The sequence below is a fragment of the Tyto alba genome, unplaced genomic scaffold (genome assembly GCF_018691265.1).
Source record: "Tyto alba isolate M040663 unplaced genomic scaffold, T.alba_DEE_v4.0 Super-Scaffold_9, whole genome shotgun sequence".
In the NCBI taxonomy this organism is placed as follows: Eukaryota; Metazoa; Chordata; class Aves; order Strigiformes; family Tytonidae; genus Tyto; species Tyto alba.
The window spans coordinates 30,496,943-30,569,031 of record NW_024881330.1 but is presented as its reverse complement, the minus strand read 5'-3'; positions in this window follow the sequence as shown (position 1 = coordinate 30,569,031).

Below are 72,089 nucleotides of genomic sequence, written 5' to 3'. Positions count from 1 at the left end.
TTGTTCCCTGAATTATATCTATTAGCTATTTGTCTAATTCTTTTTCCCCCTAATAACATGACCCTTCCACATATACATATATATATATTTATAAATTTATTTTTATATTATATATCATTAAACATGACACTATTTGACTATCCTACAACTTCAAATAAATATATCTTAACAACCATGTTAATAGCTTTGACATATAAGGAAAAAGGCAAGAAGAAACTGTCCTTTAAATGTAGTTTTGCTACAAGCAATAGGTGGAACACAGGACAGTATTACTGGATGTTACTGATACATTCAGAATTCGTGGCTTCCCTTTTAGTATTGCCTACCATATGAAGACGTTTTTCTTTTTTGAAAAGATAAATACCTTGCACGCAGCTAATAATTTCCAGAGACAAAATGCACGACCAAGTAGTTCTATCTCTCAAATAGCCTCTCATTTTGAAAAATGTTTTTTTTCTGTCTAATGTAGGCATTTAGGAAGGTTCAGCCTTTTGCAACCAGTGAATTGATATGAGTGGTGCTAGGCATGTGTTTAAAGGGAGTTACTTTCTACCTGCTTGTGGATTAAATTGTGAGTTGTGTCTAGCTGCTACATAGTTAGCCATTTATAGAGATAAACCTCATTATTTTCTACGGTTCCTCATGCAGGTACTTGTCTTCTTAGTTCATTGTTTCAAATAATCATTGACTAAATTAACCACAATTATAAACCACAGCAGAATTAATGAAAATATACGACCTCCTTTCAGTGCTCAACTAGTATATTTAATTGCAGTGAAATATTTTACCAGTTGCATATTCAGAATGCAAATATTCATAAATCTCTCAAAGGCCATCAGATACTGTACGTAACACTCCATTTAATAAAAAATAAATAAAAAAAATACGCCATTTACCATACTATGACATAATTAATGAAAGGAATATCTGGGCTATGAAATAAATAATTGCTGAATATGAGAAAGAAGGAAATAAAGTTGGAAGGGCTTGATTCTGATTTCACCAAACATGATAGGGAATTTTTCCAAGCAAAAGCACATCTCACTGCTGCAGACTCTTCAACACTTGCAATGTGACAAACTAGTAAAGGGGAAAAGAAATCCTAACCTAGTCCAGAAACAATTCAATTTTCCTATCAAATAGAATTACACAATGACAAATGGCTGTAGGCTATCATGAAACAAAACAATTTAGTACTATCAGATAGTGGTAAGATTTTACATATTTCTCATTTCTCTAAGCAAAAGTTGCTTCTGCTTTCTTTCTGTTTTTTAAAACATAGGTTTTAACTTTATTTAAAAGTTTGATTTTAGAAAGCATATTTAACGCCCAGTTAAATAATACTTTAATCAGAATTGCCTGACTATGAATGGTTCATGCAAATTTTACTATTTTCTCTCATGTAGTTTTAATTTTTCTCATATATATGAAATCCCTAAAGCTAAAAAATTTCACAAAATCAAATATATCCATAGGCTCAGTAAATCTGAAGGGTCCCATTGCTTATGGTGTTTGTAGGGTCAAATAATTTCTAAATGTTTGCAGGGAATTCTGGTAGGAAGTGCACCCTGGGTGGCATTAGTAAAAGGACAGCCTGCACACCAAGAGAAGTGACTATTTCCCTCTATTTTACATTCATGATGCTGAGGCTGAAGTACTGCACGCAGTTCTGGGCTCCTCAATAGGAGAGAGGCAAGGGCAACCTGGTGAGAGCCACATAATAGAGGCTGGAGACCCAGATTTCCTTAAACAGTAGACCAGAAGGCTGAAGGAGAATATCATTGCTGTCTTCAACTCCCCATTTTTTGATTGCAGGAAAGATGGAGCCCAAATGTTCTCAGAAATACAGGGTGAAGAGCTAATGTTCACAAGGTACAACAAAACAAATTCCCCTGAGACTGAAAGAGTAGAGTTTTCCTCGGAAGAGCGGTTACGCATAGGGTCAGAGGCCCCAGGAGGTTGTGGGAATTCCCATCCCTGGAGATATATAAAACTTCACTGGAAATGTCCTGGGCAACATGCTCAAACATTACCTGAATTTGAGCAGGAGGATGGATTAGATGACCTCCAGAGATGTCTTCCAGCCTAAAACATTCAATAGGTCTAGGAATTCAAGAAGGATATGTAGCTTTTATAGAAGCTGGTGCATATATTAATTTCTGAAAACACCACCACTAAAAATATATACTGCATAATCACTCCATGGCTTTGTTTGCAGAACGCAGGGCATTTTATTCACAGATCTCATTCTTTTAGTTAGAAACTACAAGTTTAAATTCTGAATGAGTGTTAGAGTGAAGAGACTGTTCTGATTATACCAATAAAAATTATGCATGTTATAGCAAACCAGATTTATGTACTTTCAACTAATTTTTAATAATTGTGTGAAAACCTATGTTATTTCAACAACATAAACCTTGGACCATTATTAGAATTTTTCTCCATGATGGATGAGATAATTGATTATATATTTATCTTTCTTAAAGCAATTATTATTCCTCTGTTCTGCTCACTAATTTTTAAAATAAAATTTTAGAGATGATTATGCAAATCTAAAGCCTTTTTTCTTTGGCATAAAGTTTCAATTAAATGGAAAACCAAAAAAATACATAGAATCCTGCTTTAAAAGAAAGATGAAGGGGAAAAAAATCTGAAAAAAATCCAATGGAAACTCACACTTTAATAACTTCACAATAAAAATGCAGTCTTTAATTTTGCAAAAATATACATACATTCATGAAATTTAAAAATGAAAGTTACATAAAAAGTGTGATTTTGACTAATCAGAACATGCTGATAGTCTTGAAATAATCTAATTTTCTCTGTTTTTCCCTGTACGTCACCAATAACATATAAATAGTGGGGGTTTGTTTGCTTAAATTTTGGTGAAGTACATTGATATTTCATTCTATCTCTGTCAGAATAAGATATCTGAAATATGGGTACACTGATGAGTATCAAAGAAAACTGTGGAACAGATTATTTTTTGTCTTTGACTTCTGTACAGAGGCTTTTAGTTCACTCTGTTTTTAGTATATATATATATATATATAAAACTGACATATATTTTATATATATATATATACTTAAATATATTTTAATATATAAAAAATGAGGGGGTTTTGGTAATTTTTTCCAAAATGCTAATGTTAAATATAGGGAAAATACCTTATCTTCTAGCTTCTGTTAGTTTCTCTCACAATTTCAAGTAAGGACTAAGATCACATGCAGTATTTTTGACAAATATCATTTGCTCTCTTGATATTTTATTTATTTATGAAGTATCATGCTTACTCATGGTACTACAGAAGTAATAAACAGTATATAATGAGTCATAGTAGAAAGATGACACAGTGGACGTTATTTGAATTCCAAATGGTCTTCATTTATAACTTCCCTTTTAATGATTAATAGCTTTTCTTTTTATATGTAGTTGTCACAAAAGGGCATCTCCAAGTACTTTACATCAGAAATAGACAACTGTTGCACTGCTCTACCAGGATCTTGAGGTTTAGTATATACACACGGTATAAAAAAAAATGTTGAAAATCTAAAATGGAATGTAGAATAGATATGTAATATAATGGTCTTAAAAGTTGCACTGGCATTTTGGCTTATTTCAGATAAAGACAACTTGTACAGTAGAGGTTAATGGCAACAGCTGGGGAGAGTAAGCTAGCAACTGGGTAAGGGTTTAGGTTCTGACTGCGGGTAACTAATCACTTTTTACAGTATAAAAATATAATACAATATAATTGGAAAGGAAGGAGAAGAATAAAGTTAATTGCACTCTTGGGAAATGGAAAGTTTTGCTGACCAAGGCCCATCAGGTCACATGAAGTCATTTGTAAACGAAGTATCACTGACGTATACTGAAAAAAGTTGTGTGGAAAGGGATATTGGGCAGAGATTCTATAATTTGAATATGAATCTTTCTACTGTTTGAAAACACAGATTTTGTCATATACCCTGTCTTCAAAACCAGTCTGCTTTAATAGAATCAGGCAGTTGTAAACTATTTAGATAATGATTTGATCCTCTTCACTTTATAGTTTTCTTGAACATGCTTAACATTCAAAAGGTATTCTCTTTTGGCTGTCAGTATTTGGGTCTTCATCCTAGATGATATACTTGTGTATTTATTATCATTACTAAAAATACTCTAAGGAGTAATCTTGTTTAAGTATTCAGCATTGTACAAATAAAATACAGTCTACAAGTCTTATGACCTGATTCTAAGAATGTGGAAATTGGCAGGTGTTCCAAAAGGAAGACTAAATAAATAACCAAGAGTTTGGGAAATAACACTTATCTTCAGATGCTTGTTTTTTTCTGTCCTGGGAAGGTAAACTGGATCATGAACTTTTAGTCCTCTACTATAACAGAAAATAAAAACTATAGAGAAGAAATCAAAAATACAAAAAGAAACCATTTTAAAAATGGATCAACCCTTTTAAAAACTAATACTATTTTGTCTCAATACTCCCTTCTGAGGGTTGTTCTGGGAATTTATAAATCTTCTAGTGGCTAGAAAGCTTGTTCTGGTTTCCATCTTCAAAGTACGCAAGGCTGGTTAGATCCAGCTTTTTTCTTGCCCTAATTCTCCCATTAGGTTAAAAAGTTCATCTCAGTCCCTTGGGTATGCACTTACACAGGAAAAAACTTTTTTATATATCTTGCTTCTTGATCTTGGCAGCTTTAAAATACCTATGGTTTGAAATTTAAATTTGAAAAACATATTGTCAAAATCAGATTCAGTATCTTAGGAAGGTAATTCAGTAATGAAACAACTCATTAAAAGAGATGGTGGAATCCCTGGTATTTGACAAAATAGAGTTTCTTCTAAAAAGATACATTTGAAACAGTTTTTTAGAGAAAATATTTGACTTCTTTGTGTAGAAGAAATTTGACTGTCGCTGGTCTATTTTGGTCTCAGAAGGTCTGACTATATACAGGGTCTGGCTGGGATGGAGTTTATAGTCTTCACAGCAACTCACATGGTGCTGTGTTTAGGGTTTGTGACTAAAAGTGTTGAAAACACACCAGTGTTCTGGCTATGGCTGAGCAGTTATTGCACATCATCAAGGTCTTTCTTTTTTTAAACCTTTTTCCCACCCTTCACTTTACACCCCCAGAAGTTAGGTCAGAGGTGTGCAAGAAGTTGGGAGGGTATCAAATGACCTTTGAACTTTGTGAAATCTAACTGTAGAGAATTACTTACAATTTTCCTTTGTCAGCATTTGTAAACAGATGATCTTTGAACGCTTTCTCTTCATTGGCAACTATCAGCGGACAATCTTGGAAATTGTCATGAAATCTATTATTTGAAATCCTCACAAAAGCTGCCCTGAGAGGCATCCCAACTCAGAGGGAGATACTGGGTCACATCCTGCTGCAATCCAGGAAGGCTCAAAGAGTCCCTCTTAGGATTGCTATTTATAGGATCACAACATGATTGACTCCGGTCAGTATTTTTTTTTTTTTTTTTATTTTGGCCACAATTATTGTCATGTAATTCTGGCACTTTCCAGGGTGGGCTACGATCCAGGCAACAGGAGTTTCAGGTAAAGGTTAGGGAGTGCCTAGTTCTCCTAATCCACTGTACATGTAACCAGGACAAGGAAGTACCATATTGTCCCATCCCACTGCACTTGTAACCAGGACAAGAACAAGTGTTGTCTGCTCCTGACATCACCGTGTGGCCCAGGGGGTCTGCACCACCACAGAGGGGACACAAGCAGCTGACACTAACTGACCAAAGAAATATTCCATACCATATGATGTCATGCTCAGTAATAAAAGCTCAGGGAAAGGAGGAGGAAGGGTGGGATGTTTGGGTTTATGGCATTTGTCTTTCCACATAACTGTTATGTGTGCTGAGGCTCTTCTTTCCAGGAAGCAAATAAACATCTGCTGGCTGATAGGGAATAGTGAATAAATACCTTACTTTCATTTGCTCACATGCACAGCTTTGTTTCACCTGTTAAACTGTCTTTACCTTGACTCAGGAATTTTCTTGCTTTTGCTCTTCTAATTTTCTCCCCTGTTTTGTTTCACGTGTTAAACTGTCTTTGACTCATGAGTTTTCTCACTTTTGCTCTTTCAATTCTCTCCCCCATCCTGTTGAGGGGAGTGAGTGAGTGAGTGGATAGCGACTTAGGTGCTGACCAGGGTAAGTTCACCATGATCTCTTTTTACAATATATATTCTGAGGTCTGAGCAGTTTATAAGACTGCAATACTAGTATTTCTATCATGTCTACAAAACATTTATACTAAAAGCTCTCCTCACCTCTCCAGAACAAATAAAGAATCCCCATACTTTGAATAAGCTACAATAATTTAAACTTTCATAAAATCTTAAGCAAGCTTAACTGAACTCTTATAAAATGATGAAGATGTACTTTGCATATTACTAAGTGGGTAATATCAAAGGGAAATGGAAAATAAATAACAATTTAGATGGAAAGGTAATCGGACCAGAAGAAGAGGTCAGGAACAATATCAGAAGGCTTTCCGTAGTGGTTCATAGAACTTCATCAGAATCTGATACTGAAAGGCTTTGGATTTTTTGATTAATTTTCTCCTTATTAGAGCTATTTTCTAGAATTATGTATAAGGATATAAAAACTAAATACAGTCTCCATATGGTTATGTTCTTTTATTATTTGTAGAAGGCAAGTTAAAAATTAAAAGTTCTTAATCATATTTTTGAAGGTCATCTAAAGACCATTCTTTGAAGGGCACTTCAAATTGTGTCTGAACTACTGTGGCCTTTTCAGTAATAGTCTAGGAGTGAGAGGCAATGTCCTAATGCTCCACTCGAAAATTGAATGTTAAACAGTGTTGGGGAAGCAAAATGCAGCCTTTCTTTAGGAAAAGTAAGTTTTGCTTCAGATAATAAAAATTTTTAGATATTCACATTGACCTTGGAAAAAAAGTTGATCCTTTATTCTATTGTGAAAATATCTAGAGAAAATTACCTGCTTTATGTCAATAATAAAACAAGTATCTCCTGGGCCTTATTAATATATTATTTAAATATGCAACTTTTATTATATATTTAAAAAAATAATCTTTATGAATAATGTTCCACATGCAAGTTATTCACTAGCTTCTGCCATATTTATGATACTGATAATGGGTAATTTTATTATGTGCCCTTTGCAAAACATAGTAAAGTTATATCCACAAGTGGCTATGATTGAGGAAGAAAACATGAAAATCTTACAGGGAATATAGTCTTGAAGCAATGGCAATAATAGGAACATACAGAAATTAAAGGATATGTTGTACAACAGCAGGCATACTATTTTCTTCATGCCTTTAGGTCCAGGTCTTTTTATCCAACTCTAGTAAACAATTTTTTATTGTTATGAGTTCCTTCCTGAAACATACACAATTTGCAGCATGTTATCTTGCTAACATAGGAAATCAGCTATGAAAATATAAAAACAATACAATATATGGGCAAAGGGACAAGGAAAGGAGAAAAAAAGGAAAGAAAGCATGTTTAGAAAAGTAAAGCAACTAGGCAATATTACATGTGTACAAAAATACAAAGAATGGCAGAAGGAAAACAATTAAAAAAGAGGTGTGGCTGATACGCCAGAGGGTCATGCTGCTATCCAGAGGGACCTTGACAAGCTGGAAAAATGAGCAAACAGGAACATCATGAAGTTCAAAAAAGGGAAGTGCAAAATCCTGCACCTGGAGAGGAACAACTCAGGAACAACCCCATGCACCAGTGCATGGCTGGAAAGCAGTCTTGCAGAAAAGGACCTGGGGGTCCTGGTGGACATCAAGATGAAAGAGAATGGTGTCCTGGGCTGCATTAGACAAATTATTGACAGCAGGTGAAAGGAGGTGATCCTGCTCTTCTGCACAGCACTGGTGAAGTCACACCTAGAGTGCTGGGTCCAGATCTGGGCTCCTCAGCACAAGGACATACGGGTCATACTAGAGAGAGTCCAGCAAAGGGCCACCTGCATGATTAAAAGACTGGAGCATCTCTCCTATGAGGAAAATCTGGGAGAGCTGGGACTGTTTAGCCCGGAGAAGTGAAGTCTCAGAGGGGATCTTATTAGTGTTTATAAATATCTAAAGGAGTGTGCAAGAGGATGGAGCCAGGCTCTTTTTCAGGGGTGCCCAGTGACAGGTCCAGAGGCAATGGGCACAGACTTAAATACAGGAAGTTCCTTCTGAACATCATGAAACACTTTTTCATTGTGAGGGTGACAGAGCACTGGCACTGATTGCCCAGGGATGTTGTGGAGTCTTCACTCCTTTAGATATTCAAGAGCTGTCTGGCCATGGTCTCTGAAACCGGCTCTAGGTGGCTCTGTTTGAGTAGGGGAGTTGGACAAGATGACCTTCCAACCCTGACTGTTCTGTGATTCTGTGACTGTATGAAAAGTCACTAAGCACATGGAAATGTAAGCAAAGGAAAGGAATAACAAATCCCAGAATGTTCAGTAATAGAACAATGTAGAAGTAATTATTTAAAGGCTGAGGACAAAGTGACAGCAGTATTTGCAGAAACAGTTCTGCCTCTGTGCCAGCATGTCCAATATATATGTTTCAATAGTACTCTGATGTAGGTGCACTGTCATGATATGTACACCACAGTTTGGTAATATCAAATTTATAAACTTGAATCCAAACAAAGATTGGTGTTATTTGTGCATCAAGTTACATATGGGTGATTTTGAGAATCTCACATTTTTCACAATCATCACAGTGCCTCTAGAGCTGATCAAACCAAGCCTTCCTTAAATTCCTGTCAGACTCTCCCTTCCCCTTACCTATTATTTGTTTTCCCCTTTAGCATTCTGTGCAATTTCAGAAGAACTTGCATCCTGTAACAACTCCTTCCTTTTGTCTGCATTTTTTTCACATGATCTTAGTACGGTTGGCCCTCCTTTTTTCCACTTTCTTCTTTGCTTTTTGTGCCTAAATACACAGTATCTGTTTGTTAGGAAACACTTTCACTGCTAAGTCCTTTCTGAAAATCACTTCAGTTGCAACATAAAGAAGAATACTAATATTAGCTTTTAAACTGTCCACTGCACTTCTTCCCAGGACTTCCATGTGCCCTCCTGACATCTTTGTTTGTCTCTAAGATTTTAAGTTCTTTGGGGTACAGATTGCCATTCGTCACTCTCTGCAGCTGGCAATGCTTTACAATTAAGAAGTAATATTAGAGTCTGAGGTCTGGTTTCTATTTTCATGCAAGACACACCATGAAGACAAGAGAATATATGTATTAGTATGAGGACAGGAATAAGAGTTTTCATTTGTGATTGGCTAATAGCACTGTAGAGTGATTTGTAAACTTTATTATACCCAGTGATTGATAATGGTTAATTTATTTCGAAGATCACAGTGCCAAGACTAAAAGAAGAATCAGCCAACAAAAACATCACTTCATCATCTAGATAACTCACATATACTTTTTTTTTTTCCCAGCTATATTAAAATATTTAAAAAATAAAGTCCTTGAACAAAGAACATCGTGGTGCTGATTCAAGGCTCTATTTAGCTGAAAATTATTCATACCCAATAGAAATGACATTTTAGTTTTAGACTGCCAAAGTGAACTTTATTAGTATGTCATTAATCATTGCCTTGGAGATGACACCTGGGGAAAATGATTTAGTGGAGATTAGAGCACTCAAATGTAACACTGAAAATATCACATTTATTTCCAACATCAATCAGTCAATGAAACACATATTAACAAAAAATGACATTTATGTACATTTAAATCTGCTCATAACAAAATGGACTGCTTTCCATTCAGGAACATTTTATATTTTTTTCAAATTTTATATTAAATGTAGAGTTTATATAAAAATCTACTGTTGTCAGTGTATTCAATTTAAAATCTGTTTAATAAAACACATTTGAAAGAAGATAGAAATGGTAAGTTGTGCCAAAGAGAGTAATTTGTTAGAAAAACAAACACTTCAAAAAGAAATATCCATCTCTCTATATAGTCTAGAGACATTGCCCCATAGCCAATATTTAACTCCAAAAGTCTGAAATTCTGTTCAATTTCATAGACTTTGCTGATGTAATAATAAGACAAAACACCAATCAACCAACCAACCAACAATTTCTATTTTGATATGAAAAAAAAATCATTTAGAAAATCTCCCATGAAAGAGCTGGCATCAAAGTAAGGGCATGTTAATTATTATCTTTCAAAGAACCATAACTTTTGTATAGCTTATTTAAGTCATATGAATTGACTAAACAATAAAATTTCCCTCTTTCTCTCCTTTACTCACTGTTAACACTTATCTGTATCTCATCTTTACCAGACTCAGGGTGCCATGGTTTCTAACTTAACTTCTTTCTCTGGGAAATAATTGTTAAAACTGAAGAAAGCAGAAAGCCACTCTTTTCTAAAGGAGGTGTTATATTTGTTTTCACTAGAGGATGAAAAAATCAGCTGTTTCCTACTCTTTAGGTTTTAAAGCATGAAATATTGTCCTGATACAAAAATTCAAATATGTTTCTAAGAAATAAAATATTAAGTAACTGCAATTTAAAGTCAAGCATATTTAGTATACACATCTGCAGTTTTACAAATAAAGCTACAAGTATTCATTACTAGATTTTGCCTTATTTTAGAGATTTTTTTTTTGTATTAATGAAAGTTGTTATCTGATTCATAGTGAAAAACATCTAAAAAAAATCAGTATGTTATATTCTATTATAAAAATTGATTACCTCCTCCATTCTCCCCTCTTGTACTAAGGTAGTGGGTAAAAACATAAATTCTTGGCAATGTCAGAGAAGCACGTCTATAAATAACTGTATATAGTAAATGTTACAGAGGTACATACTATTCCATAGTTATTATGACACAAACCTGATTTAAAGGCTGTGTGTATTATGTCTGTGTACAATACAATTAAGTCTATTAAAAAGATACAGTAATAAATAGAGACCTTTAAATGTAATGCTGTTTCAGAGAGAAACTGAACATTTATTTTCAAAACAAGTGGCTACTATGGAATCTATGAAATAAATATGATTCAGATCTCTTGGCATGCAGAGGCAGTTCAAGAAAGTGAGAATGAATTGGTATCTGTGACATCAGTTTAGAAGGCACAGACGAAAAATAATAGTACCCATCTACTTTCTCTAGTCAATAAAACATGAGCTCCCTGGAGTCGAGGTATATTTACTTTGCTAAACTTAACAATAAGAATTGTCACCACAGATCAGCAATCCACAACAGGGAGGAGTTTGAATAGCTATAGCTACAAATCAAACATTTATTTGAGAAACAAATATTTTTCCTTCCTAAAGATAGATCCTTATCATCCACAACACTGCTTTCCCTCATGCTGGCAGCAGTGGCACTGTAAGAAATAAACATTTGTGCCTCAATGAGGGCTCTGGGAGTATGATATGTCTAGCTGAAAGACAATGAGAGAAAGTACTAGAAACTGTAAAGGAAAATGAGTTATTTCAGAACTAAGTCATTGGGAGTAGAAGTTACAACCCGAAACCTGATCTGATCTAAAACAAATACTTCCTAAATGTAACTTTCATTCCTGGTTTTAAAAGCATGTTTCTGTGCAGCGGCACCTCATCACTGAGAATTCAGCGATGTTTCAGGATCAGATGAGGACAGGTTGCTCTTTGGGGAGCAGCATCAGAGCTCAATCTAGCTGTTTGTCTTTTCAGCCAGACATAGGCTTCCCTTGCTGCTGAACTATTTAGTCCCTCACCAGTCTAGAAAAGGCACAACTGCTCACAGAAATAATGCCCTTCCTTTTAGATGGCATTGGAGTCTTTCCATCAGGTCTGAAGACACCATCTTGAATAATTGATCTTCACTGTTCTGTGCCTCACTTTCCTCTTCACTTATTTGAGAACTATAAAGTTTGTAAAGCAAAATGCTCTTAAATAAAGGTGCTTTATGAACATATATTAGAGCTCAGAATGATATAAACTGAGAAGAAAGCACAGCAAACAATATTTCTCCAAAAGTATGTGAAGAGTAGTAACAGCAAGCTTCTTTGGGCCTTCTGCTTGAATCATTATAATGGTGCAGAATGATTATAAAAAACCTCACCACAAACAAAACAAAACAAACAAAATCACATATCACTGTATTTTAGCCAACATGAAAATATACACATACAGAAAAGAACACATGCTACTAGAACCCTGAATCCACCCCCTAACCAAACGAAATGAATCAAGGATATCTCAAGGTACTACAAGAATTAATATTTAACAGAACCTATTTTGCTTGAGATAAAGGTCAGGAATTCACTTACAGTACCATTATCGCAAATGTGAAATCTGGCATGGATGAAGACTCAAACTGTAGCTGGCTGCCATAGGTTGCTACAGCAACCTGTAAAGGTTGAAAATGAGGTTCAATGAAGTCAAAAGTCAGGAAGCTGAAGTTATAACAGACTTCTTTGTTCATTTTACCAGACTGGCTTGTTCCTGATATTTTAAACACAGTCAAATTAAACACATTTAATTTGTCTGTGTGTGATTTTGCTACAGGAATATTAAGTGTTTAATACATCAAAAATGTATTTTGTTATACTGCATGCTGAGGTAACTTGTTTTCTGAGTATTTATTAATATATTAGTGAAGCAGTAATGAACATGTTTCATGGATTATAACTATAAAATTAGCTTTTGAGTGAATATTGAAGTTGAATCCTCATATGCAAAACAGATAATATTTTGCCTTTGGGCTCTGTGAAGTTTTTTGTATTTAAAAAATAAAGTAGTTTCCCTGTTCATATGTGAATGAAGTTGTTCAGTATGGAGAAAAAATACTTCTTGGCTGACAGGAAGTCTTTTCTAGGTTTAATAAGAAACGTATTTTGAAAACATTTCTTACAATTTCACACATTTTCTAACATTCTTTGGGAGGTGAACTTAATTATAAATATGATTCAATAGTCTGCCATACTATCAATGTTTCTTTTTCCAGCCTTCTTTGATTCTATTCCATGAAGAATATTCCTCTTATCTGTTAGTCTCTTAGGATGAGATACAAATGATTCCTGTCTCTCTTTGCTGTTTACCCATAGGTCTAAGTGATGACTGATGTTTCATATAATAACCTTTGAATAAACATTTTGCTGTTTTCTGAAATTTTGTCTGACATTGACCCCTCTATCTCAGGCACATTATAGGGGAGATACAAAGTTCTTATGAGGTTGTAAAATAAATGATTGAGACTATGGAATTCATATTAAGATTTAATAGCAATATTAGATTATGCTGTTAGGAAAAGAGATGTATGAAAGCACACAAACGTGTAAAAATGTTAGAAAAGACATATGATAAACTTTCTGGGTGTGATTTTTTTGTTTTCATATATCTGACCATAATTTCTACTCCTAAAGTTATTACTTGCTTTTGCTTTAAATGTTTTTTTCTACCATATGTACCTCAATCTCACCAGTACACTACTGAGAGTATTCAGTCCCTTCAATAGAGATCTCATTTTCAAAACCTATTTCATAAATCCAAGCAGGAGAGGTCAACAGACATATCCTCACCACCTGATATGTTTCTAAACACAGGTTTCCCTCAAATTTACTTAATTCCCTGGATATAATCTTGACAGTAATAACAATGTCTTTCGGGTCATTAAACAAAGTTCTCTTTCCACTTTCCTAGAAAACCTCAGAAAAGATATGATAGTCTTGTACTGACTTTTAAATTTTTCTCCCTACCACTCTATAAATCATAAAAATATGTTTTGCACTACATTTTTTTTTTTTTTCACAAAATCTCTGAATATTCTTTACTGGGAACCTCCCTTCTCAGCGACTTTCACTTTTTCAAGTTTCACAGTTGTAAACACTTCTTTTGAAAAGCAACAATTCAGCAAAATGTTGATTTATTATTGGCTTCCTACTTACTCCTTAGCTTGTGTAATGTAATACCCGTAGCCACCTTTCACTATTCTTCTTATTGCTAGTAACATACAGTATGCATTAGAAGTGAGCTTTGCTGACCGAAAAGCTCTGCATTTATATGACTGGAAATATACACATCAGAAAATGTCAGAAAGCCCGTTCCGGTACAACCATGGTGTGATGATCTTTATGATACGTTATCTGTGCAGTATTCAAAGACCCTTCAAACTGAGATTCTGTGTTTGTGCAAAATATACTGAAATATATAAAGAAATCATCAAATGTATTTTAATAAGAAATAAGAAAATAGATCAAAAAGAGAGGGAAAGAGGAGTACACCAAGCCCAAGAGAGGTTAAGGGATGGCTGAATCAGCTTCTCAGGGATTATTCAACTCCTATGACAGTAATGGTCTAATCATGTATTTGTTCAACATGGGAAGATAATCACAGGTTCAACACACATTCTGTAGCGTATTTAAGCTTTTTTCTCTATTTTTTAAAAAGTGAGTCTCTCCTTTTCACATTATATTTTTGTAAGCAATATTATATGTATTGCAGTTATTCCTTTACCTTTAAATTCTTCACATGGTCCTTGAATAAGTGGCCTTCATTTAAGACTTCTGAACTGCATAGTCAAACTACTTGGGATAAAAACTGTTAAAAGTGAGTCTTTACTGTGGAAGTTGTGGGCAATTTTCAAAGTACAGATTGTGTCTCCTTCCTTTTTCAGTTCTCCATAACTGTAAACTGAAGCTTAAGTCTGTAGGTTTAGATCAGTAGAATCACACATGCTTTAACAGAGTGGAAGTAGATTCACAATTTTACTTCTTATTTTATTCACTAAAGAGTACAAATCAGAGTTTGGAAACAAAATATGAGTGTCTAAAAGTAGTTTTTGTCTAGTGTGGGTTGTTTGACTTCAGTGGCTGTAATTTTCTCTTCACCATTTGATAAGTCCTTATGTTAGCTTCTTAGAGGGGACAAAGAAAATATAATCATAGAATCATAGAATGGTTTGGGTTGGAAGACACATTAAAGATCATTCAGTTCCAAACCCCCCCTGCCATGTGCAGGTACACCTTCCACTAGACCAGGTTGCTCAAAGCCCCGTCCAACCTGGCCTTGAACACTCTCAGGGAGCGGGGCACCCACAGCTTATCTGGGCAACCTGTTCCTGTGCTTCACCAACCTCAAAGTAAAGAATTTCTTCCTTACATCTAATCTGAATCTACCCTCTTCCAGTTTAAAACTGTTACCCCTCATCTTATCTCTATATCCCCTGATAAAGAGTCCCTCCTCTTCTTTCCTGTAGGCCCCCTTTAAGTGCTGGAAGGTCCCTATAAGGTCTCCCTAGAGCCTTCTCCAGGTTGAACAACCCCAACTGTCTCAGTCTGTTCTCACAGGGGAGGCGTTCCAGCCCCCTGATCATCTTTCTGGCCCTTCTCTGGACCTGCTTGATCAGGTCCATGTACTTCTTATTTTGGGGGCCCCAGAGCTGGACACAGTACTCAAGGTGGGATCTCACAAGAGTGGAGTAGAGAGTGAGAATCACCTCCCTTAACCTGTTGGTCATGCTTCTCGTGATGGAGCCTAGAATGTGGTTGGCTTTCTGGGCTGCATGCACGTTCCTGGCTCATAGTCAGTTTTCCATCTACTACCACTTCCAAATCCTTCTCCACAGGGCTGCTCTCAATCCATTCATCGCCCAGCCTGTATTTGTGCATTGGATTGCCTTTACACATGTGCAGGACCTTGGCCTTGGCCTTGTTGAACTTCATGCAGTTTGCATGGGACCATCTCTCAAGCCCACGATGGTTTGCACAATGGTTCATGAGGCCCACACAGGCCCACCTCTCAAAAGGATCAAACCAGGGACAAACTGACTGAGGGTTCTAGAGAAACTTATTTCTTTACTAGATCATACACTTTTCATTTCATTTTTCAAACATGTTAACCTCCACCAATTTTTTAAACTAGGGCATTTTTTCTCTAGAGTAAGCAAACTAATAGAGTATATTGAGCAATAGCATAAAAGAACACCTGTGCAGTAATGAGATAACAGAAGATTTCCCAAATGAATATAGAAAAGGAACATATTGCCTAACTAACCTCTTTGCCTTTTTGAAAGAGATAAGAAATTATGACAGTGGTAACTGAGATGAGAGCATTTACTGGGATTTTCTTAATCCTTTGGTAAATTATAGGAACATATTTTGTTTTGCTTTGGTAGTCAGAGTGAAAGAGGTCAAAGGATAAAAAGCTAATGTAAAAAAAAATCATATAAAGATATTTTTGGTATTAATGGAAAGTTTCAGTGCTCACTACTTACAATCAAAGCATAATAGTATGGTACATAGATGGGAAGAATATAGCCAACACATGATAGAAAATCACTGCTCAAACATTCTATGTATAAACTTCTTGGAAGAAAACCTAGTTAACAGCTTGTTGCATTTTCTGATGATTCAGAACTTTGAACAAGTAATTAATGAAGACTGCATGCTTCAGAAGGAGTTCAGGTAAATAAAGCTTAACGGTGTAATAGGCCTCACATATGGCAAATGAAATCTAACAATGAACAACTTAAGGTATCACACATACAATTTCAAGAATAGAGTAAGTAGAAATGAAACAAGACTACTCTGAAAGCAGGAGGTTTTGAAAAATGCCTGTAAATTACAATAGATGGCAAAGACTAAACCTAAAAAGTGTACAGAATACTGGGCTGAAGCTGATGTAGAACATGCTTTCATACAATAGTAGTGAAAACCTTGCCATTTTTGTAAGACAGTGAAAATTCTTATTAGACAATATAGGCAAATAACAGTTCCAGTGCTGCAGCATAAAATTTATGCAATTCGTCAGTACATAGATTCAGTTCAGAAGAATTATGCAATATTGTTCTGAATTTCAGGAGTCTAGGATTAAATCTGACCTTGAAGATGGTAAGGGCTTTTGAAGATCTCAACACTGATCCTTTGTTTAAAAACAGCAATATGAAACTGAAACAAGGAGGCATTTAAGTAACTGTGCTTTCTTCATTTCAGTTGGAGGCCATGCCAAACTGGAAGATTCCAAACGATGGTGTCACATTATCATACTATTTGTATTCCCACCTGTCAGAAAAAAGGTATGGGTCACCCCCACCAAAGATTCTTTGGTTGTCATAGAAATTTTGGATTTATCAAGGGTGAATGCTGGTGTATTTTGTGAATATTTCTGGAGAGGGATCTGCTTTTAAATTCTGAGTCTGAGAGAAGAAATGAACCCACTGAAGTAACTCACTCATACATCAACTGTGACAGATTCCTCATGAATATACCTATTTACTGGTTTTCTTGTTTAGTTTGGTTGTCTTCTAGAGAACTGAATTGCAGAAGTTGAATCATGGGGAATTGTTTATCTTCTATATTTGCTGAACTTATAAAATACATTCTCACAGCATAGTGACTAATGAATTAAAGACTTTATAATTAAATTAATAAACTAATTAAACCTTTATACGTTACATGCATCTACATTGTTACAATATTTATTATATTTATTTTTCCATATGTCAGTGAGAGCTTTGTTATGTGTGTCTACAAAATACATTTAGTTACTTTAAAAATAACATTAAAAATAATTTGCACACTCCCAAAGTCTGTGTACTAAATAATTTCTAAAATTAATTCTGTATAATAAATTTAAGATTGCCACAAGAAAGAGTAACATTCGCCTAGAAAGAATTTATTGAGATTAAATTACAGTGTGTTTAGTTTGTCGAATGTAGAGCATCAGTACCAAAAGCAGTGGAGCTTTCACATTTAACATCTCTATAATGTCATTATATTGAAAATGGAATGGGGAAATGTTCAGAGGAAAGCAAAGACAGCACATGAATATATTACTGGAGTTGTACCATAAAGACAGTAAATGAAATCATCACAAAACAGGAAATAACCCAAACTTTCTTGATAGTCTGAATTCCTTGTCTGAATGTAAAGAGATTATTTATGACTGAAATCTGGAATTATTTTGACCTCACATACAGAACAGAAAAACATAAGTTCTTTGTGAAGGAGAGCATGAAGCTCTGGACCTGGCACTATAGGCATATAGGAAGGTGCTGCAGTTTGGGACTATAAAGGCATTATTTTCCTAGAAATAAACCTTAGGAGGGTACAGTTTATCCAGTGGTATTTTAATTAAAACAAAAAGGATAAAGGTATAGAAGCATTTGTCTTGCTTTTCTGTTTAAAAAATGAAAAAATATATTTTATTAACCTGGCTATTTAAGTATGTTTTCAGTCTCAGTAAGTTCAAATGAACCTATAAAATCAGTTAAATCTAAAAATAGTGGCAATGATAGATGATCCTTCTGGCTCCTGCAATACTCTTACCAAAAATACTGCACCACCACCAGGGTATCTGGGATTCTAATCAAAGACTTCAGAAGAGAAAGTAATGAATATTACTCTATTTATGCATTAGGGAAATTGCAGATATCCTATTTCTGGACACTTGCTGGCTAGGCTGAGTCATTACTTTACAACTGTTAATGAAGTGACCATGGAAGCACCATGGACTTTTTATAAACTAGGATGATTACTTTCCAAATTAATTTCAGTGAAGGAAACCATCTTCTACATGCCTGTGATCTTTTTGGTCAGTGCAAGAAGTAAAATCGTTATGTCAAATAGCCTTTGTGTGTGTGTGTTTATGCACACATGCATCAACATATATATGTATACATATAAATGTGAATGTACATGTCTCTGTACTGATTTGTGTACATATATATATGTATATATCTATATATTATATTTATGTAAACTTCTTACCTGTAACTACTCCTTGCATTGCCTAATCCTCTTTAAAAATTTTGGAAGAAAGTCCCTGATGGGCAGCTGAGTAGGTTGCTACAGCCTCCTAACTGAAAGACGGAAAATGTAAAACTGCAGTAGTGGTCAGCAGCAATCAGAAAATTAATAGCTCTGAGAGATCTTGATCTTTCTAATAAACAGATAAACTCTAGTCATAAAAGAATTCTACATGCTCTAATACATGCTAAAGGTGAATACCAAGAAGCTGTACCGTACCAGCTTTTTTTCTTGTGATCAAACAGATTCAGCAATGTGAAGTGGGCAGAACATGAACCTCAGGGAGATCCATGGCATCACTAGAACGAACACAGAAATAGGGAGGTAATAGGATTGAATCATCGTTTTGTAAAATCTACCTATCTTACTACAGAAAGTAATAAGATTTTGAGTTTTCTTTATTTTTCCCTGTCATGTGAAAATTCTCAGGATAAATTAAAACTTTACATTGAAAATAACAAAGACCTAATAAAAATTTTCTGGGTTGATAATTTCCAATTTGGAGTTTTTTATTAAAACGATATTACTGAAAAAACTGATAAGAGAGTTATTTGAAAAATAATCCCTCCCTGAATCAGAATGGATTAAGTCTTTTAATGAACCTAAAATGTCTTCTGGCTGAAAAGTGTACATCTCTGCCTGAGCTCATCAGCACAAAATGCCTTACCAAGAAATTTAATCTTGTTGTTATCAAACATTCAAGAGGACTTAACAAAAAGTGCAGTCTTAATATCATCAAACATTCTTTAGTTGTCTGTTGATTTCCTGTCTTGTATGCAGAACTGATTGAATAATGGATTTTTTAATTGGAAAATTGAAAACATAAAAAATGATAACTTTATACCAAACAAAATACTAATTTGAACTGAAATGAATATACTGGAATATATTTAAAATTATTTTTTATATATATATACATATAAAAGCAACGTTTTGTATAAGTTAAAATTATTTTTCAGAAGTAACATGACTTAAAAGTGTTATATAAACTTTAGTCTAAAAAATTCCATTTATAGTTTTGAAATATCTTTTTTTATGGACTTTTTAATTTTTTTAAAAATCATGGTTCAGATCATTTTCATCACTGTTTACAGACAAAGTAATTATTCACTGTTATTTCTAACCTAAATTAAGAATTATTTCATCTGTATTTCTGTCCTCAATCTGAGAATAATTATTAAGTGATATGATGACTCTTTTGTCATTTCCAGCAAATAGTTAGCTGTGATCAGCAATTTCCTGTCTTGAGTGTATAGTACGTTTTCGATTTTAATATAGCCAAAAGGAATTACAAAATATTTCTGTACACTACAAGGATTCTAAAGGGTTGTTATACCAGCTGAACTTCATGTCATATTCTCCATCTGCTATGGCAGATGCTCCATTCCAATGTGAATATTAAAGTCATTCTGAAAACAATTTTTCCAATTGTAAGAGATGTTCAGAACATGAAGGGAAGATGCTGCAGCTTTTTGATGATTTGTATGTTATTATGTATGGCACAATGAATGTAAGAGTAAAATATTATAGATCATATTTAAGAATGCAGTGCAAGTTAACTGTTGACAAATATATTCCTACGTTATTTTTAGTATACATTCTTCCATTCAGTCTACAATATAGTATCTTAAACTAAAATATTTTGTAATTGCTGTTTTTATTTGTAACCCTGACTTAAGTCTGTTGTACCACCTCAAATGTATTTGTGTTAAAATAACCAATTACAAACCGATCCTTAAATTACTTCAAAAAATAGGTGTAGAGTGGACAGGAAACCTTTCCCTTACTAAACTGAGTATAGAGGACTAACAGCATAGAATATAAGAAATATTCAACTAAACATGCCTACCAGAATTAATAATAGGAGTCTTAAGGGTTATTTTGGTTGTACTTTTATAACATCCAGTAAAGACCTACTCAATGCATGCACATGCACATGTATTAGAACACTACACAATATAGGTAATAATAGCTAAATATTACCTAGAATTATCATAGAATCAAAGAACAGCCTAGGCTGGAAGAGACCTTGAAAGATCTGGTCCACCTTTTGCTGGGAAAGGGAGCCTAGGTGAGACTATCTAGCATCCTGTCCAGTTGTGACTTGAAAACTTCCAATGATGGGGACTCTACCACGTCCCTGGGGAGGTTGTTCCAGTGAATAATTGTTCTTACTGGAAAAAAATTCTTTCTTATGTTGATATAAAACCTTTCCCAGTGCAACTTGTACTTGTTGCCCCTTGTCTTCTCCGTATGGCTCTTGTGAAGAAAGCGTCTCCATCTTCTTTGTAGCTGTCCTTTAAGTACTGGAATACTGTAAACCTTTCCTCATAGGGAAGGTTCTCCAGCCCTTAAATCATCTTTGTAGTCCTCCTTTGGACCTTCTCCAGTTTGTCCATGTCTTTCTTGAATTGTGGAGACCAGAACAGGACACAGTACTTCAGCTGTCGCCTGACCAGTGCTGAATAGAGTAGGATGATTGCATCACTATCTCTGTTAGTAATCTCTCTACAGATGCATCCCAGGATGCAACTTTTCTTTGTTGCTGCAGTGGCACACTGCTGACTCATGTTCAGCTTGCAGTTGCCCACCAGGTCCCCCAGGTTCCATTCAGCAAGGCTTCTTCTCAACCACAGACATCCCAGCCTGTACTGGACTCTTTGGTTATTCTGTCCCAGGTGCAGGATTTATCACTTTGTTAAACTTCATGCTGTTTTTTCTTGCCCACTCTTCCATCTTGTCCAGGTCTCTCTGTAAGATCACTCTCCTTTCTGACATGTTCACCTCACAAGGTGATGAGTTTGGTATCATCAAGATATTTGGTGAGGGTGCTTTCAATCCCATCATCCAGGTCATTTATGAAGACATTGAACAGTGTGGGTCTCAGTATCATTCCCTGGGGGACCCAATTTGTGATGGGTTGCCAGCCTGAGTAAAAACCCTTGATCACTATCCTTTGAGTACTGTCTTGTTATAACCTGGACTGGGAGCCCAGGGAATCATAAAGGTTCTGTGATCCCCTCAGGTTAAATTAAGGTGAAACAACATCAAATGACTGGTTAAAATGTTTTACTTGTGGTAGAAACAACTTAAGCTTGGAAAATGATAGTAAACAATGTGGTCTCTTATTGATAAATCAATAAGAAAGAAAGGAAAGGAAATAAAAGGAAAACACAGAAAGAGAGAGGGGAAAAGAGCCTAGTGTTGTCTCAGTTCTGGTTATCTTGAGTGGTGGGTGCACATAAAACAAATTTTTCTGTTGCCTTTTAAGCTCATTTTATCAGCTGATTAGCATACTAGACAAAGAGAGGCTGGTATTCCATAAATTAATTTCCATGAGAGATGAGGTGGTCTTGTTCCCTCCTACCACCCTTACTTATTCCTTAGTGTTTTTTTCTTGGGTAATTGTCTAGCCTGTAGCTTATCAGTCTTTTTGGCCTGAACATATAGTTTCCTTTGAAGCTTACCTAAGGAATATGGCACTACAGCAGCAAAGAAGTGGAGCTGAGCATCCTTTAATACACTCAATACTTCCCTGGGCAGCATTCCTTAGACTAATCACAAAGGCCACAACTTGTCCTTGAAGCTTTCTGTGTCAATGTATGTTTGAGACATTGACTCCTTCAGTTCCTCACATACCTGTTATCCAATTCCCTACATATGTCTCAGATCACCCATCCAATATGTATCTTGCCAGTCTGTCCAGGAGAAGGCTATGAGAAACAGTGTCGAATGTTTTGCTTTGCTGAAATGCAGGTAAACATCAACCACTGATCTCCTCATGTCAAGAGAAAGTGTTACTTTGTTGTAGAATGTGATCAGGTTAGTCTAGCATGATTTACCCCTGGTAAATTTGATTTCTATAAGGTGCTGAAATTATATTTATTTATGGCATCAATGCACTCTGAATAACAAAACTTTGCAAACAAAATAAGAAAGGATTGAATAGGTCTTTTTTGTTACATTTCATTATTCTTACAAAACTACATCAAGAGAAAAAAACTTTTTTCACTGATAGTTTCAGTGAAAGTACACTTTTGAAGAATTTTCAAGAGTAAAGGTCACTTCTGGAGTATGTTTTTTTCAAGTGACCAGTTTCAATACCCTTTTATTTGCAATTATGTCTTAGTCTGCGGAAGGAACAAATGCATTAATCTACTGATCAGATGAAGAGTAAAGTGTGTTTCCCAGGTGTGCTGGGCTGACTCTGTTGGTCTACAGCAACTGTCATGCACTTCGAGTAATTCCAGAAGTACCAGACTGACCTGAAAAATTGCTGTGAACATGCCTAAGGATTCAGCAGATTAGGTGGTCTAGTAGCCAACTTTAGAAAATTCTAAACAAATATAGTATTTTTCACAAGCATCTGGAAGAATTTTCCAGAGAAAAAATGAAAATGCACAGTAGTCATTATAATCTCAAAATTGCACAAATATAAATAAACCAGACTGTGTAACTTTGTTACTGAAAATAGAGAAGCAAAAGAGATAGACGTTCATAATTCTAGTAGTGTAAAAAACTGTTTCAGGGCCAATAACATATGTTCATAAACATATTTATCCACCTACTTTGATCTTAGAATGAGGTGCAGATTCTCATCACTATTGTGAAGAGTTTCTTTGGCTACTTTGGATTCCTCAAAGAAGGTGTTATACCTGTGTTTGCTGTCCTACTCAGGCCACAGTCTTGTTCAATATTTTGTCAGCTGCTATTAAAAGTCTCAGGGACAGATGCAAGGCATTCAGAGCATTGAGGAAATATAAGCAAAATAATCTATTCCTTAGGTTTTACTGTGATGTTCATCAGCTAACTATAAATTTTAAAACTTCAGCTATGATGTTTACAGTTCTTTACAAACTCATGACAATAATTCTGGTAACTAGATTTTCTTGAAAACTACTCTAGATTTTCTTTAAATCCACATACATACCAATCCAGTATAGTGATGATTCTTAAGAATTGCTTACTAGCTTCAGAGCAATGACTTCTTGCTTTAATAATCCCATGGAATCAGAACAGGCTTTTCTCAGGATATTCATGTGCGACCCTTTTAAACATTTATGCACTGTAATCTTGTCTTTTTTTATCCTTGAAAAAAGAATAGTGGCCATATTCAGCACTTGAAGCCTTCTGTAATAGGACTCTAATCCCCAGATAAGCCTTGTAGCCCACCCACACCCACTAACAGTTTCTGTCCAAGGTTACAAACAACATGCCAGACCTGGGTTTCTAATAAATTGTGTAATTGAGCCACTACACATCTTAAAACACATTTGGCCCCTCTGATTATGCACCTTAAGTCTTTGCTAGACTGTTTTGTACCATCTTTATATATGTGGTTTCTAGCATCACAAAACTATGTCATTATTTTGTTATCACTGTTATCAATTCTGTTACAATATTACTTTTATCATGTTTATTAATCTGATATGGACATAATATATTAACATTACATTTTTTCCCCTCTATGGTGGGTTAGTTGTGGTTATCCAAAATCCCACCAAACTGCATACCTTCTCCCTCAGAAGGACAGAGAGAAAATAAGAAGGGCAAGAAAGCTCATGGGTCGACATAAAGTTTGGCAGATCACTTAACAAATACAGCACTGTCATGGGCAAACCAGACTTGACCAGGAGAAAATTTACTCAATTTATTGCCAATTAAAATAAAATAAGACTAATTTGCATAGTGGGAATCAAAAAGACGTTAAAACAATGCCTTTCCTTCCCCTTTTCCCAGGCTCAGCCCCACTCCTCTACCCCTCCATTAGCAATGCAGGGGAGATAGAAGGTGGAGTGAGACACTGAGTATATGGTGGTTTCTCTGCTGCTCCTCTCTCCTCACATTTTTCCTCTGCTCTGGTGAGGGTTCTCCAAAGGCAGCAGTTCCTTCAGGAATATCATCTGTTCTGACGCCATCCTCCATGGACTGCCAAGGAATCTCTGCTCCAACACCTGAAGCACCTCCTCCCTCTCCTCCTTCTCTTACCTTGGTGTCTGCAGGACTGTTTCTCTCACTTCTTTTTTCTCACTCCACTCTGCCTGCCCAGCATTTTAGCCTTTCTAAAACACATCGTAGAGGCACCACCAGCATTGCTGAGGGGCTCAGATGTGCCCTGCGGTGGGTCTGTTGGAACTGGCTGGAGCCGGCTGGAACCGGCTGTGTCCAGCACAGGGCGGCCCAGGCCTCCCCTCACAGAGGCCGCCCTGCAGCCCCCTCACTGCCCGCACCTGGGCACTGACACCCCATGCAACCTCATACCTACAATCCCAGTGCACCTGTAAGGTGTTTTCACCTCTTTTCCTGCCTTTGCACTGTGGATTTAGATTGATACCACATTAGAAAACAACCCATATAGCTTAATGTTAGATTTTGCAGAGTGTAGTTTTTGGTGAGACAGTGATTCATAGATATACCCTGCAGACAATGTGAAAAGCTTCAAATTGAGGTAGGTGTTCACAGCTTCTCAACAGCTACCTGAAAATGGAACTTCTCCAGTGACAATATGCTGTTACAAATGGCAGTGTTAATTTTCAGATTTATTGTATAGTAAAAACAATAATTGCAGATTTACTAAATGCTGTCTGTGAATGAAATTTACTTAAATACGGGAGGTTTACATGTTGTCCTTTTTCATATTTTTTGTTTGCAGGACCTCAATAGCTGAAGTTTTGGTTACAATCCTTTAATGAGAATTGAATTCTAGCATATTTCACTATCTCTTTACAGGATTCACTGGTGTACATATTGTGTGTACTCATTATAGAGGTGAAACACTCCTGCCCAGGAACGTGTGCAGTGTGCTGTTCCACACAGTAGAAGGACTGATCGTTGCTAGAAAATGTTATTTGCACAAAGAAAGAAAATAAAGACTTGAAACTGCAGGCATAAAATACTTTATAGAATAATTATAAATGCCTGTAAAGTCATCTGTTCCTGCTGATATTGAAAACTTCTGAACTAAGCTATACATTTATTGAATGTGAACATACATACAACATGCAACTATCATGTTGCTTTTAGGAAACATACTGTTGGTGGTTATCATATACTAAATGTCTGAAAAAAAAGGACAAATGCTTCAATTTTCCCAATGCCTCGGGAAAATCTTTTATTGACCTCCCTGGAGCGAACCATCTTCTTTTCACAGAAGAATTAGTAATTCATGATTAGTGACTGTGAGAACTTGTGTGTTACTCTAACAGCTTTTAGAGGAAATACCTGTTACAGATAAGGTTAGTTTGCTTGAGTTTTTAAACTACTACTCTTAAATTCTTGTTCTAACAACATGGATGAAAACAGACTGAAGATAATTGTCCGTGTGCAGTGGGCATCCATTCAATGTGAATTAGACTGAATGCAGCAGGTAACTGATGAATTTCTGTCATAAAAGAGACAACTTCATTTTGGATTAAAAAAGATGTGATAAAATGATATTTTATTGCTAAATCTCTGATCTTAGCCACTTGTATGCCATGTTCCCATTGCTTATAAAGGCATGAAGATTCACAAAGCATAGTGGAGACCTCTGAGGGGAATTTCCGCTTGTTGGGTTGTGTAGTGCAACACTTGTACTTTGTATTTGAAACCTGCGAGCAAATGCTTCTGATCTGACTGATATACTTACATATAATGTCAGAATTCTATCTGGCATTATTTGTTAGACATTCACATTCTATACAAAACAATGCTCAAAACCCAAACCCAAACAACAAATCCTACAGTAAGATCATGAAGGTCAGAATTCTCACACGTCTCAGACTTGTTTTTTTGTATATTTATCATTATAATTTGATCTAATGTTGTGACAAAATCGAGAATTACTGATGTGTTCAGAATGTTTAATGAATGTATTTATTCCTATTGTCTTCTGTGCATTTCAGTCTACTCTTTCACACACTGCAGTTTCAATCAGAAAACTGAAAAATTGGGAAATAGGTTAACAACATATAAACTGTTTTTTCTTTAATTGCTCCATGATGTTATAATTTCAAGACAATGTGTACTGTCTGTTTGAACAGTACAGTCTATAGTCTGTTTAAGTTACATGTGTAGGGCAAAGAATTACTTACACTCTGAAAAAAACCCTAAATTGGTGAGGAATGCTGTATGCAGAGTGTTCATCCTGATAATAGAGAGACAGACAACTGATTCTCTCTTCTCAAAACTGAGTTGCACTCAGCTGCTCAAAATGAATTAGTTTTATTGTTCCTAAATCAAGCCAACATCCCTAAAGTCAATTATACGTTTATTGAGAGCGCTTCAGTGAAACCCATTTAAAGGCACAGACTACCATAAAAATGTTAGATAATGGATCTGAACACACTGAGCAAAACAAACAAATGTTGCAAATCCTCGTGATATCTAACAGCTGAATTTACCACACTGCAGTTCAGCCAGTTGGAGGGGATAACCCTATTTGGATTTAGTGAGGCACTATTCAGGCAATCCACTGTGCTAGCCCCAAGATGAATATCCTCTTAGCAGGGGCAGACTAACTGAAAACTAGTGCAGTTCACAACCTAAATTGTTAATCAGTGTGTCTCAGTTTAGTCTAAAAAGGGCTTTGAAGTTTTGTAACTGTGTGTAAATACAATTGCTCACCCCATCCCCCCAGAGTAAATATAGTATAAACTAGGACATTTTAACACATTATAAAAGAATTTTGCCAAAATAAACCCAAGTAGAGTAGCATTGTGATTATTAATTATGCTTTTTCTATTTGCATGTAAAAAAAAAAAAAAAAATTATTTTCAATGTCAGAGAACAGGAGTTTGCAAAGTAAGCCACTCCAGAAAATAATGATTTTTACAGTTTTATGAAAAAGACAAAAGGTGATAAATCAGTCATGATGACAAACTTTAGTGATTTGCACTAATGATTTCTTTTTCTATTTTTCATTTGGTAAACTTCAACGGTTATGAAAATGAAGAATTGATCTCCCCTGGGCAAGCAACTAATTAATACAAACAGATTGGTCCTTAGCAGTAAATTCTTCTTTCAATATCTAGTTGAGCCTCTGGTAGGAATGCCTTGCCACTTCTTTCCCCCTCCATGGTTTTTCAAAAATGTTGTGGCAATATTGCAAAGAATTTGTGACAGTTTAGGAAATGTCAGTATAAAGTTTGGGATTTTGTTGATTTCATGGAATTATTGGATCACTGATTCATATAGTAGCCACTTACCAACAGACCTGAAGAAGTGTCATTATTATTGAATACTACTGCCAAGTTTTGTGCACTATACTTTGCTCAAGGACTAGGACTAGGAACAACAGACATTTATAGCTGATCATTTTTGAAATGGAGTGAAGTGGAACTGCAGTGTACAATTCTACCACTTCAATGTCCTGTTCAAGCTCTAACTTTCCTGTAAAGACAAACGAATAATAGGGTCGTCCGGCAAATTGAGTCATCTAGTCACTCCCATGTAGGGTTTGGAAACAGCATGTGTTTTTTAATAGGAGGGAGAGGTTTCTCCCTGTTTCTAATGTTCCTCATCTTATGTGTTATAAACTGTATACAGGGAGGCTACTCTAATGGGAAATTACCTCAGTGTATGATAATTCTTAAGACTAAATAAATAACAATAAAAAATTATTTTAGACAGCTTGTGAATACCCTCTGATGCCCAGTCTGTAGTTCTATTTCACTATGCCCCTACAAATAAAAGATTTATAGTGAACTTCCCTCCCCATGGACCAGAAAATCTTCCCTAGGTGAAAATTAAAAAGCAGTATCTGAAAGCTATGTCTTTTTCGGAACAGTTAACCAGATGCCAGTATAACTGGCTTAATAAAGGCTCAACAGCTAACAGATTTGACTTGCTGAATATTTTTCCCAGTATGGTACATATTCAGGTTATTTTCTTTTACACAAGAGTTACCAGGTTTTCTAAATCCAATACCCACTTAATAGACTGACTGAAACTTAATCATAGTCTCTGAAGAGCAGAGATTTTTGATTATTTTTCTGACAATCTTCTTTTGTGGTCCCAATACTCTCAGTGTCTGAACACAACAGTCCCTTTTGATGTTCTTGATCTAGTTTCCAAAAAGAAAAAGAAGGAAATTCAGGGTATCAAACTATGCAGCACAATATTTTGAAGCTTAATAAAGAAATCAAAATCTACTAAGAGGTCATTCAAACTATAATAGTTTTTCTCTGAGTTAGAAATATTTCTCTCTCCGTTCTTTTAACTTTGATCTTTTTATTTTCAATTGTGTGGTTTGACTTGAAATAGAGTTCAAACACTGATTTCCTGGATCTCAAATGCTTTACAAAAGCAAAAGTTTTATGCCTTTTTGATGGGGAGAGAGAGAATCTCAAAAGCAAAAGAACCATATAAAATCAGTTCTCTTTTGTAGAGAGCAATAATATTATTGTGTGTTGATACATAAATTGACATTGTTTATTTTGAAGATACCCCAAAAGTAAGTGTAAAAGAACCTTTAAATGGAACCAGGACTTTTAAAACTAAATCCAGGTATTTACCCTATAGTGGTTAAAGTCAGCAAAGATATTTCTTGTACCTCCACATTTTAGCTAGGATGTTGATAGGCTGAAGTGAGGGATAATTAGAAAAAAAACAGTATTGTCATATTCTAGGCTTTTGATGTCTACTGTTTTCTGCATAGGTGCTACTTTGGGGTTCCACTAATATCACAGTCCACAAAACCAGCAATATGATAGCTGTTCTTTTATGTATTTTGGAGGCTCACTTCTCGTTATGCCTGACAACTTACCCATTCTACATCTAATTCTGTTGCTCTTAGTCAATATTTAGAGAGCAAAAGGAAATTAATATCATTCCCTAGATGCATGGATATACACCTGTATGCACAGTGCATGCAAAGTCCTCTAAGATTTAGCTTTCCATGCATGCACAGTTAACACCTAGGACTAGCAACTGATGTGAACTTTCTTATCAGAAAAGTTGCTCTGTGGACTTTTCCTGAAAACATGAGAGATTACAGTAAATAAAATCTTAGTCATTCTTTTTTTGAAATTAATGTTTCAGTAATTCAGTTGTACTTAGTGTGTTGGTTCAACTATGTATGCATAGGTTCACAGCATGGTTTTGGACTGCTTCAGTCCAAAAATTCAAGCTGATAAAACTTTGCTTAGCAGTCATATGACCCATAGGCAAATAAACTGACTTCTGCATTTGAGCTGAAAGTTCTCTCTGTACTTGTAGTCTTGCCTCCAATTCACCATGAAATATAAAATGTATGACCAATTAAATAAAATTAACATGACTGAAAAATAAAACTGTTTAAGGAAAAGCCATGCAATAATATTATACCTCAATATTTCTTGTCATTAATTTCCTTTTTAAGGAAATTTGCAAGATTCAGTGTTTCATCTCTCGTTTTCCAGGACTATGTCTTCAAAAGACTTCAGTATGGACTTTATGAGGTAGAAGGGATGTTGCACCTTTCTGCTGAATTGGGTGATTGTACAGATAGTACCATACAAGTGTGCAGTTGTAATGGTGCTGAACTACACAAAAAGCAAAAAGCAGCTTGGTGACTTTGTTAGACAGATTCTAGTTCCTTTGTTCATTTATACATATATTATTTATTTATTTGTTTATTTATTTATTTATTTATTTATAGTAAAATGATTCTTTAATGGGAACACCACACAATTCTGGGAGCAGGAACTGCATGTTTGCAGTCCTTCCCAACTCTGCCACATTCATTTATAGATTTCTGGATTTCTCAAGTGTCTGCTCTCTGTTCTGCACAGGGAACTGGAACACCAAAACCAGAGCTTTGGATATACTTCTGAGGAATCACTCTTTAGACCCAATTCTTCCTTTCTCCATTTCCATCTTTTTTTTCTTTTTTTTTTTTTTTTTTTTTTTTTTGTTTTTTTTTTTTTTTTTGTTTTATTCAGACATGGAGTACTGCAGTGAGAAAAATATTTTTCCTCACAAGTGCATAAGAGATGTGTGTGTGTGTGTAGCTTTATGTTCAGGCCTTTGAAAATCTTAAACTATATTCAATTTCTAACATTGACTCCTCTTTTCACCAAATTTAGCACTTAAATAACGTGGTTGCATTGGTTGCTACAAGTGTTGTTATAATCAGCTCTGGATTTATGAGAGAGGAGAAAACTTTTTGATTCATATTTCTAAACATAAAGCTGTCACAGCAGCATAGTTTTCTTCCAACTTTTGAACTCTGAGATCAGATGCAGTGAGCCAAAGAGAATCGGCGGTCCTGGAATAGGCTGAGTAACACGTGCTTTTCTGCTCTGCAGTTCTCAGAGACATGATACAAGAAGACAAGATATCAGGGCTGTAATCACCTCTGTTTTCAACAGCCTGACAAATGCTTGAAATTACTGTAAGCAGGACACATCTTCAACTGGCATGTGACAGAATCTCTCCATTAAAATTTACATAATAGTGCTCATTTATATGAGCTGATAATAAGGCCAAAACATGCATTTAAGTTTTTCTTTGCTATCAAGTCCAAGACTTTACAAAGAAGCTGAAAAAAATTTGGTTTCTGTGTGAGGCAGGAAAGCAAATGCAGAAGTTTTGTTCTGTTTTACATTCTGGTTTTCACTTGAGTCGGTATGAGTTTTTAAACTTACAGCTGCATATGTACATTCCCTGACCATGGACTTACACACACATAGGCGATAGACTTTCCCAAGACAAACCCCACTGAATATAAATAAGGTAATCACTAGTAGACATTGTGGAGGTTTTTAGGGATAAATAAAGTCAAGTCTCTTTCACATTATGACCTACATCTCTTGGGAAGTGAGGTTTATTCAAACTCATTTTAAATGGCTAAATCCAATGTTCCAAAGAGAAAATGGAAGCCATGCTCAAATTTTTAGGAAAAAGGATTTTGGAAAGAGGTGTTTTAAAAAGGGTATAATACAGGTTCATCAACAGATCACTAGCTGTATGCATTAGGATGCCTAGAATAATAAAGGTGGTCTCTATTTGTCATGCAATAAAATAGTGATTAAAATGGAGATTTATTATCACAGTGAACCAGAATTGATATATATGGGGTAATCCATCAGACTGAATATTGACTAATTTTGAATGAGCAAATTATATATTTCCTCCCCCCTGTTTTGCTCTGTTTTCTGGTATAAAGTAGTATCCTCTCTGATTCATTATCTTTACACTGTTGTGCTTTGAAGATTGCCTCCATTTTTTCATGACAATCCCCAAAAGTCAATTCTCATTTAAAGAATGAGGCTTCTGGCTGTTCTCTGCTTTCAGCTCTTCATTCTTCCTGTCTGACTAGGTTTTTTCACACCTAACAGCCTTTCCACAGTTCTGCAGTTGCAACACAAATGAAAAAACAGGTCCAAAGGTAACTACAGTTTCTCTTCTTCCCTATTTCATACATTGATGTTCTGGATCCTAGTCCCACTCATGTTTTAGACTAGTTCTTCATCTGTACCAGCTCTAATTCAGATCTCTCTCAGTTTACCTCTTGTTGCTGCTGATCTTGTCTTTCATTTTCAGTTTCGTGCCATATATCCTGATTTTCAAGGGACTGGGTTTCTATTGGTAGTTTTTGTATTTCTTGGTTGTTGTTTCTTCCTTTCCTTTCCCCTTTCCTTTCCCCTTTCCTTTCCCTTTCCCTTTCCCTTTCCCTTTCCCTTTCCCTTTCCCTTTCCCTTTCCCTTTCCCTTTCCCTTTCCCTTTCCCTTTCCCTTTCCCTTTCCCTTTCCCTTTCCCTTTCCTTTTCCCTTTCCTTTCCTTTCCTTTCCCATCTAATAGGAAAAATTCCTACATATATCTAAGAATTACCTGTCAGATAAAAGTTGCCTAGATCTGTGTATCAAAAAGATTCAATTTTCAGTTCTAAACACTCAGATTTATAATAAATTGCTCAGTCAAAAGCTAAAAAACTTACGATATCAGATCAGCTTTCAAGGAAGGAAATAATAGTGCATTGTACCTTTTTTTCTTAATGTCTGAGATCATTTTGTAACATCCACTACTAGATGACAGTCATTATCCTATCTCTTGGACCCTACCTGTACAAATTTGCTTGTGAACTGTGTAACTTTTCTCAATTTTCTATCTATGCAGAGCCATACAATGAAAGAAAATCTATTCAGTCTTCTAAGTTCCAACACAAAGACTTGAGATTTGACAAATTGTAATTATGATTCTTAGTACTTATACTAATGGCACTAAAAGGTTTCAGTTTCAAAGTCTTTGAAATAATTATATAGCTAATTATATGGATTTAAGCCTAAGGATTTCTGTTTAATAAATGGTTGCCTAGATAACGACACATTATAAAATATTATATAAAGTTCTGAGAATGTTTGACAAGTTAGAAGGGTGGAGAAGGATAGGCATATTTGGATCTTCTTTCATTTAAAAAAACCCCAAAACTAGATAAGGTGGGATTTTCAAGGCTGTTTAAGGGAATTTTCACAGTGCTTAGAAGAGCACAGAAACACAAGAGTTAATCATAATGTGTGTAGTTTTGTGACCACAGCAATACAGCCATATCCTGTTTGATCTCTTCTTAGGCTAATTATCTTTGTGGAGATGTAAAGCTCATTCTTTTTTTGATGCCATACTGCTCTAATGCAAATATGCATTTTGGAATTTCCAGATCAGCATACTGTTCAGTGTGTTGCTATGTATTGTATCACATGGCCATGTCAGCCCTCTTTGCAACATACGCTTTAATAAGATAACAAAATAGCTGAGAATGCATTTTTCTTAAAGAAAGTATTTCAAGGACTGTAGGCGCTTCTGAAAATCTCAGAATTTCTCCTGCCAATTATACCTGTTCTCATTAATTAATGCAAATATATTCCGAGTGTGGCTACAATGTTTACATCCAATATTTAGGCACTGATGAGCTGTGTCAAACACTGTTCAACTATCACCTAACCTGTAGTTTGTACTATTGGCCGCCATAAGCAATTTTTCCAGGTATCTGACACCATTAAATTTGCTCAGAGTTCTAAGTCATAGCTAACTTGCTTGTCTTTCTGTATATGTGGGGTTTTTAGAAGACTAACTCTGTGAGTTGCATGAAAAGACTAAACTCGAGTTTCACAAGCCAGCAGGACACTAAGGCAGGACACGAAGGTCCCTTTGTAGTTTTAGCTGTGAGAATTTCTGAGACAGATACATTTTTTTTTCTTTTTTTTCTCCATTTCCTACAGCTAAAGGAGCTGTCAACTTTTATTGTCTGTACTTTAGCTGTGACATATCATTACAGAACTGATATGATAATACTATTATTTATGTAAACATATGTTTCCATTTATGAATGCAAATAAATGTATTGATGACAGTGATCAGGGATGAATTTTGTCATGTTAATGTGGCAATGATTTGTTAATTTGTGTGGTATTGACTATATTAGTCAATGTTTGTCTTTTTTGGTCAGTAATGTGTATGTTCCACCTGTTTTGGTCTCTTTTTGGTGCTTGCACTTTAATTTTTATTAATTTGGCATGACATATAATTACAAGTTAATCTTAATTATAGGGAAAGGATCACCTAATTCAAAAGGATAGATCACATGATGGTTTTAAAACAATCTTTTCTATCAGACACAGATGTTCCTTACATTGCAGAGGTTATAAAATAAACATTTTCGGAAAATTATTCCTTCTTCTACAGCCAGAGTTTGAACACAATCCACCACTTTCTGGCAGCTTGTGGATTAGAGATGTTCTCAGATAGATTGGTTTGTAAAAAAATGAAAACCAGAAGTCCTCTCCAGAATTTCATGCTCGCCATCTGTTCCTGTGTTCTGCTTTTTGTTTGTTTATTTTCTTGTTTATAATACCCAGTTTTTAAGGTCCTCTATATCCCTTGCATTTTATAGAATATGTCTTCGTATTAATTTGTCCTTGCAATATTTCATTTTAGGATATATTTTTAAATTCAGTAAATAATAAAAATTAAGGAACACATGCAAGCATCTTGCAAATACTTTTTAAAAAGTTACTTTTGTTTTTATTATTTGTTTGTATTGCTTGGCAGAAAAACACTAGGTTTTTTTTCAGCAATCTGGTGTGTTACATTTGACGGAGGAAAGCAATAGTCTAAAAAATGTTTCTATCACTTTAAAATTAAGAGTTGTTATAAGAACAAAGCTGTCATTCTTCAGTTTCTTCATGCTACAATATTTTAAAAAATCTTTAATCTCAATGGATATAACCTTCTAATTTGGTTATACTGTTAGCTATTAACAGAAGAAATCTTTTAAACCAAGATCATGAATCTATGACAGTGGTTCACTAAAATTTATCAACTTATGAAGTTTAATGAAGTCTATTGATTTTTTCCTTATTTGATTTTTTTAATAAAGAAATTAAAGTTTAAGGAGTAAAAGTATAATTTGACATTATGGAAACATTATTTCTGGATGAATATCAGAAATAAGTCATGATCTCTAAAGCTCTTTGTGCAAATCTGAAACACTGCTGTGATAAAACATAAATGCAAAAGATTCTGTTCTTAGTGCAATTTACTGTCACATATTTAACCCTTAAAGATGCCACAGAACTGGCCAGATGTGTTCCTGCTAAGCATATTTTGCTAGTGCAGTCCTAATTACATAATTAGAAATTTCTCTTGATTCTCATGAGACTAGGCAAGTGAGATACAAGATATTATATTTAATGTTTCTTAATTTAATTCCAAGAACTAATAATCATAATGATAAGACTAAATTAGTTTTTATGAACCTGAAATCCCCTAATATATATTCTAAAATGTATAACTCAGAGCTGGCAAGATGTTATACTCAGAAGAGAAATCTCTGACTGGGATAGTATTTTAATTTTTACTATAGAAGGAACTAATTTCTATGTCACTATTTGCAAGCCTGATGTTACTAGTTGCTTTTCTCTGTAAAGTGGAGATATCAGTATTTCGTAAAATGCACCTACCCTGGTAAAAAAGCACTGTTTCTGATTTTTCTGGTGCACCTCTGTACCTAATACTCCACTTGTGACTGAGAACAGTTATTGCTGAAAAACCTAAGGGGGCCCAAAATGTATTTTTTCACATTCTTTGAGTTACATGTAATTACACTTACTACCGTTGAAAGATTGTTAGCGTGACTCTTTTGGTTAGTCAGATTTTAAATCCAAGTTTCTGAGGACTGTTTATTAACTGATTGACTGGGAAGTCTTGTTTCTTAGATACTGAAACAATTATGAAAAGTGTTTCCAGTGTGTTAAAATAGATTGTTTTCAGATGACTGTATCCATACAACTACACACAATGATGTGGCTTACACCTAGATATGTAAGGTGGGGTTTTTTTAGGTAATTAGGGAATTTTTGTAGTTCACTCATAAGTAATGCCACCAGCCCACTGATTAAAATCCTGCATGCTATTTTTACATGTACTTTCTCACCTCGAATATTTTAAATTTATTTAAAATGTTTTTAAACTTTCTTGAAAAGTTTTAGTAGGAAGTTTATATTACAGGAAATAGGAAGACAAAAAAAAATCCTAAAAGCTCGTATTGTTTTATCAGAACCTTGTAATAGTGCTTATAGTTGTGAAGATGAAAATCAAATTCTTCAGAGGGATCATTTCATTTTTAATGTCTAAAATGTAAAGCTTGAGTCAATCCTCCATTTGCTCATTTATTTATTCAGCCTAATATTAATCTTGGAATTGAAGAAATATTAAAAACTAAGTTCTGAATATCATCTAAGGAAATAGAATTATCCTGCTTTTCTTTTAAGAGAAAAAAAAAAGTATGTGTCGTGCTAATCATGAGAAAATTAAAATCACAAGGAATGGAAAGTTTTCTAGAGTATATACTACACAGTTCTAGTGTTCATTCATTATCTTATGTGAATGAACTGTTATTGAATCTTTCTATAGAGTATGTTGAAAGGACAGTAAAACTAAGTAGGTTGCATCAAATCACAGAAGTTATTGGTCAGGTCTTCTCTAACAAAAAACAAAACAAACAAAAAAAGCAATTTTCAGATTTCTTCCACATAAAGATACAGATTAAAGGTGAGTCTTCAATTTAACACTTCAGTCTGTGAATTGAGATTAAATTTGTCAGGTTTTGTGTTTCCTGTATCCATTATGACTTTCAGTAATATTTTTCAGATGATCATAACATTTAGAATAACTAATGTATTTTAGGACTCTGTTTTCTTATGTGAGCTACCAGTAGATTAAAAACAAAGTCTCCCTTAAACTCAAAAGAGAAGTGAAATATGGATCTAGATGGACCGGTGCAGGAGTACAAGGAAACAATAGGACAATAATGTGATGTAGAAATAACCTTAACATCTTCATCATTATATTGTTTTACTTCTTTAATGAGTTGTGTAAATAAATAGTATTAAGAGCAATCTGCAAGAGAACAGTGAATTAACTCCTCCAGAATGGAAGATGCATTCTGGATTAAAAATAGGCACCTTAAAAAATAAACAAACAAATAGATAAAAGCATGATAGAGCAAATAGAGATAAGAATCAATCAGTTGATGAGAGAGAAGAGTTTGTAATCTGCTAAGAGCCTTAAAAATAAATAAAGTGAAGTAGTTATTCTGCAAGATCAGCAAATACTCTTTTGAAATATTTTCTCAGACCTCTGCCAAGGGAAATGAGATGATTTACTCCTAGATGAAATTGCAGTTGGCAGCAGGTTATATTTTCCAACTGAAGTGCTGGGCTTCCATGAGGAAACCTTGGCTCTTTGGAAGTCAGTGGCTAGATAAGAAGAGACAGGATGTGAGAAAGTATTTTACTCATTTTCTTTAATCTCTTAATACATATTCATGGACAATAAAAAGAGAAACATGCAAATACAAAATTCCTAAATTAACAAAAAAAAGAAAACTTAGAGAGTACTATTTTGCAGAGTTAATGTCAAAAAAAAAAAAGTTAAATAAAACAGAATTTTAATGCCTTTTATAACATCTCTTTACTAGCAATGCAATGTACAAAACTGATAAAGGTAAAGTACTGAAGATACTTAAAAACTGGCCTGAGTATTTCAGACAGCTGATTGTCTGCAAGTCACATTGATTTCCCTGAGAAACTGAATGATCAGTTTTTCTAAAAATTTGTCCCACACCATTAAGAATCTAAATATAGGCCTGACTTTAGGCTGAGTTTCAAAATACTTTTGTAAGTCTTTTTTTATTTTGTTTTCTGCATTAAGCAGACTTCAGATGAATGGGAAGATACTTTAAGTGACATTTCGAAGAGGCAATCGTTGAATTGCATTAACTCAAAATAGCTATCCAGGTCTAGTTTCCTCATAGGTATTTCAAGAATAGTGTCCTGTCTACCTTGAAAACTGAATCTAAATTGATGAACAAACTGCTGAGCTTGGAGCTATCTTCTTTTAAATATGATTTGTCAGGCTCTGTCCCAGAAGTCATGAGAAATTTTAAATGTAGATGCAGAGTTCAGTTACACTTCTGACATATATTTGTATGTATGTGTCAACTTGACCTCAAACTGACATTGAATTTACACAGGTGAAGAGAACATTATGTATCTGAGGGGAACTACCACTGATAACAAATATATTGAAAAAGATAACAAGGTATGCTACAAAACCATGAAGGAAGCAAGTATAAATGGAGAGGAGGTGAGTCTGCTGCATAACTGAGGGGAAGTGATGGAAGAGAATTTGTTTCCCAAAGCAGGAAAGGCATAGTGTCACTTTAGGGTATCCCTTGTGACTTTAAGAATTAGAGGGAAAACACAGATTTTACTGCTAATTTATCTTATAAAATAACTTTTCTTGAATTCAGATATTTCAGAGGGTATGTGTTCTTATTTTCAGTGGAAACAAATTTTAAGGTTTTTTTCTTTATAAGTAAGCCTCTGGGCATTGTGTCACTGCAAATATGCACCTCAAATAGGTCTTTCAGTAGTGAGTGGATGTTTACATGTATAACTAGAAGAACCAGTTACCAGCATTGATGAAAAATGTGTTTTTGCTTCTACTATTACACAAAGTTGATTAGATATTAAGTAGATGTCTTCACTGTGGATAGTTAGTACCTCCTGTAACTATGGAGGTTTTGAATTCTGGGAAATCCGAGCATTAGTTCCAGATGTCAAAGAAAAGTCAGTTCTCTTTGGTGTAACCAGAAAGAAATAAATTTTCTCTGTGCTGTTATATTTCTACAACAAAGTGGGTTGGCAATTTTCTTTTTTTTCCTCTGGTGAATATGCTGGAGGCACACCATTCTTTTCAGACAGTTTTCTGCATAACAAAGTATTTTTTGTTTCTATCATTAAACTAGATAAAAAGAAATTATAACTCTGCCAATCTTCGAAAAGTAACAGTTACTAAGAGGAAGAGAATAGCTATGAAATCTACAGAATCTATTCTAAGAAACCTACTAAGGGCTTAATCTGGAAGGTAACGGTGCTTTATTTTCACTAGTAGAGGATGGCATGATTTTTAAACTCCTAATTCTAGGAAATTATTTTTCTGTTCTCCTTATGTTCCTTCTATCTCACCTGTGTCTTTTTACATGACAGTCAAAATTATGCAAGCGTGCAGAAGAAGAGGCTCTTAACTAGGGGGAAGAGGGAGTAGTATGTATCATGGTAGTAGTTATTACTTGAAAGAAAGATTAAACACTGAAGGGCAGGAAGAAGTAAGAGATCTATAGTGAGAGAAAAGACATTGAAGATCAGTATATAACGTTTCTTCATTTTTGTTATAGAAATTATGCCTTTTACATGGCAATGAAATTTTCTAAGAGAAAAGGGCAACAACATTTTCAAGAAAGCTTTGAGCATAATTTAAATTGAGATAATTTTCAGACCATTTATTCTCATTCATATTTTTTAAAAATATTGAATGAATCATTCTAAATGTATTTAAAATATGGATGAGTATCTTCCCCTGTATTTTTTTTTCTTCAGATATTTAATCATTACAAAATAAATATATATTTACTTGTTGCTCATTTCCAGTATTTCAATTCAGCATATCTGAGTTTGTACATTATATTAGATGAACTAACATTAATAAATTTTCATTTACATGATCTGGTCCCTTTCACGATTTGTAAAAACATTTTATAGTTAATTTTTCTCACTTTTAACATTTATTTCCTTCTAATATTTTGCTACCTATGAATTAAAAAACTTAATTTCCCTACTCTGAGTTTTATTTACCATCTCTCATCCAGCAAACATATAAGTTCACTCATAAAGTCCATTGGGCAATATGCTGAAGAGTATGGATCTTAATCCATTGTAAAGCAAATGTCCTTCTAAGTCAGACTGCTGGCCCATCTAGCCCTATATTCTGTCTCTCAGAGTGACAAAGGATATTATATTTAGGGCAGGACAATGGATTATGTGGCTGCTTTTTGAGAGAAAAAAGCCTTTTAAATGGGAACAATTTTCATTTGCACTCTTCTATATTGTTTAGCTGTCATTAAATAATCTTAATGTTAATGCAAACTAGGGTATATTGTCCAGTGGCATTGAGTGTAATTTCACATTTCTTTAAAGACTCTTCTGCGCCCAAGTCTCTTGTACGTAGCAGCTGTTATCAACTCTGTTAAATTAGGCCTTTTGTTTTCCTCTTTTTTTTTACCTTTTTTTTTTTTTTTTTTTTTTGGTCATTCACATCACAGTAGTCCAAAGAATGGCATTTGCTCTTCAGCTACTACATGAGTGAAAGAAGGATCACTCTGGGTTACTTTCAATGAGTCACTTAAAATTATTTTAATTGAAATAAATAGGAATTTTTCAAGTACCTTAAATTACAGTGAGTTCACAACTATGCTGGCTCTTTTTTAAAACTGAAGGTCATTTAGATGGTTATTTTATAGTAGAGAAACACTCAGAGCCAAAATTTTCCTAAAGACAGTTTTGTTGTCCTCAAGAAACATCAAGAAAATGAATTAACAATAAAACATTGAAGGAAACCCCAAGAATTAGCAGGGCTTAAATCAGAATAATACTTAGCCTAAAATAGTCATGGATGTAATTTTGACTTGGGTAGAAGTGGAAAAAACCTTCACTATATCTGTTGAAAGAAGGTAGGACATCATGATTTTCCAACATTGTTCTGTAATCTTTTACACAGAAGTGGAAAACTATGGTATTTAAATAGAATAGGTAGACTTCCCTTCCTTCTTCTGTACCTCTTTTTCTTTTCTTAACAATATGAAATCTCCTCAGAGATTTCTTTTTCTTTCAGGTGAATTAATTTTTTAGCCATCATCATCTATTGTTCATAAATTGTTGAAAGCAGCAGGAAGGCACTAAAGCAGAAGCTGTGATTACTTTCTAAAATTGCAGATATCTACTTAGTTCAGCAGTCGTTACCATGTAAGGTCACTTAGTGATGAGGTGGAAAGAAGTGTCGGATGGGAAAATATAAGTTGAAGAGCATAATTTACCTCTAAAGCATCTCTCAAAAGCCTGATCCTTTGAAGTGCTGAACACCTCCCAAGAGACTAGCAACTTCTATTGAAATGAACCTGAATTAAGGACACTCTACTTCTGGGGATACACTCAGAGTTTTCCAGGAACTGTATCTTGTTTCAATTGATTTATTTATTTTGCACAATCCATAGGATGGTTTCATTTTTTGCTACTCTAATTCAGATTTTTTTTTCAAAAGGTTTTAGTGTGCAAGAGTGTCGGAGAAGGGAGACGCAGACACCAGGTGGTCATCAGCAAGTCTCGTTTATTGTCCGCTATCAACGTGGTTAAATACAATGGTTAATAAGCTCATACATATTGCAAAATTATAGCTCATCATTGGCCAGTTAGCTAGTTACGTCTTTGTTATGCACTTCTTCATTCCTGTGGTTAAACATCAACTTTTAGTTCCTTATCAGCATCCTGTACCGTAACACAATGTTTCTCAGACCACCGTTATCATAACACTGGGTTTCTCAGACCACTATTCCTAATTCCCCTTAACCTGTTTTCGACACACCACGGTACACAGGGCTGAAGCGTCCTTGACATTCCTCCTGTATCAGCAGCTGCGAGCAGCTGCAGGCAAACCCTAGTGAGGCTCAGCATCAGCAGCTAGAGCAGGCTCTGATCATACAGTTGCTCAGTGGGCTCAGGACCCTTGTCTCTGAGCCATTCTCCAACACAAGAGAATGTAATTATATTGAGGAAACATTTCTCATTCCAGTAGAAATGGTTATTCAACCTTAATAATTAACATGGCTGCAGAGCACCTAAATTTTTAAGAATGTTTGGCAGCATTCATATCTGTCACATTGGGACCTTAATCTGAAAAAGTCCTATTTTCTAAAATGCTAAACCCAGCACCAGCACCCAGCCTGTCAGCAATGACTAGTAGTATACATCACAAGATGGATCAAAACAGAATTGATTTCAAAGCTGACTTCTTTAAGATTCTCAAGATACATTTTGAAAAGTAAAGCCCAGAGATATTATTAATTCTTTTGAGAATCTTAGTCTTTATTCTATTCATGAAAGCAATACAAAAAATAAAATCCCATAAAGAAATTTCCAGACTCACCATTGATTTCACCTCATTATAAATGTAGAATTTTTTGGCAATATTTCCTCTACAGTTATTTCATTCACTGTATGGCATAACACTACAGACTAAAAAGCAGTAGAAGCAATTTGCCCATTCAGAAATTTAATTTCTGAAAGACAAGATGTACATGCATGTCTGGGATTTTATTTTTTCCATCTGTGTGATAGGAGTGATTGCTGCCTTCTGCTATTGCAGGACCTGCTTGAATCCTGAATATAAGAACAGTGTGTCTGAGAAAGTGTCTGAGATATGTTTTTAGTTGCTTAGTCTTGTACTGCCAAATAAATATTATTTCCAAAATGAGATTATCAGTTTTTCAGTAAGTATAGTTGAGTTCTTTAGAGAAGTAGTTTTCTATTTTTTTTTTCTTAGAAATTCTGGAGATCTGTAGACTACATTTAGTAAGTGTGTGAGCATCAAATAAACAAAACAAATCAACTCTCAGTAGGTTTACATTTGCTCTATGGTAAGGTATACCAATATTGGGAATTAGCTGTCTCACATCAGGGGTTGAAAATACTTCTTTAAGTTAATTTCTGTTAACTTAAAGAGTTAATAAATAGAACACTTTCAGAAAACAAGACAAGCTTGAATATAGTTCTGTTAACCAGAAAAAAATCATGAATGCACTGGTTTGATCATTATTTCATTATTTGTGTATTTTTACACAGAGGAGATAAGAAAACAGTAGAGCATGCACAGGAGGAAGAGATATTCAAAGAGATTGAAATTTGGGGCTAAAAAACATTTGACCTCTTTTTAAAAGAGTATTAGCTTAAAAATATATTTAAAAACATTTTCTCAATAACTTTATTCTGAATGCAATTTTTAAAAAACTTTGCATATTTAAAATTTATTAGGTTGTTTGGGTGTTTTTCCCTAGGTCAGAACAGATAGGTTTTCTCTGACATTAAATTTTGCATACAGCCTTCTACTTAATAACATATATTGTTGGTGAGACAGTTTTAAGGCTTATCCAGAAGAAATGTTGTTGAAGATAGTAAAAAAAAAAAAAAGTTTTAGTTGTTAACAAACAAACTTTGTCAGAAAAGACTAATTATGTTTTTCTACCAACCTGAGTCAAAGCTGCTTATTAGAGAGTTTTAGTTCTCAGCTTGAACAGTGACTTTGATATAAATATCAAATGACTAGAAGCAACATCCCCTAGTGATTTTCAGCATTGCTTGGCATATACTTTCTTCACTTCTCCCATCTTACCAGAATGTTTTGTGGACAAGTATTTTTCTATAAATTATTTCTTCAAAAATAAATGTCCAGCAGACAACGAAAAATCTAATTCCCAGCTTCTAGCATATGAGGATGCATATGACCTTGATGATTACAGATTTTCAATACACATCGTAAAAATATAAAAGATAAATTTAAGTAATTCAATAATTGCAAGGCACGTGTTGGTCACTGAATTTTGAATGTCAGGAAAATTTCTTTAATTACATATTTTAAACACAGATAATCTATTTCTTCATATACAAGATACATTTGTCCCTTTTGTAGTAAAAGACAGTGAGTGTAGGAACTCACCTACCAGCTCCCAGAAATGGTGCTTAGAACCACAGAATGATTTGGGTTGGAAGGGACCTCTAACTTTCATCTAGTCCAAATCCCCTGCAGTGATCAGAGACATCTTCAACTAGATCAGGCTGCTCAAAGTCCTGTCCAGCCTGACTCTGAAGGCTTCCAGGGATGAGACATCTACCACCTCTCTGAGTAGCCTGTTCCAGTGTTTCACCACCCTCATCATAAAAAATGTCTTCCTTACGTCCAATGTAAATCTACCATCTTTCAGTTTAATACCATTATCCCTTGTGCTATAGCAACAGGCCCTACTAAAAAGTCTGTCCTCATCTTTCTTATAAGACCCCTTTAAGTATTGAAAGGCTCAGTAATATCTCCTTGGGGTCTTCACTTCTGCAGGCTAAACAACCCCAACTCCCTCCAGCTTTCCTCATAGGAGAGGTGTTGCATCCCTTTGATAATTTTTGTGGCCCTCCTTTGAACCTGCTCTAACAGTTTAATGTCTTTCTTATACCAAGGATTCCAGAGTTGGATGCAGTATTCTAGATGGGGTCTCACAAGAGCAGAGTAGAGGGGCAGAATCACCTCTCTCAACCTGCTGGCTCCACTTCTTTTGATGCAGCCCAGGATTCATTGAGCTTTCTGGGCTGTGAGTGCACATTGACAGCCCATGTCCATCTTTTCATCCACTAGTACCTCCAATCCTTCTCCACAGAGCTGCTCTCAATCCTTTCATCCGCCAGCCAGTATTGATACCCAGGGTTGCCCCAACCCAGGTATAGGATCTTGCACTTGGCCTTGTTGAACTTCATGAGGTTCACACGGGACCATTGCTCAAGCTTATCCAGGTCCCTCTGGATGGCATCCCATCCCTCAGGCATGTCAACCACAACACTGAGCTTGGTGTCATCCACAGACTTGCTGAGGGTGCACTCAATCCCACTGCCTATTTCATTGATCAAGATTTTAAAGACTACCGGTCCCAATACAGACCAGTGAGGGACATAACTTGTCAGTGTTCTCCATCTAGATGTTGAGCTGTTGATCACTGCTCTCTGGATGCAACCATGCAACCAATCCCTTATCCACCAAACAGTCCACCCATACAAATCCATCTCTCTCAAATTTAGAGAGCAGGATTTTCTGGAGGACTGTGTTTTTAACTTACAGAAGTTAAGATACATGACATCTGTGGTTCTTCCTTTGCCCACTGATGTACTCAGTCCATCATAGAAGGCCACTAGGTTGGTCAGGCAGGACTTGTCCTTGATGAAGCTATGCTGGCTGTCTCAAATCAGCCCTCTGCCCTCCATGTGCCTCAGCATAGATTCTAGGAGGATCAGTTCCATATGACCTTCCCAGGCAGAGGTGAGGCTGATAGGTCAGTATTTCCCAGGGTCCACCTTTCTACCCTTTTAAAAATGGATGCAATGTTTCCCTTTTTCCATTTACCGGGGACTTCACCTGACTGCCATGACTTTTCAAATCTCGTGGAGAGTGGCTCGGCAACTACATCAGCCAGTTCCCTCAGGACTCTGGGATGCATTTCATCAGATCACGTAGTCTTATGTATGTTCAGGTTCCTCAGGTAGTCACAAACCTGATCTCTTACAGTGCTCCCCCAGACTGTCTTGCGGTCCATCCACTTGAGAGGTGTGGGAAGAGAGGTTGCTAGTGAAGACTGATGCAAAAATGTTGTTGACTACCTAATCCTTCTCCTTGCCTATTGGTACCAGTTTGCCAGTGATGTTCATCAGGAGAGAACACTTTTTCTGACCATCCTTTTCCAGCTGACATATCTATAGGACCCCTTATGATTCTTTGCATCCCTTGCCAAATTCAACTCCAGCCATGCTTTGGCCTTCCTGACCCCATCCTTGAACAACCAGACATAATGCCTATACTCTTCCCAGGGTACCTGTCCCTGCTTCCACTGCCTGTGCATTTCCTTCTTGTTCTTTAGCAGATCTTGACTCATCCATGTCAGTCTCTTGCCTTCCTTTCCTGATTTCTTACATCTGGGTATCAAGAGGTCTTGTGCTTTATGGAAAGTGTCCTTAAAGATCTGCCAGCTGTTCTGCTGCCTTGTCCCTGAGGACAGTTTCCCAGAGGGTCCTATTGACTAATTCCTTGAACAGCTGGAAGTTTGCTTTCCTAAAATTAAGGGTCCTGACTTTACTCTTCGACTGATCCATGTCCCTCAGGACCTTGAACTCCACCAGAACGCGATCCCTGCATCTTTATTCTTTGTACTTTTTCTGAGAGCACAGGAAGGAGAGAAATGGCAAGTTAAGAGAGAAATAAAGTAACTCTCATTCTCACTCTTCCATAACAGCTATCTCCATACCATGTGGCTTTCATTTTAGAGAGATCACAGGGATGCCTCAGCCAGGTCCAAGGCTTTCAACATGGCTTTTGGACTCTCATCACTCTCATCATCACAAAGAAGAAAAGAACCAAAGAGAACTGAAGACTGCAGATTCTTAAGAAAGATTTTCTAATAAGAGAGGCAATCAAGCAAAAATTGGTTTCTCATAATATATTTTATGATTCATATTGGACTTGATATTTCATTTATATAAAAAAGCTGTATTCTTAACCTGATTATATAATGATTGTGAAAGCCAAATTACATTAATAATATTTTGTATCCCAAACTATGCATGGAGAAAAAAAGTACAATTCTGATGACCGTAAATATTCAGAAAAATAAACAAAATCTGGTTGTCCACTTAAATAAGCAGGAAAGTTATAGGATTTAGGCAAAAACATAACTAACATAAAGGGTATAGAAATATGTTAGCGACACTGATGAAGTAAACCAGCAATGGCTTAGTTATAGTCAATCTAAATATTTTCTGTACTTATTTCAGTCTGAACAGTATTTTCTTAGTAATTTCATTTTAAAACACTAATATTTGCAATTAAGGAATATTTACGTCATACCAAAGTTCATATACCAATTAATTTTTAAGAGAATTATAAAGAAGAAATATACTAAACTGTTTAATTTTTATTTTATTTATAAACATCTTTATGTCCTTGAATCTATTATTTTTGCAGTCAAGAAGAGAGATTAGACTCTTATTATCCTCATAACTAGTGCATGATCAGTTCATTTATCAGCTCATTTATTATTGTACATGTAGGTCAAGAAGAGATTCATTACTTCAAAAATTACAGGCAGTGAACAATCAAGAAAGCCTTTGCTGAATATATTTTAACAACATCTGAATTCAAAAATGTAATCATTCTATGTGTACTAGGATAGATTATTCTATAATATTTAAAGATTACAACATCCAAAATTACATATTCATTTATTTCAATATTGGGCTCTTGGCTTTTAATGTATATGCTTTATAGATTTTTTTTTTTTTTTAATACATCAGGCATTGACCTCTACTGGAATCAGGGCATTATTGTAAGATATAAACACAAATAAACATCTGTTTCTTTTGTCCTTGTACAAGTAATTAACCCAAAATCAGGAAGTACATTTCTCACAGGAGGAATTCTTGAAACATTCTTACAAATGAGATTTGCACTCTGACATTGCAGAGGGTTTTTTTTTAAACTTACAGATAGAAAAACCTTGTACCAAAAAGACATTAAAATATCAGAAGAACAAAATGCACAAGTAATAAAATCCCCAGATTATATATTGCCATGTCTTATAATAAATTATCAAAATATCATTGCACATTGAATGACACTCTACTAAATGCTGACACCCATCTTTTTACAAGTTCTCTGAAATATTTTTACACTTGTGGAATTTAACCGTTGTATCAGTTCACTGAGGTCAATCTTTCCCTCTTGTTCCCATTTTTAGTGTTCTTCTCTAGATGAGGGATTACTTCAGAGATGCTCATCTCCTGTTGTGAAATGCCTGGTTTCATCACCTATAGTAGAGCCCTTAACCCTTGCTTAATGTGGTGCAATGCTTATTGTAGGATAAGAGAGAGAGACATACTGACAGCTCCACATTTTATTCACTTTATAAAATTACATCTCACTTACCTTGTTTATCATAGCTAGATGGATTTTAGAAATATGTAACCCATCCAGCATTCAATGAAGTAAGTGAACTAGAAATCATTTGGCTTCAAGATATTTTGGACTAGGAAAGAGAGAACAGTATTTAGACAGGTCTTTCTGATATCAATTTGAAAGCAAGAATGAAGCCATGGCATGGGCAGTGAATTTAGATGGCACAATGTGTGTATGGAAGGCGGGCAGGAAGCAGGGAGGCAAAAGGTTATTTATTAATTACAAAAAGGGTAAATAAACCTGCTGAAAACAGCCTGTGTTCCTGAGGAAAAGCAATATCTTTGGTAACCTTAGCAAAGACTGGAGTTAAAACATGCCATAGTATATGATGTGCAAAGGGCGAGATCACTGATTTACCAGCCTCGGTCCCAAATACAACAGTAAGGCTGGAGGAATGGGGTGTCTAAACAGCCCACTGCTAGCACTGGTGAAGAACCAGGACCCTTCTCTGGGCTCACCCTCTCCTACACAACTTGAAAAGACTTAGTGGAAAAGGTGGCATTTCTTTACCCTGGCAGGGCCAGATGTTTGAGCTACTCTTTGCAGTAAGGATTTAATTGCAAATTTGAGTCTTCTACTAACCTGTTCACAGGGTGATCAAACTCTGCCTTGAGAGTGGGGTGGAAGAAAGGTTGATGAGACTGCCTCAAACTTGTAGGTCTACAGACAGAATGGGGTGTGGTGGCTTACACAAGGTGCCCACCACACTGCTCTGTCACTCCCCATCCTCAGCTGGACAGGGGGAGAAAAAAATAACAAAAGGCTTGTGAGTCATGATAAGGACAGGGAGATCACTCTGAAATTACCATCAAGGGCAAACATACTTAACTCAGGGAAATACATTTAATTTATTGCTAATCAAAATTCAGAGTAGGGTAATAAGAAACTAAACAAAATCTTAAAATACCTTTCCCCAACCCCTCCCTTATTCCTGAGCTCCTCTTTACTCTTGATTTCTTTACCTCCTCCCTTCAAGTGGTACAGGAGGATGGGGAGCTGGGGTTGGGGTCAGTTTATCACATTTTGTCTCCGTCACTCCCTCCTCACTCTCTTCACCTGCTCCAGCATGGGTCCCTTCCATGGGGTGCAGTCCTTCAGCAACAGACTGCTCCAGCATAGATCCCCTGCAGGGTCATCAGTCCTGCCAGCAAACCTGCTCCAGTGTGGGCTCCTCTCTCCATGAGCCCACAGATCCTGTCAGAATCCTGGTCCAGTGTGGGCTCTCCCAGCAGTCACAGCTTTCTTTGAGCACATCCACCTGTTCCAATGTGGGCTCCTCCACAGGCTGAAGGTGGATATCTTATCCATCGTTAACCTCCCTCGGCTGCAGGGGCACAGCCTACCTCACCATGGTCTTCACCACAGGCTGCAGGGAATCTCTGCTCTGGCACCTGGAGCACCTCCTGCCCCTCTTGCCTCACTGACCTTGGGGTCTGCAGAGTTGTTTCTCTCCTTCTCACTCCTCTCTTCTGGCTGCTGTTCTGTAGCATTTTTTTCCCCTGAAATATGTGATCACAGAGTCACTACCACTGTTATTGATGGGCTCAGCCTTGGCCAGTGGCAGAACTGTTGTGGAGCCAGCTGGCAGTGGCTCTGTCAGTCATACAGGAAGCTTCTGGCATCTTCTCACAGAAGCCACCCCTGCAGCCCCCTGATATAAAAACCTTGATTCGCAAACCAAGTACATGGGGTCAAACACACTCAGATTATGAATGCTGAACAGGATGACAGTGGCTCCCAGAGTGATATAAAAGTGGGAGGAGTTTATGGAGGGAAACTTTATGCAAGCAGTCTTAGCCATCCTGGTCTTCAGGAATGATTAGTTATCTAACCCAATAGATAACTGGATAGAGATACCCTATAAGGAACCAATATCAAACTAATTCATGTAAATGAGGGTTATTTTAGTCTTCAAATAAATACATATAATGGAAAATGGAAAAACCAATTAAACTATGATTAAACACTAAATTGTTGTGATCAAGATATTATGTGATACTGTAAAAAATGTTGCACTATCAAAAAATAATAATAATTACAGTATAAACAGTAAATCAAACTCACATCATCATCTTTCCTGAGTAATAAAATTTATGCAAAATTGATGAGAAAGTTATGACTGTGTATATTCAATAAATGTAAATTCTTTTGATATTTATCTTTGTAAATATTATTATTTAATGTGAGTTTTCATAATTGGTATTTTCAGTAGATGTGGGAAAAAAAGTTTAGATTGATATAATAACACCTTTCCACCTCCAAAATGCTCAAGTCAGCAGTGATAATTTGGAATATCTACCTGAATACAGCCTAATAGTTCTGATTATTTCTGTCAATGCATGAAAGAATTGCCTGATGGAATACTTGTGGTTTTGAATAGAAAATCCGGTCCTTGTGGGTGGAGATTATAGTGTATTTCTGCATAAGGAGGAACTGGAGGCAGTTGCTAACCAGATGTTCTGATCAAATACCATTCACTAGGTGATTCAAACAGCAGCAAAAGAAGTCAAGCCTGGAGATCCCCAAATACAAAGAAACTTGGTTTTGTTTTGCTTGACCAGCTCACAGAAGTCTGTGTGGGAGAGGAGAGATGAACACATTTCATAGCAGGAGCTGTAGAATAGAATAATTTTCTGTTGGAAGGGCTGTGGCACTAGAATAGGTTAGAAAAAAGGAGCTGACCTAGAAACATTACTTTATTCTTGTCGTGGTTTAAGCCTGATTGGCAGCCAACCACAATGCAGCACCTCTCTCTCCCTTCCCCTCCGGCAATGAGAAGGGACAGAGAGCCAGGCTTGGGGTTCAAGATAGGACTGGGATGGGGAAAAATCCCCCTTTTATGATCACGAGCAAAAGGCAGACTCGTTAGGGGATGAAAAAAAAAGAACATACATTTATTACAGACACTAACAACACATAACAGAGTAGGACAGTGAGAAGCATTGCCACATCTTGAGAACACCTTCCCCCCACCCCTCCCTTCTTCCCGGGCTCAGCTCTGCTCCCAATATCTCTACCTCCTCCCCCAGTGGCGCAGGGGCAGGGAATGGGGGGAGCAGTCAGCGCTGCCACTTCCTTCATCTTTGGTGAGGGGAGTGTCCAAAACTTGTTCCTCCTGCTCCATCGTGGTCCCCCTCTCACAGGAGACAGTCCTCCACAAACTTTCTCCCACATGAATTCCTCCCATGGGCCACAGCGCTCCCCACACTGCTCCGTCATGGGTCACTAACTTCCTCCGACTGGATTCTCTCCCACGGCTGCAGCCCTTCCTGAGCTGCTCTGGCATGAGACTCCCCTGCATGCTGCAATCCTCCCAGCACTGAATTACAGCAGCGGGTCTACCTTTTCCCATGAGACCCCAGCCTTCTTCGTGCACAGAACCTTGATCATCTGAGCAGGAGCAACAGGCCATAAATCAATGTCTGCTCCACCGTAGATCTTCATACATGGCCGGGGGGGGGCCGCCCTGCCGTCTCACCACAGGATACAGGGGGGTCTCTGCTCCGGCACACCACCCCCTTCCTTTCTTCCTCCGTTCCTCCACTGACCTTGGTGTTCATGCAGCTGCAGCAACTCCTCCTCACAAGTCCCACTGCACATTACCACATCCCTTCTTAAATACGTTATCGCAGAGGTGCAGCCGATTGGCTCAATTTTCCAAACAGAAGTGGAGCTGGCTTGGAGCTGGGGGAGCTTCGAGAAGCTTCTCACAGGGGGCCGCCCCGATAGCCCCCTCCCCTGCCACTAAAAAACTCCACCACTCACTCAACCCAGGACAATTCTGAGCAGAATCCAAGAACTGCTGAAGCTGCCCCCAGAACAGTGGTCCCAGCCTAAACAACTACTTGTGTAATGATTCTAATTATAGTTATTCCATGCAGAACTTCATATTCTTTTTCTCTGTACAGTTAACTTCTAAACTCAGAATGGATATTTGAATATCCTGTATATGTTGAGTTTCTATAAAAAAAATGAAACAATGGTAGTAGTAATGTGAATTGCATCCATTAATCTTAATGGAATGTCAGCCATAGCGCCTATTCTCTACTATCATTATTTAAGTGAAGTTAATAAGAAGAAGCTTCAGCTTCAGATTAAAGGTCAATGAACAATGTTAGAAAAGTGAAGTTTTATTTATGATATAAATTGCAAAAACAAAAACATATGTAGCTATCCTTGAAAATATTAGAGATTAATCAAAGTTTTTCCTCCTTAAGGAACTTGAATGACAAAGGTTTATGAAGAAAATTTGTAAAACACATTTTAAAAAGTCCACCAATATGCAAGCAGTAAGCTCATAAAAGTAGAAAATTGGCATTAAATATAGAAGCACATGGAAGAAAGACTGCTTTCCTGGTGTTTGGTAAGGTTGTAAACTGTGCTTTACCAACAGCTTGCTTATCACACATAGACGTATGTTATTTAATAAACCCATACTTAAAAAAAAAAAAAGTTCCATAAAGCTTAGCTACAAATTCAAATATTAACAAATCCCTCCCATCCACAAGCTGTACCTTGAAAAGGATTTCAGAAGATGTCAGTGTGCTGCTTTATTTTCCAGTATGTTACCATACCATTGACATTCTCTCTCTAGCAGCCCAAAGCTTAGGTATTTGTAGGCTCTTCAGACAGGTAAGAAGAGCATTATGGAGTAAGAGTTAACTCCCATCAGCTGATCCATTACTGGCTTACTATCTGTCAGGATAGCCATATGCTCTGGCAACAAGAAGAAAATCTATTGATCTACATGAAAATGCTAGCTAATATATAAATCAGAAGTAATTGAATTAATCTTCATTTTCATTCTTTAATATGAATAAACCAAATCCTTAACTTAATGGCTTAGTTATTCAGGTCATACATTTAAATTTGAAGTCATCTTTGCTGTAGCATTTTTTTTCTGTCTGTTTATTAGGCATTAAACAATATATTCCAATATATAAGGATTTTGCCATAACAGGAAAATTTTGAATGTTTATGTTTAATGACTAAATATGAAATCATAATAAAATAAAGTACAAAAACATAAGCACAAGAAAAAAAAATGAGGAAAATGCATTCAAGATGAGAAAAAGGATTTTTTAAACTACCAGCTGTAGTGAAGCATTAAAAATATCTGGGCCCTGAGAGCAGTGGCAGGCCCTAATGGCCCTGAACAGCCTCACCTGGACCTGCATCCATGCCTCTGCCCATGGGCTTGGAGGCTTCATTTCAGCTCAGTCTCATTCCCCCAGTATTTGCTTGTGCCATACTGCAAGTGGACCTCTCCTCAGCTTGTCCCCTGGCATTCCTGTCTTGTTGACTGGACTTCCCAGCTTGACCTCAGGTCTTCTCTGTCACTTTATTTTTGTATGATGATCATTGGGTTGTTGAGCAGGACTTGTTCCTGTCACCAGCCCAGCTCTGATTACCTTGCTTGGGCACATTGTGCCTTGCAGGAGGGGACATTGTCCTTCTCTGTGCTGGGGTGACTCTCAGGTCCCTGCTGGAGCCGCCTTGGTGCTGCAGCCCACTTTGGGAGGGTGCTAGAGGTAACCAGGTTTTGTTTCAACCATTACTAACATTCTTTAAGAACTGTCTCTGTTTAAAGCAGTAAATCCTATCTATGATTACTCTGTGCAATGCGGTTGTAATGTATTTGAAGTGTTGTTCTTTGCTTTTGTATTTCCTTTTGAAAAAACAAGCAAATTTGGTATTAAGACATTAAGATATTAATATAATAGAAACATTAGTATGAATTACAGAGAAGTGTTAGGGAAGAGAGATGTAAGAAAAAAGGTGAAGAAGAGGAGGGATGGATTAGTAGGTTGTAAGTGCCTATAAAAACTCAATAGGTGGGAACAAAGAAGATGGGGAGGAATTATTTAAAATTATTAAAGGTGATAAAATCAAGAGTAATAACCTCAAACTCAAACAGGAAATGTTAATTTACACAATAATACAAAAAGTTGCAAGTGAGGTCAATTAAAAAAAATGAATATTTTGCTGGAGAATATATAGTATTACTAATATTGCCTAAGGTGTCAATGAGACTAACATAACCCAACTCTGTATTAACAAAGGCAATCCTCTTACAGAAGAGTGAAATGAAGATAGACTTGATATGCAAACTACTCTTCTGTGAGATTATATCCATGGATATTTTTATCTGGAAAAAAAAAAAGTATAGTTTCTTGTTTGTTTAGAGGTTTTTTATGGATTTATTTTAAAGTCAATTTATTAATTAATCTTTATTCCATGACACTCTTTACAGCACACAAATTCTATATTGTTTTCTTGATTGTTTATCTTGGACACTTAGTCTATATATTGCATGATATTAATTCCAGATGATCTTACAAAAATGTTGCTGATTGTCCTTCCTGCTTTTGTTTATCACAGAAAAATTGAACCATATTCACCCCAAGTCAGTATGCAGCAATCTGATTATATTTTATTTAATTTTTTCTTTTAATTTTGGAAAATAAAGATGAATCTCCAACACTTTCATAAATAAATATTAACTTATTAGATCACAAATAAATACTCTGGAAGACATTGATTTTTACCTTCTTATCCTTGCATGATGTTTGTTTATTTGGGCTTTCAAGTCAAATTCTATCATTAGTTTTAAAAATTTATATTAATATTTATTTTAGTATAATCATTTATTAGATAGGTTGCTCCAAACAAAGTGACCCACAGTTCTGTGGAACTCATTGCCATGAGATGCTGTAAATCCCAAAGTTTACACAGAACAAATAAAAAAAAAAAAAAGTCACTGAAGGCCACTGGATACAATATGTATATACACATTATTGACTGTTGCAGCAAAAAGAAGGGACTTGAGTTTCACCTAGTGCAATCCATTACAGTTCTTGTATTGTATGTCCATAGTAAATGTTTACCAGCAATGATTTACTGTCATTGCTTGTCCTAAATAGGTGCACATGTAATGCATGCAGACAATGTGCAGAGCATTTCTGTACACCTTCCTTGTTGTTGCTAGCTGAATCCTAGATCTGCTGTAGAAGCTAAACTACAAAGGAGGGACTTTGTGATGTGGCAAATAGGGCACGGAATTTGGATGCTGATGACTGATTCCAACAGGAGGAAAAATGCTTAAGCAACACTAATGCTCACTGATGACCTCTGGAAGTTGGGAGAATGTAATAGAAAATACTGCTGTGTATTTACCCTGTCATTATGGTCTTTAGGACTCCACTGATAACTACCATAGGAGTTAAAATATTTGGATGGATGGACTTGACTTTGATCTTTGTTCTAGTACAGCTAATCTTAATTTTTATGTTACGTTGGTTTTGTGGTTTGGGTTTGAGGTTTTGTTTTGTTTTGTTTGTTTGTTTTTTTAAATAAGAGATCCTACTGAATTAATGAAGAATATATATAGGCTTTTTTATGAGCGACTGATGATAAACATGAACTTAGTATATGTTCTTACAATAGTAATTAAAGTATAACTTCCTCATCCAATAACCATTAACACAAAAGACCCATCTGGTACCAAGTGGACACTGAGGTGCTTATTTATGATCATCGTTCTGAATATTTTAAGAACTGGGTTTAAACTCTGCTCTGTACCTAAGTGTTTTACCATTTCTTCTGGTAAGAAGTTGTGTGGTTGGAACTTTGTGATGCTTCCTTGTGTTGAACTTGTGTGATTAATGGAAGATATAGATGCTTTAAAATGTATTTGATATTCAAAACCTTATTACAATATCAGTGATGAGAGAAGAATTGTGATGTTCAGCTGCTGGTCCTCAAAGAGGCAAACAGGCAAATTTTAAAAGTTCGTTCTTCAAGCAGTCATAAAACACAGTCCAAGACTTCATACACAACAAACTTTTTTCCTGTCTAACAGTATATTTCATACTTGCTTCATATTACTTCTAAATACACAGAGAATTCTGAGTACATTAAGTCCTTTGTTTCCAGTATAGTTGTATAACGTTATTATTCATGACTTCTCATGGGACATCGCAAGCTGATTCTTGGGTAGCATAAATGTAAATGACTTCATGTAAATGCTGACTGGGAAAATGTTTTTGAAGAGGGTGTTGAAAGGGTTTTGAAAAGGGAAATAAAGAAGATCTGGGGAACAATAGACCAGCCAGTCTCACATCTCTGCCCTGCAAGATAATGGAGCAGATTCTCCTGGAAAATATGCTAGGGCACATGGAAATTAAGGAAGTGATTGGTGACAGCCAACATGGATTCACTAAGTGCAAATCATGCCCGACAAATTTGGTGGTCCTCTACGATGGAGTTACAGCACTGGTGGACAAAGGAAGAGCAACTGATGTCATCTGCCTGGACTTGTGCAAAGTTTTTGACACTGCTTCACATGACATCCTTGTCTCTAAATTGGAGACACATGGATTTGATTGATGGACCACTCAGTGGGTAAGGAACTGGATGGATGGTCACACTCAAAGAGTTGTGGTCAACAGCTTGATGTCCAAGTGGAAACCAGAGATGAGCAACATTCCTCAGGGGTCAGTATTGGAATGCGTGCTGTTTAACAACTTTGTTGGTGACATGGACAGTGGGATTGAGTGCAGCCTCAGCAAGTTTTCTAAGGACATCAAGCTGTGTGGTGCGGTTGACATGATGAAGGGAAGGGATGCCATCCAGAGGGACCTTGACAGACTTGAGAGGTGGACCCATGCAAACCTCATGAAGTTCAACAAGGCCAAATGCAAGGTCCTGCACATGGGTCAAGGCAATCCCAAGCATACATAATACAGGCTGGGCAATGAGTGGATTAAGAACTGACCTGTGGAGAAGGACTTAGAGGTATTAGTGGGTGAAATACTGTTTATGACCCAGCCACGTGCACTCGCAGCCCAGAAAGCCAACTGTATCCTGGGCTTCATCAAGAGAAGTGTGACCAGCAGGTTGAGAGACCTGATTCTCCCCCTCTACTCCACTCTTGTGAGACTCCACTTGGAGTCCTGTGTCCAGCTCTGGAGTCCTCAGTGTAAGAAAGACATAGACTGGCTTGAGTGAGTCCAGCGTAAGGCCACAAAGATAGTCAGGGGGCTGAAGTACCTCCTGTATGAGGACAGGCTGAGAGAGTTAGGGTTGTTCAGCCAGGAGAAGAGAAGGCTCTGGGGAGACCTTACAGCGGCCTTCCAGTACTTGAAGGGGGTCTACAGGAAAGATGGGAGGGACTCTTTATCAGGGAGTGTAGTGATAGGATGAGGGGTAGCAGTTCTAAACTGAAAGCAGGTGGCTGCCTCCCTCCCTAGAGGTGTTCAGGGCCAGGTTGGACAGGGCTTTGAGCATCCTGGCCTAGCAGAAGGTGTCCCTTCCAACCTATACCATACTATGATTCTGTGACTTCACAATAGTTTCAATGTATATAACCACTTTGAAGACCTCTTTAAGAATCCAGTTATGAGGTGGTCCAAAGGGTGAAGATTTCTTCTGCTACTAGTATAAGAGGTTGTTGCATCCATACTATCATGCATAGAATAGTTAGGAATTTTTATTTTATTCTCATTGTAAGGAACAGTAGTTGTTTTTATGAGGAGGGCACTCCACTTGGTTTTCGTTTTCTTTATTCCTTTTTTTCTCTACCACTTCACACCAAAGTAAAGAAAACTATGGAAATAAGGATTAGTAAAATTCCAACTTATAAAGATTTTTATTTTTTCCTTCATTAATAATGTCTTTCACTTTTTCTGAGGTGTTCATTCAGTCTTTTAAGTCTCTATCATTCTTCCTTCTCCTCTTTCAAAATGGAAGTCTTTACTTAGCATTGCCACCAAATGTGATGAGGAAAATGAGACTAAAAGCCAAATAAAGCAAATGCTTTGACTGTTTAGTATCAGCTATTCCCAGTTAAGTTTTTAATTTGAAATCTTATCTTTTAAGGGATGATTGAATGTATGTAATTATTTTTAGTATTCATTCTTGAACACTGTTTGCTTCTTGTCCAAGGTGTTTCTGGCAAAACTCTAAGGCTGATAAAAATCATTGCTTTCTTCTCACCGAAGTCAATAAGGGTCTGCACTGATTTCAGTGGGGATAGGGTCATACTCTTTCCTACATTTTAAGATTTACACATCTTTCTCAGCCAAATTGCATAATGTTTATCCAACATACCTCTGTCCAGAGGCTTGTTAATTTGATCTCCAGTGGACTAAGACTTACTTGTTTTTCTCTTTTTTTCTCATGATGCCAATGCTACAGCTGAAAAAGTATTCAAGTAGGAGGTCTTTTCTCTGCATATTTGTATTTATGTATCATCTAATGTATTTATATTTTTCAGTGGTGTTAGTATAGTTTATTAAATTAGAAATAATGATAATCTTTATGCAGTTTAATAATTCATATTTTCTTTTTTTATCCTAAAATACTGTGAATCTGCTTAACAGTTCAAGTACTAACATTTTAAATAATCTTTCATGAATATACTGTTTCATATTAAAATGTTCTGCCTGTTTTTAATGTGTAAGTAAATTCTTTGACAACTTTTATGAAGGTTAACTTGGAAATATAATTAAAATTTGTTGAGAATTAAATTGAATGGTTTATTAACCATCCATTTACTTCTGAATTATGTTGCTCTATTTGGTCACTAAATGTATGTTTTCCTGAAACGTTACTTAAATTAAGGTGCTTAATTCTTCCAGGAAATCATTATAGTAGTCATTCTCTGAAAGAGAAGCAAGAAACAATAATAAAGCAAGTTAAGCAATGCTTTCAATTAGAAAATAGTATACCTTGAGAAGTTATTTTCAAACATAAGAAGGTGTGAATTAATTCCTCATATGGTTCCCACTGAGTAGGCTATAAGGAAGAAATACAATGAAGTACAGATGACCAATAATATTTCTATGTTAATATTTGGGTTGAAAAGAGACTCTTTCAGGAAGGACTAAGGGGTCAAAGTTCATTACACCACTAGCATGTCATCACCAGAAATACTGCTGCTAGGTGTGTAAAGCTTCAATAAATTAGATACACCCTGATTATTTGGAATTCATACATTATGGTGCTTGGACAAGTGCTGCTAAAATACCCCAGGAATGGTTTCTAAACAATTAACTCGTTCAGTCCATAGGAAGGTCTTATTAAAAATCAAGTGGAGTTTACTGTAAATTTAGTTTTGTAAGGTGCTGAACAAACAACTCTGTCTGTTAAAAGAGCAATGTGTAACCCAAAACATGTCTACATAGGTCTGTCAGTGCAGCTCTGAGTTTACATAGTCAGTTTTGTCATCTTTGGCATAATTTTTTGGCCTTTACTTTCATAACCATATGAAACCCATAAGACTAACTCAAAAACATTGTTAAAATATAAGAAGTTGTCTTCCTTTAAAAATTATTTCTTATTAGCCTCATTATTCTTGAGTAGTATGAAATCAGCTTTTGTGTCATAAATATAGAATTCATGAAGAGAAAAGAGCTATTAAAGAGCAAATCATCCAGATTCTGAAATACTCTAAATTATCATCTAAGACAGATGTGTTTGAATATCTCATTTCAATTTGTTTAAACTTCACTGCCAGTAAATGAATGATTAAATCCATGAGCAAATAAAATAATGAGTGAATTTTTCTCAGTAAGATCAAAATCAGTAGGTATGAAATGAAGACTATTGCTCCTTTTAATACAAATTTTATACCTTGGTAGTACGTATGTATAAAATTCCAATTATAGTGAAACCTGTATTTTAATGTAGTGTAGTGTAGTGTATGTCAAAAATCTGTACAAAATTAGATCATAAAATCCTTGAAAGTTGTATATTATTTTTGATAGAGTTCAGATGTTCTGTGAGCCAGAAAGAAGAGAGAATCAGGAGTTTGCTGTCAATATTAAATAAGTCTCTTCCTGAATACAAAGGAGAAAAAGTTTTATTCTGTTTGATATAACAGCAAACAACTTTTGTAAGTCTGCCAATTTCCAAATTGATTATAATTACTATAATTGGATATTTTAAACTCTAGAAAACAGGGTCTCATTTAAGCTTGTGTTTGTGTGACTGCATAAAGCCAGCGCCAGATTTCAGTTTTGTCAGGTTACTTTGGAAACAGGAATATTGAAAAGTGGTTGTGTATCTACCAGTAGTTTTTCAGTTCACATAGATTAATGTGGACTAAATAATGAGATTATTACTCAGGAAAAATATTCAGTAAACTTGTAAAGTGGGAAAATTCTGTAGTGGATTGTGGCAGAAACAGAGCATCCATGGGAAGGTATTGCAATCGCTGAAAGGCAGTGGGAACAACAAACTTGAACTCCCAGGGTAGACATGAGATTAAATTTTGATATGGAAAGGAAGTCTTAAATAGACTTCAGTCTGACAATGTGAAAAAGTAAAGATAGCTTACTATTCAACTTAAAGATGTGTTATATATAGATCAGGGAAAAATACCAGAATCTTTTGATAATCCATGACAGAGACCTTCTGTTGTACTCAGTCATATAGCCTGCATAATTAGAAGTGGTCTTCTGTTGATGGTCAGAAAAAAAAAAAAAAATAGAAAAAAAAAAAAGGGTAAATGAGCCTCCATTAAACTGAAATACAGTTTATATGTTCTTACATTCCCTCATTGTTTTAACTGAAAAGCGTGAGGAAGGGGTAGAAGTCCTCAGCACATTTATATTGCACATTGATACTCACAATGTATCAGAAAAAAAATGTATTTTTGTATTCTGCTTATACCTACCTCTGACTAGTCCTGAGACTGTAGACCCACTAAAAACATCTAAAACAGGAAATTATTTCAATGCAATGCCTGGTTATGGAGTTAAGTCATTAACTTTTGATCCTCAAATAGGAGAATACTGTCCTTAACACCAATACGTGTCAGTTCACTGTTGTGTGAATAAGCATAACTTTACTGATCTCCTTGGCTGCTTGACATGTATAAGAATAATATTAGTGCAAAATATGATATAAAGTAATTTATTAAAATTCAATACTGTGTTCTTCCCTTTTGTGATAAGCTTATTTTCATGTCTGCATTCAATTATAAGAATAAATATGTCATTGTACAAGTTGAAAGTACATTTCTAGTAGTATTATTGTGTTAAATAAATGGACAATGATGACTTTAGGCAGAAATCAGATGCCATATGTCACAGGAAGCTTAGAAGAAGAGGTATTCTTTCTAACCTTTTGATTCACTGAAATTCTGAGAATGTAAGACTCAATGTGATTTTCTTAGAAAAAAATCTATAGGTGCCTCACTTTCCAAAGTCTGATAGGATTATACAGATTGCAGAGGTAAATACAGTGCAAAATTCTTAATTGTCATATTATAAAGAAAAAAAATACTGGTTTTATGCAGACAACTATAGACAACCATCTATAGGTGACAAGTTTTCATTCACCATGTTTCCTTTTATAGACTACCCTTCTGTCAGCAGGAGATTCAAATTCAAAGTTTTTCTTGTGGCTTTAAGATCTTAGACTAAAAATGTAAGATGTTCTTCAGCTGTTTGTACACAAATATGCGACAATTAAGAAGAAGCAAAATTATTCCGGATCTCTGCTGTAGCTATGGCAACCACCTTCCACTGTACTTCATTTAGAGAAATAAATCTGACAGCTAATAAGAATGAGTTTTAACATTTTTGCCATAATGGAATTTTTTGAATGTTGTTTTCTAGGGAAAAATGATATTACATACCCCAAAAAATACTGGTATTACTTCTCCATTAAGATAAAAGTTTTCTTCCACAAATAGTGTGTTCAATAATTTTATGTTCAATTTTTGTTCCTACTTATTAAGTTTAAAATGCATTGTTTCTTTGTTTTTCATTTTACTCAATCAAAGCAAATGGATTTGGGCTGAAGCCTTGGTTCTAGTGAAACTATTAATTTCAAAGTACATCACCAACTTGCCTTTGATATCTCAAGCTCCTCTAACTTCTGATATAACTTGAACATACAATTTTTATGTATAGCAAAATCCCAGAGAGGCCAAACCCAACAATATAACTAACCAAATTTATAAATATGCTGAGAAATCAGGGCTCTGTTAGTGCTATTCAGTGACAGTTTATGCCAATTTAGATCAGCATTGCCATCACACCACTTCTAGTCCTCCACAACCCTTTTCCTTGTGATGATACTGATCCCTCCCTGATGCCACAGTGAGATTAACCCCTGAAGGGTATTTACTCAGCAGAAAGCTCAGTTTACAAAAAAGGATAACGTGTTATGGTTTAAACCCAGCCAGCAGCCAAACACCACGCCGCCACTTGCTCACTCTTTCCTGCCTGGGGGGGATGGAGGATAGAAATGGAAGCTTCTCACAGGTTGAGATAAAAACAGTTTAATAATTGAGATATAACAATAATAGATAAAACAAAAATAGAAAGTACATAGAGTGTTGCATTTGAGGTGATGAAATAATTTGGTAAGAGATGAATCCCCTTGCGTTCTAGCTAGTGCTCAGAAATAAGAGGGACTAGGAGTGGCTGGACTTATCTCTTAATAGGTATGCCAACTTTTGCCTTCACTATAGGCCTGACACCAGAAGCATGAACAGCTCATGTGCTATAGGTCCAGTTGCATACAAGAGAAGCAGTCAGGTTCTGAAGAGTATGGTTTATTCTTATGCAGCATCTACAGGTTCTTTGAGATTGCCTACGATAAATGCACAAATTGTAGGTTTGGTTATATAACACTACACACAAAAATGATTGCAATCATACACTTAATTCCTGGGTAATCACTGAGTATAGCTGAGAGCATAAACGTTACCAAAAGGCATCCAATCCGGTGGTGGTGGGGAGGAGGGTTGGGGTGAGGAGCACAAACCCATCAATCTGTCCCTGTGAGTTGGTGTTGGATTATCATAGCTTCAAATTAGATACAAACTCAGGGTAGTATTTATCTAGATGTGTATGTGTGAGTGGGTGGGACTGTGGTCAATCCATCGGTTTTTGAGTAATGATACAGCACATTCCTTGGTGCAATGTTCATATAGTTGTGGGAAAATAGGAAGAACAAGAGATAATGTCCACAGAGTTATGCAAAACTTTCCTTGAGGAAAGGGAAAGATTGGGAGATAAATCTGTGTAGTTGTGTCAAATATTCCTTGAGAAAAGTGGAAGAGTAGGACCACATGGCCTCTACCTCACTTCACATTCCTCCTTGGTGCCATGACAGCACAAATCACTGGATCTTCACCCCGTCCTGTGTTTCTTCTGGGCACCATGTGTTAAGGAAATGTGTATTTTGCAGGTTTTTTTTCTGTTTTGCTTTTCCCACACTTCACAAACAGGTGATGCACAAGGCAATTTCTCACCACCTGCTGACCAATAACCAGCCCATTCCTGGCTAATGATCCTAAAATACCAAGATCACACAGTCACAATCCCAGAAGTGCAAGAGAACCCCTTTCTTCCTGGTCACCCTTCCTTAATACACTGACCATGACATTACATGATATAGAATATTTTATAGGCCAGTTTGGGTCTGGTTCTCTGACAGTGCTCCCTCCCAACTTCTTGTACACCTGCACATAGGCAGGACGTGGGGAGTAGGAAAGTCCTTGTTATCTTAGCAACAGCCGAAAACATCAGTGTATTATCAACATTCTTCTAATACCAAGTCCCATACTGAATCCAAAACATAGCACTATTCGAGCTACTAAGAAGAAAAATTAACTCTATCCCAGACAAAACCAGGACAACGTGTCAGTTTAACCTTCAAACTGAGATTGTACCAGGTGAATGCCTATTCTGGGCTAAGGGAGATAAAAGTACTGCAAACTTAGTTTGACTTTGTTTGTATTGCAGCAGGTTAAAAATATCTGAAAACCTGGAACACATTGGCCCAGGTCTTTAAAACCATTTAAGAATTTAACTGCCAGTTAAATAACTGTGTATACAGGACTTCAGAGGGCAGATTTAAACAAGGCCTAATTTTAGGTGCCTAACTTTAATCAATGGAGATGGTTTCCCATAAATACTCTCAGAATAAGAACATAATTTAATCCTTTGAATCACCTGGAAGTCTCTCTCAAATCTAAAAGTTTTTCACATCAAAAATGAATTCACTGAATGTCTAAATAACTTTCAAATTCAAGACATCAAACCACAGTGAAATCAGGAGGTAACCTTCCCAGTGACTACAGCTGATTTTAAAACTCTCATATAATAATTATATTATTTTTAGATTTTTAAAATATTGGTTTTCATTATCTCAGTATCTATGACACAGGTAGAACAATAATGTTTACATAAGATGTGAAGTACACAAAAACTCTTTTCTTGTGCTCAGACTGAAAAATAATGAGATATTTTAAATACATCCACAAAGGTACATTCAAGACCAGTGCACATGCATTATTGTTTTAAAATTTATCACTGCAAAACGTATTAAAATGTATGTCTTCATTATAATTTTGCAAAACCTTATGGGAAGATCAGCAAAAATCAAAATTTAAAAAAATATTTACTTTGAAGTGAAATAAAATTCTGAAGCTCTCTTGGTGCCCCACACCAGTAACTCAATTAGACTTTGAAATAGCATGCATGGTAAATATGTGCCTTAATTATTTGGCCTTTGTATTAAAAGTCTAAGCAGGAAAATAATAAACCACAAAATTCAGTACTGAAAATCACTTCCAGTTTCCTTCTCCCCCATCTCTAAGGAAGGCAGTGTTATCTCCCCATATTTTTCCAAATAATGTATAATATGTAACTGTTTCAATCATGCTCCATTACTTCAAAGCAAGATGGAGTGTCACACATACTTCATCTGATTTCAAAGTATGGAACTATGTACAAGATTAAGAAATCTTTCCCATTTATATTGTAACTTCAATGTAGTCAGTTGACGTTGACTGGCTACCAGGTACACCCCCCAACCACTCATCCCTCTCCTAAGTGGGACAAGTGGAGAAAATAAAAAATTCATGGATTGAAATAAAGATAGTATAATAAAGAACAAGGAAATGCTACAGGCAGAAGCAAAGGAAAACAAAGGAAAAAATTTATTTTTACTTCCCATCATCAGGCAATGTCCAGCCACTGCCTGGGAAGTAGGGCCTCAGTACATGTAGGGGTTGCTCCAGACAACAAACACCTTAATGACACGTGCCCCCCTTCCCTCTCCTCCTTTCTCTTACCTTTTACTGCTGAGCACAACATCATATGGTGTGCAATATCTCTTTGGTCAGTTTAGGTCAGCAATCATGCCTATATCCCCTCCCAGCCTCTTGCCCACCACCAGCCTATTGGCCTTTGAGGGTGAGGGGGATGTTGGAGAGACAGCCTTGATGCTGTGGGAGCACTGCTCAGCAGTATCCAAAACACTGGTGTGCCATCAACACCCTTCTAGCTACAAATACAGAGCACAGAACCACGAGGGCTGATATGGGGAAAGTTACCTCCATTCTGGCCAGACCCAGTGCAGTCTCCACCTGTAGTTATTCAAGAACCTAAGATTCTTTTAGGCTTTTTCACTATAGTATTAAAAAGATATAACTACAAGGTTCTTACTAAGCTTCTTTTTATATGGTAAATTAAATAAAATTAAACAAATTCTATTGCAGGTTTATGTATAACCCAGCTATGTAGAAAGCTTTGTATTCTTGTGCTGGTTTTGGCTGGGATAAAGTTAATTTTCTTCATAATAACTAGTATGGGGCTATGTTTTGCATTTGTACTGAAAACTGTGCTGCTAATATGGCATGTTTTCCTTATTTCTGAGCAGTGTTTACACAGAGTCAAGGCCTTTTCTGCTTCTCACACTGCCCTGCCAGTGAGTAGTCTGTGGTTGCACAAGAATTTGGGCGGCAACATAGCTAGGACAGCTGACCCCATCTGACCATAAGATATTACATACCATATGACTCCATGGTCAGCAATATAAATCTGGGGGAAGAAAGAGGAAGTGGGATCTTTGTCTTCCCAAGTAATCATTACGTGTGAAGGAGCATCCTGGAGATGGCTGAGCACCTGCCTGCCCGTGGGACGTGGTGAATGAATTAATTGTTCTGCTTTGCTTTCATGTGCAGCTTCTGCTTTACCTCTTAAACTGTCTTATCTCAACTCATGAGTTTTCTCACTTTTACTGTTCCAGTTCTCTCCCCCATCCCACCACGGGGGAAGCGAGTAAGTGGCTGTGTGGGGTGTAGTTGCTGGTTGGGGTTAAACCACAATGATTCTATAAGAATCTACTTGGTAGAATTATTTTGAATATCATAGACTAAGTATTTACTTTCCATCATACTAGGTGTGTTGCTATTTCTATATGGAATCTAGATTTTGAGATGTTTCTGGCTGAGTCAATAATGAAGAAATCCTTGTTGAAATAATTCTTCATCAATCATTGACACTTCACTTTTGAATGACAACAAGTTTGTAACTAATTAAATTTATTTTATTTTAAAAGAAATACCAAATTTCAAGGAACAAACATTTAAAATATTTACACTTTGTTCTATAATATATTTTCTTTTTTGTACTTCTAGTCTTTAATATTCAGCCAGAGTAAATCCAGCATAGATTTCACATTCTTGATAAAGGACACTTTGGACCACTGGAGCATTATTATTTTATATAGTGATACACTTTTCCTTTAAATGATTTGGTCTTATACTAGGAAAAGCATTTGTTCCAATCTCCTAATTGCTGAAATCATGCTATGGTATTTGTGTGAATACTGCTTAATACTGAAAAGAAAACCAAAGTTTCCATGGCAATTGTTCAGTGCTAGGAAAGATTAAACTAGTCAGAAAAGATTTCTAGGCAAATTGAATTTCTTTATTTTATTTATTATTCAGCCATTAGCAGTTTTCCTCATATATTATAGGGAACTCTGAGAGAAACTTTTTTTTTTGTAAAGCAGCTTTCCTTCCAATAAGTATTGAATTATTTCAATCCACAGCAATTCAGAATTCACTTCATCTGCATTTTATTTTAGATGCAGAGTTATTATTTTGAAGATGGTGATTTTCTTAATTTAAGATTTTTTCCTCTGACATTAATATCTTCCCTCTATAGATATAAACATATATAAAAGCCAGAATACACTTTTATAAATGTGTTGTATGAATGTATAAATACGAATTGAAAATAAACATGTAAGCATGTTTCACTAGGTTGCTAATTCTGTAGCACTGGGTGTGAATTTATATGTTTTATTATATACATTTCTAAGTAGTCTAACACCTGCTTGAATGAGAGGATTTTTATTTCCAGTTATACAATAGCAGATATAGCTGACATATTTGAGTGGAGAGCTCAGCTGCAAAAGAACTATCAAGAGAATTTTGTGGGACCACTTTGAACTTTTGTTTTGAATCCTTTTTCTCCAACATGGCATGCAGTAAACAATTAAATAAATTAATTAAATAATTTAATTAATAATCTTTTAAGGTTTTTCAGGAAGATGTGTTTAGAGACAGATGTATTATAAAAAATTAATTGCAGAGTTATTTTTAATGAACATGATAAGTATCCAGAGGAGTGGGCTGTTTCTGGTACTCTTTAATTTTGAAGTACAATAACAATAAATAAAAATAATATGCTTTTTATTGTTATTTATAAACAAGTTTAAATGTGAGGTTTGCATTACTAATATTCCATTGATGTTATAGGCAATAACATTCCTCTAAATTCTAGATAGAACAAATAATAAGTATTTATTTATAAACCGTCTTGGAAGTAATCGAACTATTTTTGTAAATAAATTTTTAATTTTGTGTGTGTGCTGGTGGGGTGAGCTGGCTACTGCCATCCCTAATCTCCCTTTGCCAGATCTGCCTGATTATCAGAAGGGATATAGTCTTAACCAAAATGCTAAACTTTTAATTAATGTCCATGCTATGTACTTATCCATTATTGGACAAAGAGATATATTTAATCTATCATTCCTTCATAGTTAATTAAAATCAAAGCTTAGTATATGTAATAGTATATTTCTTGTCAGTTCAATTATTTTAATACAAGGGGAATAGTCAGTTACAAAATCTGAGATGGGATCTAGCTGCAAATTTTGAACACACTCCAAAGGAGACTGTCATGAATATGCATTTACAATAATCTTTATCACTGTATTGTTCATGCTCAAAATAATTGTTTCTCATGATCAAAATAAGTATATGTCAAATACATACATGAAAGTACAATCTGACTTGATTGCTTGACTAACCTGATCTCCTTCTATGACAAAGTGACCCACTTAGTGAATCAGGGAAAGGATGTGGATGTTGTCTACCTAGACTTTAGAAAAGCCTTTGACATCATTTCCCACAGCATTCTCATGGAAAAACTGGGTGCCCACAGCTTGGATGGGTGTACACTTCACTGAGTAAAAAAGTGTCAGGATGGTTAGGCCCAAAGAGTGGTGACAAATGGAGTTAAATCCAGCTGGCAGCCAGTCACAAGTGGTGTTGCTCAAGGTCTCAGTATTAGGGGCAGGTTTGTTTAATATCTTTATAAATTATCTCAATGAAGGGACAGAGTGCACCCTCAGTCAGTTTGCAAATGACACCAAGTTGGGTGGGAGTGTTGATCTGCTTGAGGGTAGGAAGGCTCTACAGAGGGACCTGGACAGGCTGGATTGATGGGCCAAGGTTGATTGTATGAGGTGCAACAAGGCTCAGTGCTGGGTCCTGCACTTGGGTCACAACAAACCCCATGCAACATTACAGGCTGGAAATCTGTACTCAGAACTGGTGAGGCCATACCTCTAATACTGTGTTCAGTTTTGGGCCCCTCACTACAAGAAAGACATTGAGGTGAGGGAGTGCATCCAAAGAAGAGCAGTAAAGCTGGTGAAGGATCTAGAGCACAAGTCCTGTGAGGAACAGCTGAGGGAACTGGGCTTGTTTAGCTTGGAGAAAAGGAGGCTCAGGGAAGACCTTTTTGCTCTCTACAACTACCCAAAAGGAGTTGTAGCAAGGTGGGTGTCAGTCTCTTCTCCAAAGTAACAAGTTACAGAACAAGAGGAAATAGCCTCAAGTTGTGCCAGGGGAGGTTTAGACTGGGTATGAGGAAAAAGTTCTTCACTGAAAGGGTTGTCAAGCATTGGAACTTGGAAGTGGTTGAGTCGCCATCCCTGGAGGTATTTGAAAGACATGTAGATGTGGTGCTTAGGGATATGGTTTAGTGGTTGACTTGACAGTGGTAAGTTAATGGTTGGACTCAGTGACCTTAAAGGTCTTTTCCAACCTAAATGAATCTATGATTCTATGATATCATGATAGCTTGAAAGAGATTGTACTTTGTTGTGAATAGTAAATCTCAGTTACTAAGTCAGTAATTTAAATTATTTCTTTTAATAAGTACATATGTACTTTATTGAGTTTTCAAAAAAAGTTTTCTGAGGAAATGATGCTCTCTCTTGCCTAGTTCTGCCTTGGCAATATTTTTAAAATGTTCTAGAATTCTGGTCAAATGCAACACATATATATTAATAATACAGAATTTAATTGCAGACCAAAGTCCCAAAACTAATTTACTGGCTAAAATTTGTAAACAAATGACCAACATATTTCATGGGGATGACATTATTGTTTCTGGACCAGAAAATGGGGATTTCAGTTATGTGGAAGTCTTTACCATACCTCATAAATGTATTGCTATACCAGAATCCTGTAAATACATTATAACTAGAGAGAAGCAGGAATGAATGTGAAATGTATAATTACAATTTGAGCCTATGGTTTTGTAATTATGCAGTATGCAAAAGCCATCTGGGTCTGAGACTCTGTATACTTGCTCTTGTCTTGAAAATGTTCTCTGTCAAGATAAGAAAAAATTGGCAGTTCAACACAAGGGACAGGCACACCTTGTGGGACATAGGTCTGGTGAGAACTGGTGCCATTAGACAGCTGGAAAATTTTTCACAAAGAAAAATTTGTCAGGAGGTAATAAAGATAAATGAAAGGGAAGGAAAAGGCCATTTTGTTCTGCTCTTTGTTGAATATTGACTGAGTTCAAGGCATTAATGAAATCAAAATCTGCCATATAGACAATAAAAGAGAGGGTTGTCAAGAAAGATGGGCTGTCCTGAGATATAACAGTAAAATAATAAGAAAGCAGAGACCAAAACCTCAGCTTTCATTTGGCCCCACTGAAGTCTGTCCTTGGATTTGCATGTGGGAAATAACTGCTGGAATTTCTGATGAAGCGTCAGGAGAAAGTAAGTTGATATTACATGGCAGGCCTCAAGGAACACTTTGAGTTTTACTGGTTCATATCTTCAGTTGTTCTAAGACTTCAAAACTTTATAAGGGCCATAGAAAAATGATGTCTTCAAGGCAGATTGTGAATATCTGAAGTTCTGAATAGTTCTCAGAAGCACGCTCATATTGTCTTGCAGGCAGGAATTTTTATGAATATTCTTCTAAGATTTCTGACCCTTAGTCTAGTAATACTGTTAACTGCTGTCTGAGAAAGAATACAAAAGAGAAATGGTCAGTCTCTGAAAGCAGAGACAAAATATGAATGCATACAAGAAATAGAAAATAGTTTACAAATAGTGGCTAAAAATCCAATAAAGAGAGGAATAAAAATTATTAGAGCTGTGCAAAACTTGTCAAAATTTACTTTTTTTTCTAAAGAGCAGATGTTTCTTAGAAAATACGATGTATGAATTCCAAGCAAAAGATGAGCTTTCAAAGCTTACAGAAGTCCCACTAGGATATGGATCATTCCATGAATTCAGTAAGACTACTGTTAGGAGAAAGGTCAGACCCTAAAGGACTGTCTGTACAAGACCATGTTAACCCAGTAAAGCCTCTGTAGATCAGTGACTACTCAAATAACCAAGTAGTTCTGTAAGGTCCTAGTAGTTTGTGAAATGCCTGGAAGCTTAAAACCTAGCAACATCTGTGTTTGTTGGTAGTTCAGTTGATGAGCTCTCCAATATCTCTAGTGATTGTTCATTTGTGTTGTTCACTTTGTGGTGTGTTTGAAAATGAATAAGCATCCAATATCTTTTCCTCAATAAAAGTAGCTCTAGAAATATGTGGGAGATATTGCTGAACACATAGTCACTTTCATATTCAGAAAATTGCCAGCATATAACTTAAGTTGTAAAATGCTCTAAGATATCTTCAGTATGAAAGTTGTTGTATAAATCCAAATTCAAATTGGTGTTTCAGCTCAAATGAACACAAATATTAAGTCTGTGTATGATACTTCATATAATATAAAATTATATTAATCCTGTTTACATTTGTTTTAACTTAGTTCTGACATTAGTATGAAAAAAAAAAATGTCCTTGAAGTTGTTTCATAAAACTACCATAGTGTCAAAAATAAAGTATTAGCAAGCAGGTTCAAACCTTGACTGGATAGTTCATCTTCTTTTCAACATAAGTGAATACTTCTTGGTCAAACTGGGAAGCAAATTTGGTTTGAGGAAGTAGGAGAGTAGTACCTATTCTCTGAAACTGGACTCATGATAGTTTTGCAGACTAGCAAACACAGGTTTTGAGTTTTCAGAGTATAAAGCAATTATAGCCTTCACATAGCTTCCTAAATTCATTCGACATTGAAAGAATGTACAGAAGTTTTTAGAACTTACTGATTTAAACATAATTTATTTATTATTACAATAAATTTGATAGCCACTGATGATAATTCTAGGGAGTAATATGCTTGGGAAAGATGTATTACGACAGGGTTCAAACCCACATTAGTTCTGTAGTTCATTCTGACAGTTTAGAGAGTAGTATTAGAAGCTGCTTTGTTGTACTCAGCATGTTACCAAATAACCTGATTTGACCTTAGAATTGATTTTTCTAAATGGTTTTTTTTTATTTGAGGCTGAGGGGGGTGTCACAGACTAGTTGTTGATAATTTTCATAAAACCAGACTGGTCAGCTGGGTTTTTTTGCCTTTTGCTAGCGTGTTTTAACATTGGTGGAGGTAGAAGCAAATGATTTTTCCAACATTATATTAACGTACCAATTAGAAATCTAACAACTCTTTTAGTCTCACAGATCTTCACTGTTAGAGAGTTAAAGCAAAACTTAATGAAATTAGTGTAAGGCTCTCGTGCTTACTATATGTGTATATGCTATTCAGATGTTCCTGAAATTTTTCAGAAGGACAACACTAAATTTAAATGTTGAAGAGAAAATGAAATGCAGCACCTACAAACTCAAAAGAAAAGTAGAAAGGACACCACAGAAATTTCTCTGTACGGTCGTATCTGAATTTTTGCCACTGGAAATCCTGGAAACAGATAAATATTTTTTAATTGTATTCTGGTT